At 36.5% G+C, this 55,252-nt stretch overlaps 1 protein-coding gene and 1 gene segment (V, D, J or C); one reads left to right on the top strand and one right to left on the bottom strand.

The window, feature by feature from the left end:
- Window positions 1–25,181: 25,181 nt before the first annotated feature.
- LOC121615324 (M1-specific T cell receptor alpha chain-like) lies at window positions 25,182–41,563 on the top strand. The gene is made up of 5 exons (XM_041949638.1): window positions 25,182–25,254; window positions 39,654–39,848; window positions 40,150–40,191; window positions 40,277–40,384; window positions 40,535–41,563. Coding segments are annotated over exons 1-5 (405 nt in total). The 5' UTR covers window positions 25,182–25,196; the 3' UTR covers window positions 40,537–41,563.
- Window positions 41,564–54,909: 13,346 nt separating this feature from the next.
- Window positions 54,910–55,252, bottom strand: part of LOC121614617 — a 1,832-nt gene continuing 1,489 nt past the window's right edge. The window contains exon 2 of the V gene segment in view: window positions 54,910–55,252. This exon is cut by the window's right edge and continues 1,077 nt beyond it.

Genomic DNA, 55,252 nt, shown 5'->3' on the forward strand with positions numbered 1-55,252 from the left:
CATGTGATCACAATCAGAAAGGATCAGCAGGTGATCACATTCTGTTTAATTAATGAAGTTGGGTTGTAAATTGTTTGAAGATATAAAAGCGAGAAGAATCTTCTCAGCGTGGTCATGAGATCCTAAAAAACAAGACGGACACGAAACATGAAACAGTAAGTCATTAAAAACTGAAGTTTTACTGCAAATACGACGAAAACAAACTGCTGATTCACTCCGAGAAATGATGGATCAATATATCAGATCAATAACATTATAGGAATGATTCCTGCTCTCTGATTCTCAGCTCAGTGACTCTGAGTTCATCAACAAGTTGAGAAAATAATCATGTGAAGCCGTTTGAAGTTGTTCCTGCTGAACTGATCTGCAGTCAGATTTTTTCTAAGAACAGATCAGCTGCAGGACGGAAGGTTTTGTTTGGAGAAGGAACCTCAGTGATTGTTGACAGCAGTGAGTAACTGATGACTTTATTCAACAGCATTAACATCATTCAGCTCATTCATGTTCAGAATGATACGAAACACGTTTTAAGCAGAAGGTGACTGGATGTTCTAACAGCACAGGCACATTCAAAAATGGCTGTTTTCTGAATGAGGTTTGGTTGGGGTTTGTGTTATGGTGCTTCATGTTGTGTGAATACTGGTTTGGATAAAATCGTCTTTGGAAGTGGAACCAGATTAAGGATTGAACCCAGTAAGTGCTGACGTAGATGATAAATATTGTTCATAATGAGAATCTTTAAAAGCAAATTTCATGAAATATCAGAAAACTTGAATTTGATGCCTTTGATGCATTTTCCCCTGTCGTGTTTGAGCCGTCACCTCTGACCCCTGACCTCCATTTCACCTGTTGTGAAATCTGTGTTGTTGCTGTTCGGCTGTGTGACGTTTGGTGGACGTGAGAAACTCGTGTTCTGGTTCTGGTTCTGGTTCTGTGGTTCAGTCCAGTTAGACTCATCTTCGACTTCATCTGTTTTTATATAAAATTCATCCGTGAGAGACGTCTCTGGTGAGCCAGCAGCTGCTGTCAGTGATGGAAATCATTCGTTGAGTTCAGTTTTTGGATCATTTCGTCAGTGAGGTTTGACGACTGAGGCTTCAGACTGTGTGAATCTCGGCTCTGCAGCGAACAAGATGATCTTTGGAAGCGGCACCAAACTGCTCGTTAGCGACAGTAAGTGGAATCGTTTACGTACTGTGGTGAAAATGTGAGTGTCGGAAAACAAGCAGAGGACATTTAAAGTTAAAGAGCTCGGTTTAAAAACAGGATTTAGTGAAGAAGAATAAATGCATCATCTTAATCAATCAGCTTCATCGTGAAAACACTTCATTCCGTATCTTTACTGTAAAGTCAACATGAACTGCAGCTTATGTTGTGAGTACAATGGAACCATTCAGACGTCCCCAAAGCAAAAATAATGTTTTTCTGAATGAAGTTTGGTTCAGTTCGTCACTGCAGAGTTTATGTTCTGGTGCTTCCTGTTGTGTGAATGCTGGAAATCGAAGGATTGTGTTTGGAAGTGGAACCAGATTAAACATTGAAGCCAGTGAGTACTGATAGAGATCATAAATATTTATATGAAACATCTTTAAACGTAGTGTTTGATGTGAAAATGTACAAAACCAGATAAGAAAATAAATAAAGTAAAAAAAAACAAAAACTTGATTAGACTAGATCTGTAAAATGAACAATTGTTTAAACATTATCTTGATCATATTATCAAGTCATCAGAATCATCAAGTCATCAGTAAAACAGTTTGTTCAATATCTTTACTGGACAGTAAAAGCCCCCATTTACATTTTACTCAGAACATACATTAATAATCAGTGAACAATGAAAACAGCGACTTTTGAACTGGACAGAAAGATCTCATTCAGGCAAACGTCCCCAAAGTAAAAATAATGTTTTTCTGAATGAAGTTTGGTTCACTTGGTTACTGCAGGGTTTGTGTTCTGGTGCTTCATGTTGTGTGAAGACTGTGAATCAAAATAAGATCATCTTTGGCAGTGGAACCAGATTAACGATTGAAACCAGTAAGTACTGATATAGATCATAATCAATATTCACATGAAGCATCTTTTAAAGTAAACAGTTTACAAAGTTTTACAGGAACACATCAGCTGTCATTCAGTGTCTCTGCTGCACAGTATATGTCAAAATGTACTTTTAATTATAATCAGTATTATATCATACATTTATTTGAAATGAATGAAGCAGATTCTTAGTCTCAACTGTAAAAATGGTGATTATATGAGATAAACTGGCTAAATGTGATTTAACTTTTAAAAAGCAGCGATTTTAAAATTGAATTTAAATATTTAAGTGTCAAACTAAGTTTCCAGTTTTCTAAATGAAGTTTGGTTCAGTTCGTCACTGCTCAGTTTGTGTTCTGGTGCTTCATGTTGTGTGAATGCTGGAGGTGGATTTAAAATCATCTTTGGAAGTGGAACCAGATTAACCATTGAACCCAGTAAGTAGTGATATTGATCTTATATAGAAGACCACTGATGTCATACATGGAGCATCTTTAAAAACAAATCATAATAATCTGTAAATCATAAATACGTCAGCTTTCAGGTAGACATGTTCATAACAAACACCAGCGTATTGATCAAGAGCTTCATGATAAAACTGTTTAATGTTTCTGCTCTTTTCAACTGGACAATAATCTCTCAGACAAAAACACAGCGAAAACCAAAGAAACTGTTGAAATATTCTCTTGATCATAATCAATAATCAGAATGATCATGTCATAAACACTAATCATTCACTTTAATCCATGTACATTAAATAATGCAATATCATCATTCACATTTTATCAATATAGAAATATTTATCATAAAAAACACAGACTTTCCAGAATTCTCAATATTAAATATCTTGTTTCTTCAGTGAAGTTTGGTTCAGTTTGTGTTCTGGTGCTTCCTGCTGTGTGACTTCTGCAAGTGGATATAAGATCATTTTTGGAAGAGGAACCAGATTAACCATTGAACCCAGTGAGTACAGAAATAAATGGAAATGATAGAAAACCATAAATGTTTTTTAGAGGAATACAAACGAAACCAGAAGAGCAGACGAAAAGATGAAACGTTGTTTGGCTCAGTGGTGAGAGAGCAGCTGCTGACTGTGATGGAAATTATTGATTTCACTCATCAGGCTCATGAACGCAGCACAAAATAAGAAATAATTCAGTATATAGCACTGTTGAAAACTTGTATCTCCAAAATCTCAGGAAGTAAAAAAGTTTTTAGTAAACATTAAAATTGAAATTTTTTCTGATTTAAACAAGTTTTATTGATCAGAAACTGCTGATTGGAGGTGCAAATAGCATTGAAAGGTGCAAATAAGAAACAAACAAAAAAATAATTTAAAAATAAAAAAAAACTATCCTATGTACAATGAATTTTAGAAAAAATAGAAAAAGTGTTTTGCTTAGCAATAATATGATATAATTAAAATTAATTAAAAATAGTGTCCAGAAAATGTTGACAATTCTGTAATCGACAGCATGAACAGTAAAACAGTTTGTTTAATATCTCAACTGGACAGTAAATGCCCCCATTTAAATTTTATTCATAACGTACATGAATAATCAGTTACTCTTCATGAAAATAGCAACTTTTTAACTGGACAGAAGTCTCTCATGTAGAATTCTTGTTTTTCTGAATGGAGTTTGGTTCAGTATACCTGCTGAGTTTGTGTTCTGGTACTTTATGTTGTGTGAATACTGGAAGTATATATAAGATCATCTTTGGCAGTGGAACCAGATTAACCATTGAAGCCAGTAAGTACTGATAGAGATCATAAACATTATTCATATGAAACATGTTTAAATGCAAAAGTTACAATGTTTTATGTAAGTATTTACAAAACCAGCATAACAGAAAAAAATGTGTTGTTATCTGGACTGTTTGATGAGTGAACAGCTGCAGACAGCAAAGAAATGATTCATTTGATTCATCAGAATCATAAAATCAGCTCAAAATAGAAAATAATTTAGTAAAACTTTTTTGTCAGGAGGAAAACAGTTTTTAAAAAACATGAAAAATTAAATGGATAAAACAAAAAATTTCAACAAGTTTATGAGCAGAAATTGTCCAAAGATTGTCTTGATCAAAACAATAAATCATTCATTAATCAAAAGCATGAAAAATGAAACAGATATATATTAATTTCAATTATTTTAATGAACATTATGACTTTTTAACTGGACAGAAGACTGTAATGTAAAAATATAGTTTTTCTAAATGGAGTTTGGTTCAGTTTGTCACTGCTCAGTTTGTGTTCTGATGCTTCATGTTGTGTGAATACTGGAGCTGCAACTAAACTGATCTTTGGAAGTGGAACCAGATTAACTATTGAACCCAGTAAGTACTGATATCAGAATGAATATCATTAATGTCAAACAAACATTATTGTTAGAACAATTTGTTAAGGAAAGTTAACTGTACGTACGTATGGCATCTAAATTTTATTCATCATATATGAACAGTCATATAATATATGTTTAATGCACAAATAGCAAGTTATTGTTGTGACAGTAGAGCAATCATTCAGACAAAAGTTTGACACGTAAAAATAATCATTTTCTAAATGAAGTTTGGTTCAGTTCGTCACTGCTGAGTTTATGTTCTGGTGCTTCATGTTGTGTGAATACTGGAAATCAAAATAGGCTCATCTTTGGAAGTGGAACCAGACTAACCATTGAACCCAGTAAGTACTGATATAGAGGACCACTGCTGTCATACATGGAGCGTCTTTAAAAAAAAATCATAATCATCAGAAAAGAGTAGCTAAAAGATTTTTTTTTTTTTATTAATGCCCAGATGGGGAAATGTGGGTGTAACAGGCAGCAGCAACAGCAAAGGCAGCAGAAATAAGAAAATACAAAATAAAAAGATGACTATGTATATGCACATTTATACAAATATATTGCAATGAAAAATACTGAAAAATTGCTGAAGGATTTGAGAAACTGGCACATGGAAATTTAAGAATTGATTTAATTAATTCAGTATATGACACTGCTGTCAGGTGGAAAACCTGTATCTCCAAAATGTCAGGAACTAAGAAAACAAAAGTCAAAAATGAGAAATGATCTAATTTAAACAAGTTTTAATGAGCAATAGCTGCTGATTGTCTTGATCATAATAATCAAGTCATCAATGAATAATCGAGAGCATGAACAGTAAAACAGTTTGTTCAATATCTCTACTGGACAGTAAATGTCACCATCTACATTTTATTTATAACGTACATTAATCATCAGTTGCTCTTCATGAAAATAGCGACTTTCTAACTGGACAGAAGTCTCTCATGTAGAAGCTCTGTTTTTCTGAATGAAGTTTGGTTCAGTTTGTTACTGCAGAGTTTATGTTCTGGTGCTTCATGTTGTGTGAATCAAAATAAGATCATCTTTGGCAGTGGAACCAGATTAACGATTGAAACCAGTAAGTACTGATATAGATCATCATCACTATTCATATGGAGCATCTTTAAAGTTGATTTTACGTTTTACAGAAATACATAAAACTACAGTTGAGACACATAAGTCCCTTTGTCTCTGCTGTACAGCAAATGGAAGCATTTATATTTAATGATATATATGGTACATTTATTTGAAATGAATGAAGCAGCTTCTTAGTCTCAAATGTAAAAATGATGATTATATGAGATAAACTGGCTAAATCTAATTTGACCTTGAAAAAAGCAGCGATTTTAGAATTTAATTCAAATATTTAAGTGTAAAATTAAGTTTCCAGTTTTCTAAATGGACTTTGGTTCAGTTTGTTACTGCAGAGTTTGTGTTCTGGTGCTTCATGTTGTGTGACTGGATCAAATCGAAATAAGATCATCTTTGGCAGTGGAACCAGACTAACGATTGAAGCCAGTAAGTACTGATATAGATCATAATCAATATTGATATGGAGCATCTTTAAAAGTAAAACAGTTTACAGGATTACATCAAATTTCGTTCAGTGTCTCTTCAGTGTTTCGTTCAGTCAATGTCAAATTTGATTCATCAGACTCAGAAAATCAGCACCAAACAGAAAATAATTTAGTAAAACTTTGTTCTCAGGAGGAAAACAGTTTTTAAAAAACCTGAAAAATTAAATGGATAAAACAAAAATTTCAACAAGTTTATAAGCAGAAATTGTCCAAAGATTGTCTTGATCAAAATAATAAATTCATCAATTCATTAATCAAAAGCATGAACAATGAAACAGTTATATATTAATTTAAATTACTTTTAATGAACATTATGACTTTTTAACTGGACAGAAGACTGTAATGTAAAAATATAGTTTTTCTAAATGAAGTTTGGTTCAGTTTGTCACTGCTGAGTTTGTGTTCTGGTGCTTCATGTTGTGTGAATGCTGGAAATGAAAGGATCATCTTTGGAAGTGGATCCAGATTAACCATTGATCCCAGTAAGTGTTAAAATAGAATTTGAACATGATCAAAATGAAGCGTCTCTGAAAGGAAACTTTACCTTCATTTCACAGCAGTAAAAACAACAAATAAGAAGCCAAAGTAAAATAACTTGCTCAACTTTTCAGACTTGTAAAATCAGCACAAAGTACAAAATAGTGCACAGGAACTCTGTCAGGTAGAAAACCTGTATCTCCAAATAGTCTACTTTCCATGAATGAAGAAAACTTTATTAGAATTATTATAATTAATCTGCATGATGCTGCGTTTGTGGTGTTATTAAAAGTTTTTAAGAGCTTTAACAAGATGAATCATGACAAACACATCATCCAATCAAGTATTTAAGAAAAGCATCACTAAAACAAACTACTCATTTAAAGGAAATTCAAGCTTTAATTTTTAGTTTTGTGAATGGAGTTTGGTTCAGTTTGGCACTCAGTTTGTGTTCTGGTGCTTCATGTTGTGTGACTGGATCAAATCAAAATAAGATGTTCTTTGGAAGTGGAACCAGATTAACCATTGAAGCCAGTAAGTACTGATATAGATCATAAACATGATTCATATGCAGCATCTTTAAAGTTCATTTTAAGTTTTACAGAAATACATAAAACTACAGTCGAGACACAGAAGTCCCTTTAATGTCTCTGCTGTACAGTAAATGGAAACATTTACATTTAATGATATATATGGTACATTTATTTGAAATGAATGAAGCAGATTCTTAGTCTCAAATGTAAAAATGATGATTATATGAGATGAACTGGCTAAATGTGATTTAACTTTTAAAAGCAGCAATTTTAAAATTAAATTTAAATATTTAAGTGTAAAATTAAGTTTCCAGTTTTCTAAATGAAGTTTGGTTCAGTTCGTCACTGCTCAGTTTGTGTTCTGGTGCTTCATGTTGTGTGAATACTGGAGGTGGATTTAAAATCATCTTTGGAAGTGGAACCAGATTAACCATTGAACCCAGTAAGTAGTGATATTGATCTTATATAGAAGACCACTGATGTTATATATGGAGCACCTTTAAAAACAATTTGTAATAATCAGTCATGAATTACTCAAAAGCAAACAGTTTGTTCAATATCTCTACTGGACAGTAAATGTCACCATCTGCATTTTATTTATAACCTACATTAATCATCAGTTACTCTTCATGAAAATAGCAACTTTCTAACTGGACAGAATATCTTAAGTAAAAATAATATTTTTCTGAATGAAGTTTGGTTCAGTTTATCACTGCTGAGTTTGTGTTCTGGTGCTTCATGTTGTGTGAATAATGGAATGAAGCTCGTCTTTGGAAGTGGAACCAGATTAACCATTGAACCCAGTAAGTAGTGATATTGATCTTATATAGAAGACCACTGATGTCATACATGGAGCATCTTTAAAAACAAATCATAATAATCTGTAAATCATAAATACGTCAGCTTTCAGGTAGACATGTTCATAACAAACACCAGCGTATTGATCAAGAGCTTCATGATAAAACTGTTTAATGTTTCTGCTCTTTTCAACTGGACAATAATCTCTCAGACAAAAACACAGCGAAAACCAAAGAAACTGTTGAAATATTCTCTTGATCATAATCAATAATCAGAATGAGCATGTCATAAACACTAATCATTCACTTTAATCCATGTACATTAAATAATGCAACATCATCATTCACATTTTATCAATATAGAAATATTTATCATAAAAAACACAGACTTTCCAGAATTCTCAATATTAAATATCTTGTTTCTTCAGTGAAGTTTGGTTCAGTTTGTGTTCTGGTGCTTCCTGCTGTGTGACTTCTGCAAGTGGATATAAGATCATTTTTGGAAGAGGAACCAGATTAACCATTGAACCCAGTGAGTACAGAAATAAATGGAAATGATAGAAAACCATAAATGTTTTTTAGAGGAATACAAACGAAACCAGAAGAGCAGACGAAAAGATGAAACGTTGTTTGGCTCAGTGGTGAGAGAGCAGCTGCTGACTGTGATGGAAATTATTGATTTCACTCATCAGGCTCATGAACGCAGCACAAAATAAGAAATAATTCAGTTTATAACACTGCTGTCAGGTGGAAAACTTGTATCTCCAAAATCTCAGGAAGTAAAAAAGTTTTTTGTAAACATAAAAAATGAGAAATTTTCTTATTTACACAAGTTTTAATGATCAGAAACTGCTGATTGTCTTGATCATAATAATCAAGTCATCAATGTATTAATGAGGTAAGATTTTATTAATCTCACAATGGAGAAATTCAGTGACAGAAGCTCTTCAGAACACACAGGGCGGGGGTGCAAATAGTATTGGAAGGTGAAAATAAGAACAACGTAATTGTGCAAATAAGAAACAATAAAAATAATACAAAAATTTTAAAAATAAAGTATTTTATGCACAATGAATTTGAGAAAAAATAGAAAAAGTGTTTTGCTTAGCAATAATATAATATAATTAAATATAATTAAAAATAGTGTCCAGAAAATGTTGAGAATTCTGTAATCGACAGCATGAACAGTAAAACAGTTTGTTCAATATCTCTACTGGACAGTAAATGTCACCGTTTACATTTTATTTATAACGTACATGAATAATCAGTTACTCTTCATGAAAATAGCGACTTTTTAACTGGACAGAAGTCTCTCATGTAGAATTCCTGTTTTTCTGAATGGAGTTTGGTTCAGTATACCTGCTGAGTTTGTGTTCTGGTACTTTATGTTGTGTGAATACTGGAGGTATAAATAAGATCATCTTTGGCAGTGGAACCAGATTAACCATTGAAGCCAGTAAGTACTGATATAGATCATAAACATTATTCATATGAAGCGTGTTTAAATGCAAACTTTACAATGTTTTACATGAATATTTACAAAACCAGCATAACAGAAAAAAATGTGTTATTATCTGGACGGTTTGATGAGTGAACAGCTGCAGACAGCAAAGAAATGATTCATTTGATTCATCAGAATCATAAAATCAGCTCAAAATAGAAAATAATTTAGTAAAACTTTTTTGTCAGGAGGAAAACAGTTTTTAAAAAACATGAAAAATTAAATGGATAAAACAAAAATTTCAACAAGTTTATGAGCAGAAATTGTCCAAAGATTGTCTTGATCAAAATAATAAATTAAATCATTAATCAAAAGCATGAATAATGAAACAGATATATATATTAATTTCAATTATTTTTAATGAACATTATGACTTTTTAACTGGACAGAAGACTGTAATGTAAAAATATAGTTTTTCTAAATGGAGTTTGGTTCAGTTTGTCACTGCTCAGTTTGTGTTCTGGTGGTTCATGTTGTGTGAATAGTGGAACTAAACTGATCTTTGGAAGTGGAACCAGATTAACTATTGAACCCAGTAAGTACTGATATCAGAATGAATATCATTAATGTCAAACAAACATTATTGTTAGAACAATTTGTTAAGGAAAGTTAACTGTACGTACGTATGGCATCTAAATTTTATTCATCATATATGAACAGTCATATAATATATGTTTAATGCACAAATAGCAAGTTATTGTTGTGACAGTAGAGCAATCATTCAGACAAAAGTTTGACACGTAAAAATAATCATTTTCTAAATGAAGTTTGGTTCAGTTCGTCACTGCTGAGTTTATGTTCTGGTGCTTCATGTTGTGTGAATACTGGAAATCAATATCGGCTCATCTTTGGAAGTGGAACCAGACTAACCATTGAACCCAGTAAGTACTGATATAGAAGACCACTGCTGTCATACATGGAGCGTCTTTTAAAAAAAATCCTAATCATCAGAAAAGAGTAGCTAAAAGATTTTTTTTTTTTTTTTATTAATGCCCAGATGGGGAAAAGTGTTTGTTCCAGGCAGCAGCAACAGCAAAGGCAGCAGAAATAAGAAAATACAAAATAAAAAGATGACTATGTATATGCACATTTATACAAATATATTGCAATGAAAAATACTGAAAAATTGCTGAAGGATTTGAGAAACTGGCATGTGGAAATTTAAGAATTGATTTAATTAATTCAGTATATGACACTGCTGTCAGGTGGAAAACCTGTATCTCCAAAATGTCAGGAACTAAGAAAACAAAAGTCAAAAATGAGAAATGATCTGATCTAAACAAGTTTTAATGAGCAATAGCTGCTGATTGTCTTGATCATAATAATCAAGTCATCAATGAATAATCGAGACCATGAACAGTAAAACAGTTTGTTCAATATCTCTACTAGACAGTAAATGTCACCATCTACATTTTATTTATAACGTACATTAATCATCAGTTGCTCTTCATGAAAATAGCGACTTTTTAACTGGACAGAAGTTTTTCTGTGTTTTTCTGAATGAAGTTTGGTTCAGTTTGTTACTGCAGAGTTTATGTTCTGGTGCTGCATGTTGTGTGAATCAATATAAAATGACCTTTGGCAGTGGAACCAGATTAACCATTGAATCCAGTAAGTACTGATATAGATCATAAACATTATTCCTATGCAGCATCTTTGAAGTTAATTTTACATTTTACAGAAATACAAAAAAACTACAGTCGAGACACAGAAGTCCCTTTAATGCCTCTGCTGTACAGTAAATGGAAACATTTATATTTAATGATATATATCGTACATTTATTTGAAATGAATGAAGCAGCTTCTTAGTCTCAAATGTAAAAATGATGATTATATGAGATAAATTGGCTAAATGTGATTTAACTTTTAAAAAGCAGCAATTTAAGAATTGAATTTGATATGATATGATACGACATTTAAGTGTAAAATTAAGTTTCCAGTTTTCTAAATGGAGTTTGGTTCAGTTCGTCACTGCTCAGTTTGTGTTCTGGTGCTTCATGTTGTGTGAATACTGGAGGTGCATCTAAACTCGTCTTTGGAAGTGGAACCAGATTAACCATTGAACCCAGTAAGTTGTAATAAACATCATAATAATTATTTCTATGAGGCGTCTTAAAAAGCAAACTTTGCCTGTTTGACCTGTTTCAAAGATAAAAACTTGTAGTTATCTGGACTGAGTGACTCGCAGCTGCTGACAGTGAAGGAAATGATTCATTCAACTCCTCACAATCATAAAATCAAAGTAGAAAATAAGTCAATATGGCTTATTGAAAACTTGTATCTCCACAATGTCATTAACTATGAAAAAAGAAGAATCATTCAGCTAAAACTGTGATTTAAACCAGTTTCAAATTCAATTAATGAGCGTTAATTCGAAAATCAATATGATAATCCAAAGACAAATAATTCAAACTGTTAAATCTGGATATTTCCGTTAATGAGCTGTTTTTCTGAATGAAGTTTGGTTCAGTTTATCACTGCTGAGTTTGTGTTCTGGTGCTTCCTGTTGTGTGAATAATGGAAATAAGATTGTCTTTGGAAGTGGAACCAGATTAACCATTGAACCCAGTAAGTAGTGATATTGATCTGAAGTTGATTTTATTCTATATAGAAGACCACTGATTTTATACATGGAGCATCTTTAAAACAAATCTTAATAGTCACTAAGTAAATGTCACTATCTGCATTTTATTTCTAACGTACATTAATAATCAGTTACTCTTCTTGAAAATAGCAACTTTCTAACTGGACAGAAATATCTTACGTAAAAATAATGTTTTTCTGAATGAAGTTTGGTTCAGTTTGTTACTGCAGAGTTAATGTTCTGGTGCTTCATGTTGTGTGACTGGATCAAATCAATATAAGATCATCTTTGGAAGTGGAACCAGATTAAGGATTGAAGCCAGTAAGTACTGATATAGATCATAAACATTATTCATATGCAGCATCTTTAAAGTTTATTTTAAGTTTTACAGAAATACATAAAACTACAGTCGAGACACAGAAGTCCCTTTAATGTCTCTGCTGTACAGTAAATGGAAACATTTATATTTAATGATATATATGGTACATTTATTTGAAATGAATGAAGCAGATTCTTAGTCTCAAATGTAAAAATGATGATTATATGAGATAAACTGGCTAAATGTGATTTAGCTTTTAAAAAGCAGCGATTTTAGAATTGAATTTAAATATTTAAGTGTAAATGGAGTTTGGTTCAGTTCGTCACTGCTCAGTTTGTGTTCTGGTGCTTCATGTTGTGTGAATACTGGAGGTGCATCTAAACTCGTCTTTGGAAGTGGAACCAGATTAACCATTGAACCCAGTAAGTTGTAATAAACATCATAATAATTATTTCTATGAGGCGTCTTAAAAAGCAAACTTTGCCTGTTTGACCTGTTTCAAAGATAAAAACTTGTAGTTATCTGGACTGAGTGACTCGCAGCTGCTGACAGTGAAGGAAATGATTCATTCAACTCCTCACAATCATAAAATCAAAGTAGAAAATAAGTCAATATGGCTTATTGAAAACTTGTATCTCCACAATGTCATTAACTATGAAAAAAAGAAGAATCATTCAGCTAAAACTGTGATTTAAACCAGTTTCAAATTCAATTAATGAGCGTTAATTCGAAAATCAATATGATAATCCAAAGACAAATAATTCAAACTAAAAAGATAATGTTTTTCTGAATGAAGTTTGGTTCAGTTTGTTACTGCAGAGTTTGTGTTCTGGTGCTTCATGTTGTGTGACTAGATCAAATCAAAATAAGATCATCTTTGGCAGTGGAACCAGACTAACGATTGAAGCCAGTAAGTACTGATATAGATCATAATCAGTGTTCATGTGGAGCATCTTTAAATGTAAAACAGTTTACAGGAATACATCAAATTTCATTCAGCATCTTTGAAGTTAATTTTACGTTTTTCAGAAATACATACAACTACAGTCGACACAGAAGTCCCTTTAATTTCTCTGCTGTACAGTAAATGGAAACATTTATATTTAATGATATATATGGTACATTTATTTGAAATGAATGAAGCAGCTTCTTAGTCTCAAATGTAAAATGATGATTATATGAGATAAACTGGCTAAATGTGATTTAACTTTCAAAAAGCAGCGATTTTAGAATTTAATGTAAATATTTAAGTGTAAAACTAAGTTTCCAGTTTTCTAAATGGAGTTTGGTTCAGTTTGTCACTGCTGAGTTTATGTTCTGGTGCTTCCTGTTGTGTGAATAATGGAAATAAGATTGTCTTTGGAAGTGGAACCAGATTAACCATTGAACCCAGTAAGTAGTGATATTGATCTGAAGTTGATTTTATTCTATATAGAAGACCACTGATTTTATACATGGAGCATCTTTAAAACAAATCGTAATAATCACTAAGTAAATGTTACTATCTGCATTTTATTTCTAATGTACATTAATAATCAGTTACTCTTCTTGAAAATAGCAACTTTCTAACTGGACAGAAATATCTTATGTAAAAATAATGTTTTTCTGAATGAAGTTTGGTTCAGTTTGTTACTGCTGAGTTTGTGTTCTGGTGCTTCATGTTGTGTGACTGGATCAAATCGAAATAAGATCATCTTTGGCAGTGGAACCAGACTAACGATTGAAGCCAGTAAGTACTGATATAGATCATAATCAATATTGATATGGAGCATCTTTAAAAGTAAAACAGTTTACAGGATTACATCAAATTTCATTCAGTGTCTCTTCAGTGTTTCGTTCAGTAAATGTCAAATTTGATTCATCAGAATCATAAAATCAGCACCAAACAGAAAATAATTTAGTAAAACTTTGTTGTCAGGAGGAAAACAGTTTTTAAAAAACCTGAAAAATTAAATGGATAAAACAAAAATTTCAACAAGTTTATGAGCAGAAATTGTCCAAAGATTGTCTTGATCAAAATAATAAATTCATCAATTCATTAATCAAAGGCATGAACAATGAAACATAATATATTTATTTAAAATATTTTTAATTAACATTATGACTTTTTAACTGGACAGAAGACTGTAATGTAAAAATATAGTTTTTCTAAATGAAGTTTGGTTCAGTTTATCACTGCTGAGTTTGTGTTCTGGTGCTTCATGTTGTGTGAATAGTGGAGCTGCAACTAAACTGATCTTTGGAAGTGGAACCAGATTAACTATTGAACCCAGTAAGTACTGATGTAGATCATAATCAATATTTCTATGAGGCCTCTTTAAAACCACTCTTTACAGTATTTGACACAAATATTTACAGATTAACAGATAAAAAAGAGCAAGTGCAGTTGTTTTTAGTTCAAACTGTGTCTTACTTCTGTCACTGGAATGTAATAATTCAATTAGAAGTCTCAAATGTAGAAACAAGGTTATTCTAAATGAAGTTTGGTTCAGTTCACCACTGCTGAGTTTGTGTTCTGGTGCTTCGTGTTGTGTGAATACTGGAGGTATAAAGATCGTCTTTGGAAGTGGAACCAGGTTAAACATTGAACCCAGTAAGTACTGATATAGAAAATGAACATCTTACTGTAACAGACTGTCTCCATCATATTAATCATGATCAATACTGTCCATCTACTGAGCCTGTTTTGAAGCATCAGTGCATTTATTTAGTGCATCATTGCCAAAACGATTTGTTCAGAATGTTAACTGAACCGTACGTATGGCTGTTGCATTTTATTTATATATGAACAATCATATTATATTTAATGCACAAATAGCAAGTTATCTTTGTGACAGAACAGCAATCATTCAGACAAAAGTTTGACATGTAAAAATAGTCATTTTCTAAATGAAGTTTGGTTCAGTTCGTCACTGCTCAGTTTGTGTTATGGCCCTTCATGTTGTGTGAATGCTGGATATAAACTGATCTTTGGGAGTGGAACCAGATTAAACATTGAACCCAGTAAGTACTGATATAGGTCATCATCCATATTTCTACAGATCATAATCAGTATTATTACGAGATGTATATAAAAAAAAAGAATAGAATAGCTGCCGACAGTGATGGAAATAATTAATTTGACTCGTCAGAATCATAAAATAAACAGAGAGGAAATAATTCAGTATAACACCGTTGAAAAACTTGTATCTCCAAAATGTCAGCTATAAGAAACTGAGTAAATAGTTTCAGGATAAAATCATCAACTCAGCCTCATCCAAACTTTGAAATGAAGTTTGGTTCAGTTTGTCACTCTGAGTTTGTGTTATGGTTCTTCATGTAGTGTGAACTTTGGTGGTGGAACTAAGGTCATCTTTGGACGTGGAACCAGATTAAACATTGAACCCAGTAAGTTGTGATGAATATTATTTATATGGAACTGAACATTCAACCAACTTTGAACGCTGACGAGTGAACAGTGTGATCATAATAATCAAATACATCAACTGAGAAAGTTTATCAGAATTATTAGTTTCGGCATATTGATCAAAAGTATCAACACTGAAACACTTGGCTCAGTATCTCCATGGTAAACAGACAGACGTCTCTAATGTTAAAAACACTGTTTTTCAAATGGAGTTTGGTTCAGTTCATCAGTCTGCTGAGTTTGTGCTATGCTGCTTCATGTTGTGTGACTGGAGGTGCAAATCAATATAAAATCATCTTTGGAAGTGGAACCAGGTTAAAGATTGAACCCAGTAAGTACTGATACAGATTAGAACTCAGAGTTTGCAGGTTTGAAGTTAATAACAGACTTGAAACGGGTTCAGAAAACCTCAATGGTTTAAAGATTGTCATATTACTCATACAATCATACGTCAGATGAGCTTGTACGAACCAAAACATGAATTTATTAGAGTATCATTGCTAAAAAAGTTTATTCAGAATCTCTACTGTACTGTAAATATAAAAAAATATTTTATTTGTAATATATACATTTTATTAGAATATATAATATAAATTTAATGTACAAATAGCAGCTTATTGTTGTGACAAAACTAAAAAGACAAACTCTCAAATCTAAAAAACAATTATTTTCTAAATGGAGTTTGGTTCAGTTCATGTTCAGTATCTCTATTTTACAGTAAACATAGCCATTTACATTATTTGTAATTTTTATTAATCATCAATGAAATTATTGAAAATAGTGTCGTGTTCAGTTTGTTGCTCGACTCAGTTTCTGTTCTGGTGCTTCTTGTTGTGTGAATACTGGAAATCAAAAGATGACCTTTGGAAGTGGAACCAGATTAAACATTGAACCCAGTAAGTTCTCAATCATATTCAATATTTAAATAATCTCTAAAAGCAAACATGATAGTGTTTTACTTAATTACATTGATCATTATAATTAATTAATTGATCAGCACGAACACTAAAACACCTCAATATCACTACTGGTCAGTTAATATTAAAATTGAAAATATAGTAAATAGAAGTTTGGTTCAGTGTCGCACTCTGTTTGTGTTATGGTGCTTCATGTTGTGTGAATACTGGATATAAGATGATCTTTGGAAGTGGAACCAGACTAAACATTGAGCCCAGTAAGTACTGAAATAAAGAATCAATGTTATAAATATTATGAATATTATAAATAATGAATATTATTTCTGTGGAGCATCGATAAAAGCAACTTTCTTTGTTTTAGTCACACATAACTAGACTAGACGATAAAAATGATAGAAATTTGTATTCAGCTGCTGACTGTGATGGAACGGAAAAAATACAAAGTAGAAATAAGTGAAAACAGTGTAACAGGTGTTATATAGTAAAAAACATGGCAATGTCAGTATTTCAGAGACAAAAACTTTTTATTTCATCTGGATGATCATTAAAGATTTAAAGACATTTTATGAGACTAATAATAAATACATCAACCAAGGAAGCGTTAAAAAATCAGTTTGTTCCATTTTATCTTCTGTACAGTAAATATTAGAGGCTACGTATTATTTATGATACACATTTTTAAGGTGCAAGTATTTTAATAAAAAGAGCAGCTCGTTTTGATGAGGGACAGAAAAATATGTTTTTAAATGAAGTTTGGTGCAAAGCGACAGTCTGCTGAGTTTGTGTTACGGTGCTTCATGTTGTGTGAAAGCTGGAGGTCAGTTTAGGATCATCTTTGGAAGAGGAACCAGATTAACCATTGAAACCAGTAAGTGCTGATACTGATGATCAACATGGTGCTCATGAAACCAGTGCAAAGTAGAAAACAGTCTAGTGCAGCCTTGTTGGTAAAAAGAGACAAAAGTAAAGTAATTTTTCAGATGACGTTTGGTGCAGTTTGTTCCTGAGTTTGCGTTCTGGTGCTTCATGTTGTGTGAATACTGGAGGTCAGTTTAGGATCATCTTTGGAAGAGGAACCAGATTAACCATTGAAACCAGTAAGTAATAATATAGATTAGAAGCATTAATATGGAGCATATTTGCAGTAAAAAGTAAAGGTTTTATTGGAATATATAGAAAACTTAAATAGAAGAACTCCTATAGGCATAAAAACATGAGAAAAAATAGTTAAAACAGGAAATGTAAACAAAAAAGTATAAAAAGATTTCAAGGCAAATGTGGTTGGTCATCATGTGAAGAATTAACCAAAGCTGACATTTGGTGTGTGTCTTTTTATCCCTCAGTTTGTCTGCAGGGTCTCAGTTTAGTGCTGGTGTCTGTGAGGGTTTTTATCAGCGATAGATAGATAGATATAGATAGATAGATATACTTTATTTATCCCAAGCTGGGAAACTGCAGTGCAGCAGCAGCATTACACACAGTGAAATAAGTGAAAATAAGACTATAAAGAACAAACTATACATAATAAAAATATAAAAATAGCGAGCAGTAAAAAGATTATATACATAACAATAGTAATAAAATAGCCAAATAGTAAACAGTAGTAAAAGTATTGCACAAATAAGAATATCAAAAGCGAATGGCAGTGAAAATAAAGTGTACCGTGACTGTAGGAACAAACTATATATAATAAAATATCGAAATAGCAAGCAGTAAAAAATTATATACATAATAATAAAATATCAAAAGCAAACAGTAGTGGTAAGAAGTATTGTATTATTATTATTATTTTCAGCTGTTATTGTACAGTGTAATGGCATGTAGTGAGGAATAAGATGCTGCTTCATCGAGGAATCATAAGCTTCAGTCACTGAAATTTGATTAAAGCGTGAAAATCTGAGAGAAAACGAGCAGAAACTTTCCTGAACACACTCACATGTTCAGGGTGGATTTCTGCACATAAACGAGCTCAGCAGTCGCTCGGCGTCTGTTTTGCGACTCGGTTTGAGTTCGGCCGTCGTGCGCTGCAGGGTTTTCGTACTCAGGCTTCAAACTGTGTGACTGCTAACAAGATCGTCTTTGGCAGCGGCACCAAACTTCATGTTGATGCCAGTAAGTTGAATTCTTTTCATTCTGTGGTAAAAAATCTGATGGTTTAAAGTTAAAGTCCACAATCTTGGTTACAAAATCCTGTACAAACATTCTCCACCGAGACAGAAGATACAGATTCAAGATACTGAAGCAACGCACGACTCGAATGAAGCAAAACATGAAGCTAACGTTGGGAAGTCTCAGCTTAAAAACAAGCATAAAAATCTTCATTTAACTGACAATTCAGTCAAAGAAAGTTCCTCAAACTGTTGAATATTAAAATTTAAATCACAAAATTCTCTGAAAACCTGAAAAATGGCCAAACTGAAGTCCAGCTTCTCTTTGGTTTAGTTCCACAAACGCTGATGTTTGGAATATTTTTACTAATATTTCACATAATATTTGTCTACAGTGAAAAGTTATGTATTATATATGTTGAACTCTGGTGTGAAAATGTGAGGACCTCTGAGGGTTTTTGTCCTGTCAGTTCGTACTGTGGGAATAACGTTGGCAGGACGACGTTTGGAGCTGGAATCACGCTGACTGTTCAGACACGTGAGTGATCTCAAATCAATCATTCACAACTCAGATGAGCTCTGCTCCAGACGCTGCTTTGTAAACTGATCATATCACTCATTGATTATGTCACTCATTGACTCACTGTCCAAAACTTTGTTTCCTTCCCTGGTTAAAAACAGGTAGATATACATGTAGCACAACTGACTGCAGGTGATGTGGTTAAATCCATCTCTGCTTCTTCACACATCAGTTATTGAGTTATTGTAGCAACACAAGAGAACTGAAGAGCAAAATAATAGAAAGAAAGAAGAGAAGTTCCATAAATAATTATTATTAATTCTCCAGTCTCTACACGTTTGCTGAAAATGAAATTAACTAAATACAAATCGACAAATTCAAAGAAACCATCAAATGTTTAACAGTATTTTAATGTTAAGAGTTTTGTTAATGTGACTTCAATCCAGGTAACACTGAGGCAATGACTTCATTATAAACAGGGTCTGAACTCATTTTGAATTTCTAAAAAATCCATTTTGACTGTTAATTGCAGTGATGCACAGACTTTGTACCTGTGCATCTAATACAGTCCGTCCAGATGTTGCTCTGCGGCATCAGCTCGCTGCACAGTTCATGTCATGGTGTGTCGTGTTGTGTGAATTCTGGAACTTACAAGCTGGTCTTTGGCTCGGGGATCAGACTGAACGTCGTCACCAGTGAGTCCACTTACACGGGTTTTAAAATCTTTTTTAGAATTCAGCATCCAGAATCCGACCCTTTATTTCTAGATCCTGAACGGGTTCAGTCATCTCAGATCTTTAATAGAGGAGACCTGATTCTGAGTTCACACACCTCAGCTGTTAGCGTATCGCTTAGCGTCACTTTCTTTAAACGCCATCGTGGCATCACTGCTGGTGGGTGAAAAACTCGTATATCAAAGTTTGGCGACTCGTCTTATTGTTCAGTAAGTTGAATCTTGATATGCTGTTTTAGACCCTCACACTCATATTACAGTAAAATGTTCTGATGTGCAGCTAAAATGTTTCTGTTGCCCTGAAATATTGACATGACATCATGTTTGTTCTCCATCTGTGGGTCCATGATCACAAGATTTCTGAGATTAAAGGAGAAATTCCTCAATGTGTTATCAGGACATATTTTCTGGTAAATAACGCAAAACTAGAGGAGAAAACAAGCTAATGATTTAGTCTTTAACTTATGTTTGATGTGCCATTTTGATTCCACAACACAAAATTATTCAAAGCATTCACATTTAATAATTATTGTGCTTCAGTCCAAATATCATTAAGTTTAACTCAAAGTAGCTGCTACTCTTGTTTTACTTATCTTTAATCTTTGATTTGTGTTTGTGGTGTATGGTCATGAGGAGATGGCTCATGTAATTATTGTTTAGATCACAGCTACTGTGTGACTATTACTGCAAACTACAGACTCATTTTTGGAGAAGGAACCAAACTAACTGCACAGAGCAGTGAGTATTAAGATAATCAGCTTTCATCAGCAGTTTACATCATGTAACTTATCGTGTCTGACTGCCTGGAAATGTACATTTCTGGCCTAATATTTCAGCAGAAAGTTGTTATTGAGAGGAATTTAATATTTTTACAAGCACTAAAAATCACATCGACCCTTCATACTGTAAACAAACTTTCAGAATGATTTTCATAATTAGTGAGAAGACAGTCAAGTGTTCTCCAAAATGTCAACTCCTTCGCAAAGTAAGTGAATAAGTAACGCTTTATTTATTTCAGACTTTTTAAAACACAAAGTTACATGTTTCTTCACACGCACAGAAACAACAAAGAAATAAGGAAAGGAAAGAAAAGAGCATAATTTGAGCTTTTTTATTTAATGGGTTAAAATGGTCCCACAGAGCAAAACATCACCAGCCAACTTTTCCAACCAAAACTACCCATTTTTACCTGACAGCAGTCAATGGTTTGATTTTCAGGATATTTACCTTCTTAAACCAAGTTTGACGCACAAGTTGCTCCATCTCATTAATTAATTTTAAATTACTTAAATTGTAGTGACATTTTTCTTCTGACATTTGTAAAGACGCCACATTTTGAGCTGATTTTGGGGGAAAATTACACACAGGATATCTGGAATATTTCCATTACGAGGAATAAAGAAGATTAATGTTGAATGATGAAGGTTAATGTTTTGGCTTTATTAGAAACTGAAACCTGAGAATACACAAAAAGAAAATTTAATCCATCTATATGCAGACGATGTGATTCTATTCATGAGTGTGAGCTCTGTAGTTATTGATGAGGACAGAAACACGGTGAGACTGCAACAGGAAACAGAAAATTATTTTTTGGAGAAGGAATTCAGTTGACTGTTGAATCCAGTGAGTATTATTTCAACTTTTTAAGTATCTCTGCTGCATTTAGATATTAAACAGCAATAAAAAATACAGAGTATATATATGATATCTAATTTCCATGTCTACATGTACTGAATGCCTACATGTTAAGCCCCAGTACAGTCTCTATAATGATAAATAATCCACTGTTTGACTGATTTTCATGTAGTTTTTGCTTTAGAAATACCTAACAAAACATGTAGTGTATTCAAATAAAAAATGCGTTGATCCATAAAGTCCAAAACATCTTTCATTATAAATGTGAAAGTTCTCAAACATATTTCTGCACTGAACAATCGCTCTGTAGTAATTTATTTTTAATTCACCTATGATTTGTCAACTGTCACTGGTGCATCTGCATGAGGAAATGGTTGATGTAGTTATTGTTCAGATCAGACTGACTGTGTGACTTCGTCTGGAAACTGGAAAATCATTTTTGGAAAAGGAATCAGACTGACTGTTGAGAGCAGTGAGTATCCCGAACACGAATCCTGAGAACTAAAAAAAGAAACACAGACTGTTAGTTCACATATGCCGCCCTGCTGTTTGTCAGCACACAGTCTGAACCATAATGGTCGGTAATATCACTACGACTGAAAAGCTTTATTATTATATTAGTAAAGTTTAATGTGTGTAGTAAGTTTGTCACTGAATAATTCAACAATGACTCAAAAGACCAACCTGGTTATAAGCTAAAATAACAAATCATTAGACTTTTATTCTAATTTTTTTTTAGACTTAGAGAAGTGCTTTATATTAGTATTTGGAAGGAAGGAATCAAACTGACTTTGGTCAGTGTCACTAATGTAATCTACGATGGCACAGTGTGGTGATGTTTAAAGACTGTCACACAGTTAAACAAAGATGGTATCAGTTAATTACTGTTCAAAGTGAAATGACTCAATGTGGACTCAGTGTCCAAAGTTCAGCAGTTCAGTACGTCCATCATGGTTCTGGGACCTTGGCTGGACTGTGACACAGCAGCTGGGTTGGTCTTGCTGGGTTTATGTTGCTGTTACAGTTAAACTTTCTGGATTCGTCCTCTACAAACTAAACATGTGGCATTTCTCATTTTTACTTTTTGGTCCTTTTGTTGGCTAACCATGCAACCTGCAAAAGCCAAAATTTAAAGCTTCTTTATTTTGCGACAATTGAGAGATTTGTGTGGACATCACTGAGACATTTCGTAGTCATAATTTGATTTCGTAATTTTTTACCTGAGCTTTCCTCATGCTATGAAACTTAAGAAATCGTTTAGTGTGCTTTTTTACCCCTAATTTGATTTCAATAATTATTGATTTCATGTCACTTAGTTGTTGTTATTTAAGCAGACTGAAGCAGCTGCAGTTCATGTGGTTATTGTTGAGCTCAGATCCACTGTGTGACTTCTGGATCTGGAAACTTTAAACTGATGTTTGGAGACGGAATCAGACTAATCGTAGAAACCAGTGAGTATCAAAACTTCACATATTTATCTCGATTTTATTCAGTTTCAGTTGTTTATATGCTTTAATGCTGACACAACTCAAAGTAAGAAGCTTATGGCTGTAAATATCAAGGTGGCTACAATATAAAATATAAAAACGCTGACTAACTTCTAACACATTTCAGCACTGAGCATCATCAGCATGTTTGACTATGAGGTCTAAAAATTTGCTCTTTCAGTGAAACTCTGTTTACTGCTCGTTAATAGCTAAATTAGCTGTTCTGAACCGGTTTCGTTAGTGTGAGTTGAAGCGGGAGCAGTCCATGCAGTTAGTGTTCAGAGCAGATCCACTGTGTGACTGCTGGAGGAAACCAAAAACTCTTTTTTGGAGAAGGAACCAAACTAATCGTAGAAACCAGTGAGTATCAACAATTCCCATCCTCATTAGATAAAATGAATTATCATGTGTTTGTTGGCTGTTTATGCATATTTGGTATTGACAGTTAAAATAAAGCCAGTTATGGTTGGAAATATATATGACTGATACATTCTGATGACAGTGTTGCTAATTGAAAGAGTTGCCTGAATAATCACTAGAACGCAGCGAAGGCAACAGGTTGTGTGTTGACAGAATGCAAACACACATGTTGAGTTTATCATTTCTGAGTCGATCAGATGATCATTATAGAGTTTGTTTGGTCTCTTTAGTCATTTTGAGAGAACACATGGTTATCAGCATTTTTCATTTTCAACGGTGATTTTTCATTTGGTCTTGTGAACCCCTGTGAAACAACTAATTATGTCTGAGATACAGATAGTATTGTTTGCAGATGATGTGCTTGAATCCATCACTGTATTGTTCCACCTCAGTTAATGTTCTGAGTAGACTCATTGTGTGACTGGTGCTGGTGCTTGACAGTGCATCATGATTAAAAAGCATTTATTTTCTGTAGATTTTGTTTTGAGCAAAGCTTACAAAAAATGTGTAGCTTCATAATGAAGCTGTCTAATCCGTGTAGTAATTGCTCAGAGCAGATCCACTGTGTGACTGCCGGAGGAGGAAACCTTAAACTCTTTTTTGGACAAGGAACCAAACTAATTGTAGAAATCAGTGAGTATCTAAACTTCACACATTTCAAAGGATTTTAAGGAATTAATCTGTGTTTGTTGGCTGCTCATTCTGAGATATTATTTGTTACTCATGCAACTGAAAGTAAAGGTCAAGTCAATTTTATATTCACAAAGCCCAAAATCATAAACGTCCCTTATAGGGCTATATGTCCAATTTAAACATTTTGACAAAAATTGTATCGTTAATTTAAGCTGTCAGCATCGACCCTTATGTACATTTTATTAGTTGTGTTATTAGATGTATGAAGCCCTTCAAAGTTATCCAGAATCCTGAAAGCTCTTCAGACCTCACAGAAATCATACAAACAGTATCACAGTCAGTCCATGTCTGGGTTTATGTGGTTGGGTTTTTCAGAGTGTGTCATACTCTGGAGCATCTAAACTCATCTTTGGATCTGGCATCAAACTGACAGTTGGCTCCAGTAAGTGAAAATAAATGTATGATCTCATTTTGATGATTTAAGTATCAACCTTATATCTGTTGTTTCACTGATGTCCAGCTGGTTTGACTTGGTTCCTTAGAAATGAGATACATGGTTTCTGTCTGACAGGAACATTGTAGTAGATGCTTAGACGCACACAAGCTAACACACAAATAAACAACCAAACCATTAAGTCCCCTTTGCAACATTTTTTTAGCCGTAAATAATTTTCAACCATTTAATTGAACCATTTCCAGTCAGTTTTAATTTGCCTTGTTTGTAAAGTCCATGTAGTTATTGTTCAGATCACACTCGCTGTGTGACTACTGGAGGGAACAGGAGGCTGGTTTTTGGAAAAGGAACCAAACTAATAGTTGAAATGAGTGAGTATGAAGAATCTGAGTTTTCAGCAGTGGCTGACATATCTGTTAGGTTGTTCATGCCATTGAATTTTTGCCATTTCATAAAAATACTCTTTTCATAATTGATGTGATTATGGATAAAACAAAGTCACATGAACATCAGCAGTTTTTTAAAGTGCAACAGAAACCTAAAAGATTTCAGAATATTTAGTTAAAATATAGGTTTAAGCTAACAGCAGCCTGTATCCACACAGTTGTCAGTAGTCTGTCAGTAAGGGTACAGCTGTTTGCAGATGATGTGATGCACTTCATTACTGTTCAGTTCTTTATGATGCACTTTTTTGTTGAGAGGCCAAACACTGTGTGATTGGGATGGGGAACTGGAAGAAACTCATTTTTGGGAAGGGCATCAAACTGATGGTGGAGGACAGTAAGTTTGATTATTGTTATGAATTATCTCCAGTTTCTGGAATAGAAATAAACTAATGATACTTGACAGGACAAATATCTGCTTCACCCTGTCCATCAGTTCTTGCAGAGAGGTCAACCTGTTGCATTATTAACCCATTATTTTACTGTTCTGATTGTGCAGCAAATTAAAAGTACAACTTTAAATACCTGACAGGTCCATTACAACAGAAAACATATTGTGTTGCGTATGAACAAATATTCACACATATCATTACTGCGTATAATGATCCATTTATTTGTGACGACACCTCTCTGTATTTACTCTAAAACCTCAGTAAAGAAAAGAACAGCAGTAGCGGGCATGTCAGCAGGACACACTGATGAAAATGTTAAACCTTGTTTCACAGTATCGCTCCACGACCCCTAAATAACTTCCTAAATTACATACAGCAAAAAGTAGTAAAATAGAGTACTTCTGCTGTTAAACCGGTTTGTTAGTCCGTGTTTGTTAGATGCCTCAGGAACTCTTCATCCTGGACTCAGAGTTTCTGTCATTAGATTTCTTTCTGTGTGAATAATTATGGGAACAAGATCATCTTTGGCTCCGGCACTGAACTGAAAGTCGAGTCAAGTAAGTTACTTTATTCACTTGTCAGGAATGTTGTTTTAGCTAATGTAACTTTGAATTCACCGTTTTCCAGCTGGTTCTACCCCAGCAACATAAATACTTCGAGAAATGTTCCCTTTAGTGTCGACAGAAACACAGCTTTTAAAGTCCTGGTAACCTTTGAAATGATTCCATTTTCTTTTAATGCTCATCTATAACAGCATTATTTGTCAAATGTAGCTGTACTCATCCTTAAATTATCCTTTAAGCCGGATAAGTATTAGAGACTGTTCACCTTTTCAATATAAATCAAGCAACTTCATGCAGAAATAGTTGATAGCTGTGTAATTGTAATAGTTGATTATTGATCTCTGGGTTTACGCACTTGGGTCTCTCATTGTGTGACTGGTTATGGAAACTCAAAAATGGTCTTTGGTTCTGGCACAAAGCTGACAGTTATATCAAGTAAGTTATTTTATTTATTTGTAATAAATGATGGTTGACCTAAAGCAACTTTCTAAGCTTAACATTTTCATTTGGATTTACTCCACCAGCAGCTTAAATATAAATATAAACTAGAAAATTAAACCATTAGCTAAACCTGGTTAAGACAAAAATGCAGTAATCATTTCATCTCTGAAAAGCTGCATTACTGTTTACATGTTTCTTTAATCTTTCAGTTAGTGATGCTCATTCCCAATTCCTTTTACACTAAATAAGATGTATATACTGCACTTATACTTTGATACATATAAGTAAAGGTGCCAAATGAGGAAAAAGTCAGTATCATCAATTTAACTAATACAAAGCTCATCTTTGGTTCTGGCACCAAACTTATAGTTGGATCAGGTAAAATGTTCTCCATGTTTAAAGAAGGATGGCTGGGTTCTGATTCTTTTCAGTTGCTCAAATGTCCACAAGCAGTTTCTGTACACCATGTTTCATTGGTGAAATATGACACAAGAAATCAGGATTTGTTTTTGCCTTGTTTAAACATGAGTAGAGTAGTTTCATGAGAACAGAGTCCACATCTCTGACCTCAGGGTTTACGTAGTTGGCTTTTTTATTGTGTGTCTGGCTTTTCAAATAGCAAACTCATCTTTGGCTCTGGCACAAAACTGCTGATTGAATCACGTAAGTTATTAAACTGTTTGATTTAATTTACCTTTTTTTTTCATGTGGTTCCTCAGTGGCTAAAATGTCCGCCAGCAGCTCATAAACAAATATAAAACACCAGAGTAACCTTTAGTTCAGACAAAAACGTTGCTTTTATAACTTTCATTTAGTCCTGAAATCATTTCACTTCTGAAATATTATATAATATGATATCCTGTACTGTCTTGTGCTACATGTTTGAAATGTTCGTCTTTTCTTTGGAAAGGGGACCAAACTAAGAGCAGAGAGCTGGAAAATGATTAAAGTTAACAAGTAAGATTAAAAAATGGGCTGGGAAAAAAATTCAGCTAACCAGATGATTTATTCAGATGAAAACGCTCCTGAGAATTATTTATCCAGAGTATATGATGTGATTTCATATGTCACAGTTTTAAACTTTGGATTCAGCCCAGAAAGAAAAAAGAGGAGACCGACGGTTTGAGGAAAGGATCAAATCGATTGATCAGCTGATTGTTGAGGTAGTTTGTAGTTTTTGTAAAGATGAGATCCACTGTGTGACTGCTTCAGGATCAAACTGGAGACTTTTCTTTGGAGAAGGAACCAAACTGATTGTCGAAAGCAGTGAGTAGAAATACGCAAATATTCAACAAGCAAATTAGTCTTTGTTCTGACGAACAAACACGCGATGAAACGCAACTCAGAAAAGTCTAATTCATAGTTCGAGACATTGTTGCCGTTCATGAATTATGTCCTTGACGAGCGCACTGATCAGTGAACAGCCATCAGTCGTCTTTAAGTTTGAAAATTTCAACTTTTTCACATATTAATATCCTGCATTAAATGCTGCTGTTAATGGCGTGAAGTAAGTGATATCACTCAAATACATGGTCAAGAAGAAATGTTTTTTTTGACAAAGAAGTGTTTTTCATTCAGCCTTCCAGCGACCAGCAAAAAAAGTTCCACAGCAGTTTTCGTTAAAGACAGAAACAATGTGTGACCTCAAACTGGAAATTGACTCTGGGCGAAGGAATCAGGCTGACTATCGAGCCCAGTGAGTACTGCTAGTTTGTTAGTATACTGTGGTGTATAAAGGGTGTTGTGAGTTTATTCTGTTACGTTTTTTTAGTTTAGAGAAAAAATCTGTAAAAAAAATAAAGCTACCAAAACATTGTTCATCTTGTCCTGATATACAACATTTAGATGTACAGTTACATTAAAAACAATATAAGAATAACAATTAAAATGAAGGCTATTTAAAGCTAGGCTAAGTTTACAGCGATTAGGCTTACTGGGTAAAATATCTATTAAATCAAAATGAAAATATAAATAAATGAAAGATTTATCAGAGTCTTGGAACACTGAGGTCATTAGAAAAGATAATGTACACTCTATGATATAGTTTTATCTCATTCAATGCAGCAGTTTGTGCCCCTTGTTCATGTGACTGAGAAAAGTAAAACGTTAACTATAGATGAGGATTTATTAATTCTAGTAATATGCACATGAAGCTTATGGCTCTCATTTAAAAATCATGCAGCTGCCTCATTTCAGTGGATGTCAGTGTTTTCTATTAGAGTTTTGGAGGGAGTGACGGACTCTGGACTTTCAGTCAGTGTCAATGCTTGACTGAAGGCTTAATCGAATAATCTTTGGTTTCTTTGTGTATAGAGACCTGATTTTTGTAAAAATTTTTGTTTTAAGTATCGCCTTATTTGCTTTACTAAACAGATTTCACATGAATATCTAATATCTTTGTTTTATTTGTTTCATCTTACTCTACCCTTTTAGAATTTCACAATACTCATACTGTGTCATAAGCTACAACCTTTGAATAAGTCATTTTAATTTCAGCCTAGTGAGTGAGTAGTATTAGTGGCTGAACCCACCTCAGGCTGGAGTGAATCTCTGCTGGTTTCTTCATCGTGCTTTGTGAAAGGCTGCAGGTGTTTTCGTACAGTGTGTTTCTAGTGTGTGAATACTGGCGTGAAGCTAACCTTCGGCACTGGAACCACTCTGTGTGTAGAAACAAGTAAGGAAAAACTAATCTTTAACACATCAAATTTAAATAAACGTATTCATTTAACAGCAGAAAGAAGAAATGGACTGAAAAGGAATGATTAATAAAACTTACTAAATGAAATCCTCGACAGCGTCTCGACAGCGTAATGTTTCCGACTGTCAGTCGAAGCTGCAGCACTGATCTGAATTCATAACAGCTCATTTCTATTTGAAAAAAGGTTCTTAAAATCCCCAAAGATTCTTGTTTTAGGACATGAGCACACACAGCAACAATCTTATAACATGATTAGAGAACCAAGATCTACTGTGCGTTTTGCTGTAGGCTCAACTGATTCAAGCGTTGCTTCAAATATCACTATTTGTAGACAATGTGATTTAATTTTTCACACTTTATTGTAAACAGCTGAGGTTGAAGAAATATTCTGGGACTGATTTTTTGACAGGAAGCAGGAAATTAAAGAAATTAAGTGCTGAGTTAATGTTGTGTTAATGTTGAATCTGGATTAGAAGAAAAGTTTAGGAAAAAGAATGTCAACATTTTCCATCCTCCATTTTTATTGACAGTAAATTTTATATTATTTTTTCTGTTTTAGTTTCATTATTTCAAGCATTTTTTCAAACACATTTCTCATTATATTAATATATGTTGTTGCTGTAGCTGTCAGTCAGCGTCACACTGAGCTGAGATCAGTGTCAGTGTTTCTGTAGCTGCTGTTGTCACGGTGTGACTGGATCTGGACTTTCTAAAATCTACTTCGGTTCTGGCACTAAACTGACAGTAGAACCCAGTAAGTCTGTTTTATTCATGTTTTCTCCTAAAGACTGATGGTTGATCTCGTGTCTGCAGTTACTTTAATGTAGTTTGAATGTTTTTGTCAAAGTCTCAACTATCGTCCAGACGATTTACACTATTAACAAAAACGTTAATTCATCATTTAAATATACCCAAACAAGAATATTTGTCCACTGTAAAGACATATAGTTTCTTTCAAAGGAATTATCAATGTGTTCATTCTCCAACTTTCAACTGGACTCAAGGCAAATAATTACTATTACTTAAATGATAATAATAAACATTTAAACTTAAAATAATGTGCTTTGAGATTTCTTCATTCTGTCAGGAAGTAAGCAGTCAATTTTCAGTGGCTTGTTGAGGCAGTCCTAAACATGTCAAATTATTTTTCTATCCACCACCATCAATATAGACAAAGTATCCTGTATGATTATATACTGTAGCCATTATACTGGTGGTAACTGGTTAATTCCTCTGAAAAGCAGTGAATGAAAGTTTGGAGCCGTTAAATCCAGTCCGCGGCTGAAGTCGGTTTTTGTTCGTGCTCTTGTTGTTGTGTGAATCTCGGAGGAGCAAAACTTTCCTTTGGCAGTGGAACGACTCTGTTTGTACGAATCAGTAAGAAAATAACCTTCTTTAAGATTATCTGAGGACAACAGTCGTATTATTTTATTCATAGTTGGTTGTCACTTCTCGTTTCTCTTGTAAATGTTTCATCTCAGGAACAAAATGAGGCATTGTTTCAAGATGTTTAAAGAACATTTATTCAGCAGTGACGAAAGAAAACGTTTGAACATCGTAAGACAGAAAATGACGATACATGTTAAGAATTCCTCACATTAGGAATTACACCTGTTTGTTACAGGGAAAAAATCCAGTAGAACTAAACTATATTATACTCACACTATAATATACTACACTAGTACACTAGCACTACTACTACTACTACTACTACTACTACTACACTGTAACTGACAAAAGCAAAGGTAGAGTTTTTGTTTGGAGCTGATCACTGTGTGACTGACTCTGGAGTCAGAAAAATCTCCTTTGGAAGAGGAACCAAATTAATCATTGAAACCAGTGAGTCAAATCTCATTTATCTCATTTGTCTTATAACAAAAATGTTTATTTTAAGCTGTAAACTCTTCACTTTGACTTCATACCACTGACGTTAATACTGTGGACTGTTTCCTTAGAACTGCTTGTTGTCATTAATCTCTCAGACTTTCAGTCCCAACACTCTTTAGATTTGCAGTATAAATCCATTCATTCAGTATATTTAATATTAGTATCTGTGTCTCGTAGGCAGTTGAATGATGTAAATCAGTCTGAAAATACTGTGAGCACAACATCTTCTGTCTGAAGATGGTGGTGGAGGCTCAGGTTGAAATATCTCACCCAAAAATGGCAAAGCGATCACCTTTAGCTAAATCCATGAGACAGAACAGATTTAACACTTATTAAAACATATTAATATGACACTTAACACATAAAGTGATCGTTAAAACACATATATCATGAGAACCAAAGGTAACATGGTGGAAACAAGTTCTCCTTAAGTGGATACAATACAGTACAAACAGCGATATAAAACTATTCAGAGCTTTCATTGGATACTTAAACCAAAAATATGCATAGAAAATAGGCATTTTTCTGAAGGATCTGTATGGCAGCCAGTTTGTGGAGGAGGTTTTGAGTTTTCGCTCAGCCTTCCTGGACTGTGTGACTTCAGGCAGTTTCCAGAAACTCCAGTTTGGGTCTGGAATTAAACTCATCATCCATGACAGTGAGTAAAACCTGTTTATTACCACAGAGTCATGGAGAGATGCAAACCGAGTTGATATAACAATATACACATTTCACGCTGTGTTCCTTTAAATCTCACAAGAACAAGATATTTAATTGTGGAAGGAACCTTTTATGAAGCTCAAACCAGATTTCCCTGTAAGAAAATATGATCCAAATACCGAGATTTAAACTGGCGACTCCAAAGTGTTCATCGGCAGGACGATTACCTCAAACCATACCCAACACGTTTCCTCAGACAGAACGATTCGACACTGAAATATTATCACTAGTAAAATAAAAATCTGCAGTTTTAAAACTGAGCAGGTAGTTCATGTTTTAAAGTTTTTTTCTTTGAATCAGAATAATTAGCTTTAGCTGCTCAGTCAGTTTATGTTGTGAAGTATCTCAGAGTGTGAAGGACGGGAGGGGAAGTCTGATTTTTGGACGAGGAACTGAGCTGAAAATAGAAAACAGTAAGATTTTCTACTCATGAACCAGAAAATGAGCTAATCAAGTTATTAAAGGCTAAAACATGATTTCCACAGCTGCATTACAAGCACTGTAAATACATAGATTAGCTTCAACTGATGAGGATTTTCATCAGTGAATAATTGAATTAATGTCAAACAGATATTTTTGCTGTTATCACCATGTTTCGCTGTCAACTGCACTTAAGTTAAGTTAATATCATTCTCTCAAGCTCATCGAACCAGCTGCCAAATTAATTCAAATAAGAATATAAATGATTGCTTGTGCTTAAACACAGCTGTACGATACCGTTTCCATCCAAATGTCTGATGAGCACTGTTTCCATGTTTTTGATCACACGGTAGTTGATCCGTTCATTAATTCAACTTTTTTTCACAAATTTTGGGAATAAGATAGTCGATACTAGATACTCGAGAACTAGAAATGTATAAAGAAAAAACAAATCAGTTTGTGAAGGAGTTATTGATCTGCCTTCCTGAACTGTGTGACTGCGGCTGGTTTTGGAAAAGTCCAGTTTGGATCAGGAATTAAACTCATCATTCATGACAGTGAGTAAAAAAATATTTATGGGGATAAACTAGCCTGCAGTGAATATGAACATATTTCTCCTTCTGACCACGAATTTATATGAAATCTTATGAGAACAAGATGTCGTATTGCGGGAATAACTTCTCCTTCAGCCTTCTTCTTCCTCCTTCTTTGAATTTTTTGTGTTAAATACACTACGACCATAAAAATTCACTTTGTGAAGTCCAAACTTTTCACCAGTGCCGACGTTCATTATTTAAAGATCTTTCAGTTGTGAAGTCTTTGAAAGCCTGCGAGTTATCGCTCAGCCACCCTGAACTGTGTGACTACAAGTGGTTACCAAAAGCTGCAGTTTGGATCAGGAATTAAACTCATCATCCATGACAGTGAGTAAAAACCGTGAAAACTAATTCATAAAGCTAAACAACTGTGTTGTGAACAAAAAAAAATGCTGTCTGAGTTGTCAGTCGTAAATCTGCTCATCAGTAAAGTAACCGAGTCGATTTTAAACATTGATCAGGATTTCATGCAAAAAGAACAAACAGAAACAGTTCAATGTGAACAAAACAGATAAAATCCTGTAAAACTAAATAAAGTATAATATGATCAGATGGTACAGTTCAGTGTAATGCACACAAAATCCAATAACTGGAATTAATTTGAAGACACTAAAGGAAGTTAATGTATCACTGTGAGAAAAATCCCTTCATGATATTTAATTACAGAGACATGTTTTTTATACTTATTTTATTTCCCAAATGGTCCATGTGCTACTTTTATATCTTTCACTAATTCGAGGAGAGATGTATAAAAGAACATCGTCGGCATACAGTGTGAACTTTTATTCAGACATCACCACCCTGCAGTTAGTCCTGCTACAGTTTTTCACCATCTGATTTATGTGATTGCTTCAGTGAGTTTTTCCATGTGATCCGTAACGATCAGTGGGGGAAATAGACCCCTTAATGTATTTGAAAGTGTTTTATAGGGAGCCACTGTCTTCCACTTAATCAGCTAGATTTTAATACATTAGTCACTGAAATGTCTCTAGCCCCCATTCAGCTCATTAGACTTGGGGCAGTGAACTCAACCATGATTCCAGTCGGTCTGTCAGGACTGAAACCTTGATGATGATCATGAAACCAGCTGAGAAAATTCAACATTTAGAGCTTCAGTTTGGTCTGAACAGTCAGGTAGTTTAATTAATCCATTTTTTCGTAATGTCTCCTTGCTGTTCATTTGACTTCGGAGGTGTATTTGCACTGAAGTGTGACACTGTGTGAATTATGCAGCCAACAAACTGACTTTTGGGTCTGGAACAAAGATGACAGTTCACACCAGTAAGTCTCTTTATCCAATGGGCAGTCCATTTAATGTTAATCAGCTTAGAAGATTTCTTACATGAATATTTATATTTGTTCATAGAATAAGTAGGTTTATCAATGTTAACTGTATACGTGATCATATTTGTTGAATCTATGACAATGAATACGGTAGCTCTTTCCATTTAATTTATAAGTAAAGTCAACACAGAACATTTGACATGATTGTAAAGGCTGTAATTACATACAACAAGTGTCTCCAGGCACTAACAGTAGACTGTTGCATCACAGTTTATCATCTGTATGAGATTCTTGGATGTTTTATCTATAGTGTTAAAACAGTGAGAGTTTAGAAGTTTAGAGGTTTTTAAACTGATAACGTGGACTGTGTGAATGACGCTGCACGCAGACTCGTCTTTGGCAAAGGAACTAAACTCTTCGTACAGTCCGGTAAGAATAACAAACGCATTATTATCGTTCGTCTCTTAACTTTTCTGTCAGCAGTGCTTTTAAAAGTGTTAACTAGAGCATCATTAAATAGAACAAATTGTTTGTGACAAAAGACAACAAGAGAAACCCTCAAAAACTGGCAGCAGTGAAGTGAAACCAACTTTAATAAAGTTATTTTTATATAAATCAATAAAAGTATGTTTACACAGATTTTTCTGTAGAAGAGTTCAGAGTAGAAGCTGATTTATTTTACTTCCCTCCTTCAACGAAAGCTTAAACCTGATGTGTAATCATGGAAACCAGAATTAAACTTCAACTTTTCAGACACATGTCACTTGCTAACTGTTAAATCCTCTTAAATGTTTTGTCAGTAATGTGTTAAACTGTGTTTTATTACCTTAATATCCTCTGCAGGAAAACAATGCTAATATCCAAAGATTTCTGAAGTGAACAAACAGCACATGAACACAGTTTTAATAGGACGAAAAGCTTGATTAGATTCAACCACTGAAAATCTGAAAGATTACGAATGATCAGTTTCAACTTCACGTATCTGACTGAACCGAAAGCAAACTGATCAACAGCTCTTCAGACGAGCATTCATCATTGAATATTTCGATAAAATGTTGAAGACATGCGGCAGGTTTAGATTAGGATTAAAATGTGAGATGTCCTGAATCCAACATTCCCGCTGAGTCGCTCAGCGAGTTCACGTCATGAAGCGTCTCAGTGTGTGAATGACGGGACTCGTCGGCTGATTTTTGGACGAGGAACTGAGCTGAAAATACAAAACCGTAAGATTTTATCTTCATTAAACAGAAAATGACCGAATCCATCAGTGGTAATTCACCAATTAACCACAGTAATGATAATTATCACAGATTGTCTTGGTTATTGATATGGTCTGATATTTACTGAAGCTATAAAAGTCACATGATAGAGTTTCATGTCTGTGACATTAAGTCAAAGTTCTGACTCAGATTCAACCGTCTCCATTCAGTGAATTCTTGTAAATTAATAAAGTTCATGAGAGCTGTGAGCAGTCTCCAGGTCAGACTTTAATTAAGACATGACGTGAACGTATTATACAACCAACACACACAGTGAGAGTAAGAACACAACAGTGTTCAGAGTGTGTTGATCAGTTTGCAGTTCTTGTTAAAGCTCTCTTTGATGTGGGACTCAGACTGGAATCCAAAAGATCTTGTTTGGATCAGGGATCCACGTGTCAGTGGAAACAAGTGAGTCCTGTTTCAATTCCATAAGATGATCAGCCACGTTTATTGATTCATTGATTTAATGATTCATTGATTCAATGATTCATTGGTTCAGTGGTTCATTGATTCAATGATTAAGTGGTCACTTCTAATGGCTCACAAAGGACTGCAGCCTTTTTCAGGTTGGTTAAGTGTTATGAAGCGACACTGCGGGCAGATTCAAATGTTTTTATGTGTTGTTTGAATTTGAACTACAAATCCAGATTTAAATATTGTTTTATGACACAACTTCGTCCTGCTGAGAATCAACATCTTCAGAAAAAAGAAACACAGTACATATGTCTCGAGGAAACGTCCATAAATAAATTGTTAAGTCTTCTAATCAAAACACAAATATTGAATATTTCTGTATTGTCATTGCACAGGACAGTGAAACTAAAGTTTGCTGAGTTAATTAGTCTTCTAAACATAAAGAATGACAAAATTGTTGAGTACAGTGACTAGTGTAAAAGGTCCAGTCATGAATAGTTAATAACATAAATAACCTACCTGACATCTCTGCTTTAAAACATCATCTTTCACTGCATATTACAAAATACTGTGAATTAGAAATAGCAGCTGTGAGTTCAGTCCACAGTCAGATCAGGTCTGACTCTGTTCTTTGCATCGGTGGGTGTCGGCGTGCGTCCTGTTCGCAGGTTATTGTTGAGCTTTCATTCACAGTGTGAATACTAACAACGTGAAGATGATTTTTGGTTCAGGCATTCAACTGAAAATTCAGACACGTGAGTAGAAATGTGGATAAAAGCTTTTTAAAGTCCAGAGTTGTCCTGTTGTTGTGTCACGTTGACGGCTTATCTGTGGACAGACCGGGACCAGACGTCCAACCTGCTTTCTGCGTGACATGAAATGTTTCTGAGCCACAAAATACATCAAATGTTCAAGTTAAAATAGCCGATGATATTTGAATCATTCTCACAGGCTCCAAACAAACCATTAAACTAACCAACTGGTTCCAGTGTGAAAGCATCAGAGCGAACCAGTAGATGAACTGAGGCTGTTCAGGTCTGTTCAGGTGGAATATGGCCTCCAGACTTTAGTCTACCTGAAGGTTCATCTGTCCGTCAGCGGGACTAAACGCGCGATCGCAGATGTAAACCAATGACAGCGCGCCGTACTGAGCTGTGAGGACCGCCAGCGGGCGTCCGGATGAGCCTGTGCCACGGTTTTTGTTCTGAAGTCGATGAATGTGTGAATGTCGGCTACAGGTTAACTTTCGGCAGTGGCACCAAACTGCATGTCCAGGCTCGTAAGTTCTTTATCATCTTTCAAATATATGTTCAACAGTTGTCATGGTGACGTAATAAGAATTCTTAGATTTGTGATTTTGGCTATAAAACTTTTATTTATCAGATACAAAACATAAACATGATAAAGTTTACAACAAACACAAATATTAGTTTACAGTTTAGTGATCAATGAGCAAAACCAACGTCGACCCGCAGAAAGTTCAACGAGTGAAAAATACTCCGAAACAATTCCTGATCCGTTCAGTGACAGAAAGCGAACCAGTTTCTGATGATTAGGTGTTGAGTTAATGTTCCAAATGAATTCAGAAACGTCCAAATGTTGTCTTTGACTGTCAAATAGAGCTCAAAAACAAACCAGCTGTTACATTCATTCGTCTGTCTGTAAAACTGCACAGATCAGAGTGACTGACAGTTTCCGATGATGTGAAATGCTGTTAAATTACTGTTTCAAACTCTAAATTAAAAATAGTTGCTGTTATTCTCGCTGGTTTGGTTTCAGATGCTCACAGATTCCACCAGTTTCTGCTCAGCAGCATCATGAAATCAGACTTTTGTCACAAATCTTCCAGAACTGGTAAAAGCAACAAGAATCCAGAACAGGCTGATCCAGTGTGAACGCTTCGTGCTGGACATGGTGTGAATGTTAACGCAGATCACATTTGTTGAACTCGTCGGTCTCGTCTCTGGTTTTTGAAAGCAGTGAACTCGATGTGTGAATCGTAACAATAAGCTCGTATTTGGATCTGGAGTCAGAGTTGTTGTATCGTCACGTAAGTGATCTTTAACACATTTCTGATTGATATAAAGACCTGTCATCCATTCAGAACAACAATTATAAATAATAATAATCATTATGTTCCTTCAGTAATTAAAAATTTTAAACTTGTATGTTTACGTGTTCAGATAACCACGTTTCGTTTTCTTCACACATCTCATTTAGATTTATTTTGTAATTATTTTACAGTCAACTCAAACATGAAGCTGCCGACTTTGCAAATTCAACAAGAACCAAACATTCTCATTATCGAGTTTAACTTCGTTCACATTATTGTCGATACCGTCCGTTCAGTTAATAATGGATTTATTGTGGTTTTATTTATAGTGGATTTTTCTTCACGTTTTACTTTGAAATCAGTCATTATGTCTCAGTTTTTCAGACCTGGATTTAGACTTTTTAGCATTTGTGCAGATAAATTAACACATTTAACCGAATAAAACATTTGGAAAATGAAACCCAGCTTGGTGCGAACGTTGCCTCAGTCTGCTGGAGTTTGTGCTGAGGCGTGAATCTGTGTGTGAAGAACAACGTCAGGACTGTGTTTGGAGCTGGAATCAAACTGCTCATCATCGCAAGTGAGTGAACTGAAGGCAACGTTTCATTCAAATTTTAATGTAACGCAACAACGTTCACTTTCACGTTAAAGTCGTCATCGAGTCATCTGCGTTCGATCGGTTTCAGTAAAGACTGTAGTGAACATAACATACCAACAGTTATTGATCTGCATCTGATCAGCCATTCTAATTTAAACAAATTCATTTCTCATGTCTCACATTAGAAGAAGGAAAAATCTCAAATTTTTAAGTCCTCGTCCTGTAGAAGATAAATTTTCCCTTAAAGAACCCAAATGAGTGGAAATGATGTGTGACACAACGTGTTCAGGTAGAAAAAAGAGTCAAGAAATATTAAATGGAAAACTCTCAGTGACACTGAAGCATCTGTGACTCCGTCAGTGGATGTAAAGCAGAGGAAACAGTAAACCAGTGAAGTCTGAGGTGATCTGTTGATCACACACAGCACAGATCTCTGAAACGAATGATCTATGACTGTCGATTCTCCAGAGAATCGCTGTCATGTCGTCGTAAATCATTCGACCGTCAGGTTAACGAGGGGCTCTTTAATCTGGAGTGCTGGTTTTTGTAACTGGTTTACTTCCTGTGTGAATGGCCTCCTTCAGCATCACATGTGGATCTGGAGTGTGTTGGATCGTCTCCGCTCAGACATCATTATGCTTGTCTTATTTTTATTTTTTTTAATTACCCTAAAAATGAAGCGGACAGCAGGAAGTCTTCATCATTGGACGGTGACTGTCTCTATATCCGCCGTCCGTCACTTTTTTCACCCCCAGAATCAGCCTGACTCTGACAGGTGACGTCGTATTTCAGACTGAACGGCTGAACGGTGAGAACGATAACATGACGGCACAGTTCGTAGCATCTCAGTGCAGAGATTTACAACTTTAATTCTGAGGCAGAGCTGAAATCACCCAACACAGCGACAGCATGTGGCGGCGAAGTGCTGGACCTGAACTGACCACACATCCAGTCCGAGTCTAAACCCGCTTCAAATGTTGGTGTTGACATGAAATGACTTCCAGCTTATTTAACATGAACTGTAGTTAGCAGCTCCGAAACAGAACTGATGCAGCTTCACGCCGAGACCGCCGAGTGGTTTCTGTGAGCCTGCTTCAATCAGGATCATCAGCAGGTTCTCAATAATAAAATCTAAAGAACCAAAAATAATAAAATCTAAAGAACCAAAAATAATAAAATCTAAAGAAACAAACCTCATGATTGTGTGTTTGCATGAAGTGGCTAAAAATGTTTTTACACATGTTCAGTTCACTTCCTAAAAACCTGCAGAGAACGTCCAAAGTTTGGACTTGACTTGAAAATAAAGGTGCAGCACGTGGAACAGCGCTGGCAGGAAACTGATCCGGTATCGCTGATGTTGGAACATTCCTGGACGTCGTGTTCACGAGGTGTCCGCTGTGTGTTTCAGGGGAGGAGTTCGAGCCTTCCTACTACAAACTGGAGGATGGTGACACTGCGGCGTGTCTGGCCACTGGGTTCAGCAGACACAACGCCACAAAGAACAATTCTCTGTTCAATGAGACCGTTGCTGCCCGGATCTCAGAGGACTCGCTGTTCAACCAGGTGGCTCTGATGTCCACTGGGAATGAGCCGTGTGAGGAAGGTAAGAGTGGGCGTCTTCGTGACGGCTGATCAAATCACAAAGAATCGTAAGACTGAATGAACAGAAAGAAGTAGAAAGTGAATGAGAAGATGAAAAGCTGTAAGTTTGATTATGAACAATGACCAAAATGAAAAGGTTTAAGTGGAAACATGGATCCGTTGAGGAGCAGCTGGTCAGCAGGTCTTTGGTTCGGCTCCTCTGTGAACTCACAGTTTGACTGAACGTCTTGTCTGTTTCATTTAATGTTGGACGTGTACGGCTGTCCGAACTAATGATGACTTGTTGTGTCTGACATCTTTAGACGGTGCTGCATCCGGTCAGTGTGAAGAAACTCTGAGACCAGGTACGAATTAGAACCCGAACAGCGACCGTGGTTCCAAACGTCTCGTTGTGATCTGGTTTAATCTCTGTCGTCGTCTTTTCTGCAGATCCGACGGTGAACTTCGTGTCTCTGACCGTTCTGGGCCTCAGACTGCTCTTCCTCAAGACCGTCGTCTTCAACGTCCTGATGACCTTCCGGCTGTGGATCAGTCAGTGTGAGTACACCAGCTGATTTAAGATCAGACAGGATACGACCTGAGATAAGAGACGGGTCTGAAACCACAGAGAGCGAAGAAGAGTTTCAGTAAACCTTCGTCCTGTTCAGGTCAGATTCATTAAACATTTCTTCATGTTTTATTTTGTAGAAACTCTGCAAACCTTCAACAGAAGAAAAGCCAGAGACGACGGATTCACACGACGGTTTTCTGATCGAGTCCATGGAACTGAGTCGTCTCTTCGTCTGTCAGACGTCTGCATGCTGTATATAAACTGTGTAAATATCACTTCACCATCCTGGAATGTTTGTTGTTGGTTTTGATGGATGAATTTCGATGCTTCCTGCTGTGTCTGACAGTAAAGACGGAGAAGCCGACTGAATGATTGTTGGGTTTTTCTTAAGATTTCCTGCTTCAGCTCTGATGTGAATAGAAATGAGTTAAAAATAATAAAAATCAGGAAATATAAGTATGAAAACATCCGTTTGCCTGTTTATCTCACAGAGAAGAAAACATGACGTTAATGTCAAACCGGCTGTCAGACCTCTGATGATCAAAGTGTGTGAAAACAGCAGAACAGAAGTGAATTAAGACCCAAAACATCTGCAGGATGTTTTTAATCTGCTCAAAAGGAGCAAACTGAACATTTGTGTCAATGACTGACGGTTTATTTAAATAAATTAAAGACATTTCACAGAGCAAATTTCCTTCTGAAACTTTAACATTTAACAAAGAATATTAGTTGACTGTTGGTACAGTGAGGGGCCAATGGGGCCTCTGAGCCCAGGGGCCCTTAATCTGCTAATCTGCCCATGACTCATAACAAAATGTGTGTTTTTAACTTTCCTGTGTGATAGCAGAAACGCACACAGGTGGAGCTCGTCACTGATTAGCCGTGGAAACTGTGTGTAGGATCGTCATGTTTCCTCATCGTGAGTCAAACTGAGCCGTTAAAACCGTCTTTCTGTAAACGAACCTGTTTTCATCTGAAGGAGTGAAGTGAGAGGAAGTGTTTCCACGATCAGCTTCTCTCAGAGCGTCTGCTCGTCTGCTCGGGGGATGCTTTATGTGGATGTTTGCTGTATTTTCATGGGTTTGATTTGCTGTTTCGTGCTGAATGCTGAGCAGAGCTGTGACTCGCTGTAGATGTTGAATGTTAATAAAACATGCGAGCCGTGATTCTCTTTGTGGTTTCCTGTTTGTTCTGCTGCACAAAAAACACAGATGAGAGAGGGTGTGTGTGTGCTACACTTCTGTCTTTGTGAGGACCAGAGAACTATTGTGGAAAGCGTGTCCAGACCACCGTGTGGACATGATGTGGACGGGTCGTACCGCTGCTCATGTCTGCACGTCCTTCAGCTCACGCTTCACGTCCGGTGAATCGAAGCGTCCTTCATGGACGGCTGCAGTCTTTCACAGACCTGAGCACAGAGAAAAGAAAAGGATTCTGGGTTTTTGCAGATTTATCAGTATTGTCCACAAACTTTTGGCCATATATTCTTTGAACCACCACAAGTGTCTTTAAGGAACATTTCCAGCAGGTGTATTAGAGGAAAAACAAACCGTCCTTTTCCTGTTGATCCATGCAATAATCATTTAAATAAACACTTTGTTCAGATAAGTTGTGATCAAACGTCTGACCAGACCCGCCTCTGGCTCGCCTCTCACGTCTTCATTGGATGTGAAATAAATGAATAAAGCCAAGAACAACGTGACTTTTTCTTTTTTCAGTTTGTTACCAGACTCTCTGCTGCCACTGAATTCTCCTTTCTGTCAGTTTGTCACTAAATCAAAAGCATGTGATGCTGTGAAGGTTAAACATCAGGGAGGACAGAGCTAACAGCCTGGCGTGGCCACCCGGAGGACGCTGGTTTGGATTCACTTCACGGGGTCTCATACGGAGTTCAGACGACTGCGATAAACGACGAGAAGAGAAAAAGTCCTCGAACTTAAAAGAGACCTTGAGTCACACTGATAATGAAACTGTGCTGCATCAACATGAAAAACAGGCAGGATGAATTCAGTCATCCAGACAGCGTCCTCGTGAAGACGCCGCCGATCACTGTGACAGATAATGAGACACGGAGGACGGACAGATGAAAAGTAATTCAGAGCTTCAGATGTGACTCCAGGCGTTCTGAGCAGGTTTTCAGTCCGTGTTCACGCTGGTTTGACTCTGCAGGAAACATTAGAAAAAGCTTTTATTTCTTTTTATTTCTGATCCCTGAACTAAACATGTTGTGTATTTGTTGTGTTTCCACGGCAACAACACGACCACGCAGTGTTTCACTTCCTGTTAGTGATGGAGGCAGTACTCAGATCTTTAGCTTCGGCTAAAGCAGCACAGTGGAAAAACTATGACTGCAGTACAAAAGTATCAGCATCAAAATACACTTGGTGTACCAAAAGTAAAAGTACTCATTTCAGTACATTTCACAATAATTAACGTTTTTGGATTAAAATCATTTTAATAATTCTGTTCATGTGTTCATTCATCTCGTTCATCACTGTGATGCTGCGGCAGGGAACAGTTCGCTGATGAAGCCAGTTCAACGACTTTATATATAATAACATGTGCAGCTTCATCTTTCATAATATATTTAATTTGTTGGTAATATTTTCTGTGGCTAATAATCTGAAACCATCGACGATCTGGTGACTGCATTCATTTCCAACAAGTACAACAAGTAGCCCTGCCAGACTGAGAGGCCTCACTGACACACACACACACACACACACACACAGACACACACACACACACACACAGACAAACACATACACACAAACACACACGCACGCACACGCACACAAACACACACACACACACACATACATACATGCACGCACACGCACAAACACACACACACACAAACACACACTCACTCACACACACACACACACACACACACACGCACAGACTCCAGAGTCCTGACAACAACCTTCTCTTCTTTTATTGTCATTAATGAATAAACTCACATTAAATGAAGTGAAAACTCGTCCGGTGAAGTTGGAGAGTCATTCTCTATTGCTGTGGCCCCCCCTCAGACCAATAATAACCATTAGTTTAATCTTGCTAGGTTCCATCTCAGAAATCAGGTCTGAGATCTGCTGCTGGTCTCAAATTGAACCACTTCAACTTCCTGTTTGAACAAAAGCATCAGCTGCTGAAACACACTGACTGTTATTATTATTATTATTATAACAAACGCACTGTTATTCTGGGTCTGGTTTTCCTGGTTTGGGCCTCTTGGCTCCAGTGGAGTCAAATCTTAAAGCTGCAGCAGACGGACGTGCACAAAGCAACTCCGTAAAGAAATGAAGGACCTGACTGGTCCCGACCTCGACCCCCTCCGACATGAGCCAGACCAGTCCACCCAGCATCTGTGCTGGACCTCAGTGATGCTCTGCTGTCTGACTGAAAGAAAATCATCCCACAGTCACATGTGATGATGTTTCTTCAGGTGGACTCATATCACTGGACCTGGAGCTGTGCCTCCCTGCAGACAGACCAGACATGCTGGGGGGGCCCTGGTGGTCTGTCGGCAGGGCTAGGTCACATATGGTCTCTGTTTAGATCGAAGGAAAGTGTTGAACGGCAGGTGTTAGGTGGCTGTGAGGGGTTCAGTCTCACCTGGGCTGGTCCTCGTGTGGGAAATTAAATCCTTCAATTATTCTATTAAGATTCTCTGTACAACAGCTGTTAGATCGTTAGGCGAGGGTCAATTAAAGGCAGATCTATAACAACGACAGGGTCATTTGGTTAACGCTGAACAGAAGCTTGATTGGCGAAGGCTTAGAGTGATTGGTCAACCGTCATTTTTCTGAAGCTAGCAACTATAGTTTCTGTGTTTTGTCACACATAAGGTGAAAGTGTGGCGGTGAACACGATGTCTTCTCTCCATGCAGGTAAAAACATCTGATTTATCACACCGTGTTTGTAATTCTGCAGAGGATTAGCAACTGTCAAATATACAAGAAGAATCTCTTCAACAGTCACATGCACAGTAATGAAGGACGGCGTTATTATGAGTTAAGTTTGCATGATGAAGAAGGTAAATATGTGAATGAATAAATATCAGCCGGAGGAGAGAAACATGCATATTAATATTAATTATCAATACATAAAAACATCTCTGGTCTATCACACAGTAATTTTTTTTTTTTTTTTTTTTTTAGCGTAGAACGTTTTTTGTCAAACTGTGGAGGTGTTTGTATCTGTAATCTGATTGGCTGCCACTGCTGGAAAATCTTCTGCCTCACTGTTTCCACAGGATGTGGTCGCTCGATGAAGACGAGCCTGCACGGCGACGCCTGCGTCACAGATGAATTTGGTTTCTGCCTCAAAGCCTGCTGGGACAGGATGTGTGTGTGTGTTTGTGTGTGTGTGTGTGTGTGTGTGTGTGTGTGTGTGTGTGGGTGGGGAAATCGAGGTCAGGTGGTGCCGAGGTGAAGACGCAGCATCAGGTGTGGCTTCAGAACAAGCGTGAGAAAAGCGATCAGACACCTAAATATAAAGAGCAGCAAGAGCAGCAGGTCACAGAGCTGCGATGTGATAAATGTGTCACTCAGTGTTCATCGTGTGTGTTCAGGTGTTACCTGGTGAACCAGGTGGATGTTCAAACAGCTGAAGCCCCCACGAGGACTTATGTGCTTTTACAAACAGAAATGTTCCACTTCAGTGACGTTCATGTTTTACAGTCATATTAAAGTTCTATCAGTCAGTTTTCATGTACATAATGTGATATTTTGTATTCTTCTTACAGTGATTCAACACTTTCTGTAAGAATGAAATAAGACAAGATGGAACAAAAAAACAAAAACCTCTAGAACAACGCTCCAACACCTCGTCTGTCATAAAGACATGTTCATTTTGTTTGTGTTTTACTGCTTTGCTTCTGTTGTTGTAAAATTAAAAAGAACGTGACAATAATCAACTCACAATGACGGAGTCAAACAAACCGAAGCCAAACAACAAGAGACAACTGACGTCCAGCAGCTCTGCTGGTTTGCTCTGTAACACTGACAGTGACAGAGCTGAAGTCATTCATCAGCTGTCTCTGGTGCTCCTGTAATAATAACAGTAATAATAATAGTACACTGTACATTGTCATTCACATTGTCGTGTATTTTGGTCTCATCCTGCTGCCAGTGGAATCATGCAGTTTGTTTAAACTGCAGTTTTATGAATTTTTGCTCAAAAATGCACTAAACTGTACAAAAAGGGCCAAAGTCGTCTCCATCTGCTGAGTAGACTGAGGTCCTTGTAATACACTGTTTAAAACTTTCTATGACTCTGTGGTTGCATCTGCAGTCTTTTACGCAGTGGTCTGCTGGGGCTGTGGAAGCTCCGAGAGGGACAGGAAGAGACTGAACAGACTGGTCAGGAGAGCTGGTTCTGTCCTGGACTGTCCTCTGGACACCACTGAGGATGTAGGTGAGAGGAGGATGTTAGCCAAGCTGACATCGATCATGGACAACCCCTCCCACCCCCTGCATGACACAGTGGGGGCCCTCAGCAGCTCCTTTAGTAACAGACTGCCGCATCCACCCTGTAAGAGGAACGCTACCACAGGTCCTTTATTCCAGTTAATGCAGCTTTATTCTGTATCCTTTTTTATTCTCTATTTTTTCTTTTTCTGTGTCTCCTTTTTGTTCTTGCTGTCTGTAACAACAGAATCTCCCCTGCATGGGATCAGTGAAGTTTTATCTTATCTTATCTTACCTTATCTTATGCAGACTGGCCACTTTTACTCTCTTGTGCTGTTATACACTGTATGTTAAAATGTGAGATTGTGGACATCTAAAGCTTGCTCAGGTGGTTTTAATGACTTCATTTTTCATCTTGAATCAGCTGATCACACGTTTCATACATGAAATATCTGGAATGTAAGAAGTTCAGGTGTAACAAGTTAAACGTGACAGGGCGATAGAAAGTATACATTTGGAGTATTCAAATGAAGTGCAAATACCTGAAAAATGTACTGCATGTTTCATCTCTTCCTAAATAAAGTTGTGTTTAATCAAATAAACATGGACTAAATGAAACCTGTGGAAGCACAAAGGTGTGATCTGCTGTGTGTAACGACATACAGGCTGATCCACAGCGAACAGAGTGTGTTGGACGTGATGACCAGCGTGAAACATTTGTGGGGCTGAAGAACAGACTTCACCTGCAGGACGGTGTGTAGCTGCAGGTTGGGTCCCACCGAGGTCTGAATCATCTGGTCCTTTATTGGTCTGTTTGTGGTTTTGCTTCCCCTCCACTCTGTCAGTGCTTTCTGTTGTGTCAGTATTGTGGATCTGATCATGTAGAACGGTCCATGAAGGAGCCCCCAGGCTGGACTCATTTAATCAGCTGATCTCAGGCTTCAGCTGATAGTTAGGCGACCTCTTGATTGGTTGGAACAAAAACCTGCAGCCACACGGCCCTTTATGGAATAGTTTGGACACGCCTGATGTAGAAACATGCAGTGAATGGGCCAGATCAACATATTCGGGCCACACTTTTGCTGTGGGGCCTCTGTTGCCTCCATGTTCCCATCAGGTATGAAACACAGCAAATAAAAGACAGCTTCATTGTGCTTCAGAGACCCAGAAAGTGTTGGAACAGTCGTGGTCGTGGCCTTTCTGTGTGTTAGTTTGATGAAACTGTTCAATAAAATGCATCATGAGAGCACAATATAAACTACAACAATAAAGATTTTAACACAGGGGGCCACAGTAAGACGTAGTTAAGTAGGAACCAGCTGATATTGAGCTTTATGGCTTTATGGACAAATGACTGACTTTCGGGGCCCCTGGCAGTTTGACCCCTTCTCCTCTTGTTATCAATACCTATCAATCTTTTTTTATTTAGTGTGACATCACTCTTTATTTGTACATTATTACATCATCACACCATTATTTTTCCCACCATTTTGTTGTCATTCACTGTCTGAAATTCCTCTGGAAAAGTCTATGAATATAAAAATTCATTATCTTCATGATGAAGGTAGGACGTGACCCCGTGACACTAACCTCATGACTGTGTGTCGACTGTAACGGTGATGGAAAATCATTTGTTTGCTTGTTTGTTGGTTTTGTTTGCTGTTTCCTGCAGCTTCACCGCCGGCAGGAAGTCAGCAGCAGAATGTGCACGAGGTTAAACACAAAAGCAAACAGGAACGAGGCTGCGGCGGCGAGAAGCTCTGAGGTCACAATGTGACAAACATCCGTCAGCAGACAGGAAGAAAAACACCACCTCAGAATATTTCCAACACATGGTGGAAAAAAAGCTGCAGCTTTTAAAACTTTCATCAACTTTGTGCTGAAAATTTAAACTAAAATTTGAACACATAAAACAATAAAAAAACACATCTGTGATATATATATATATATGAATATATATATGAATATATATATATATATATATATATATATATATATACAGAGCAGAAAGGGCTTCAGGACTTTTGGCCTTAGACTGTATTTTTAATGAAAACAGAAGATCAACTAAAACACAACAAAACTCCTTCTGTTCATCAGAATGGAGATTTTTTTGTTATGTATTTTTATTAAATAACAGGTATTTCATATTAGATTTTAACTGTGATGTTATATTCATATTTGGACTTTGTGTAGCACTTACATATGTTCAGTATTACATTGTTTATCATCACAAGGCATTTGTAATTATCCAGTGTTGTGTTTCTATTTGTTCATAACGACCTCATGGTATATTTCTAAAGTATATTTGGTAAGAGAAGTTTGATTGTGAAACATTGAATCATCAATGAAGAAAGTTTTTATTGTTTTCTGCATCTGTGTCGCTGTCGCTGTTGACTTGTTCACTGATGTGCATGTGTGGGAGGTCAGAGGTCAGGGTCTGGAGCCTGCAGGGACCCTTCAGCAGCCTTGAGGTTTGAAGGCAGCTGTGGAGGTTAACAGTCTCTGTGTAAGGTGACAAACAGACACTGGGACGTTTTGATAAATTCTCCAGTGAACAAGGTGAGTTTGAAGATGAGTCATGGCGGTGGAGGCAGCGAGGAGGAGAACTGGACTTCATGCTGAACTTTATTCGTCAGTCTGACCATGACAAATACAGACATACAGACAAAACACGTCTAAAGTGTTTGTGTGCATCAGAAATGTGAGTGCACTGAAATTATATCTGATGAAAAGTATTTTATTTGTTCAGATTCGAAGAAAATAAATACAGACCTACATCACCTGGAGCTTTACAGAGGCTGTGGAGTCCAGTCAGCAGCTGTGCTGCAGGTTTCCAGGTGGTAACAGCAGTCAGATGTCCTGCAGGTGGTGTCCTGAACGCCTTCCTGAATGCTTGTTTGATGTGACACCAGCACCATCCTGTGGCTGCTTCCTGAACTGTTACACACAACTCAGCAAGTCCTGAATGATGCAGGTAATTTGTCACTTCGTGAAGGAAAAACACAGGTTTGTCAGCACTTATTTAAAAGTATTATCATTTATTATCAGTTGTGAAGTAAAAATCTTACCTGGTTTGACTTTTGAAGTTGCATAAGACAAGGCCTGAACATACCTGCTTCCGCCATGACAAACAGCCCGGTGGCACGAGGTCATTTTTAAATGATGCTCACACACTTACGCTGAAGTGAGTTCTTATACTGTAAAATAAAATTAGTGCAAAACAAAGAGAAGTCCTGGAACTACAAATAATGTGTTTGCTTTTCCAAGAAATGAAAGTTTAATGTTGTGATGCCTTGTTAAGAAAGGACCTGAAATAAACATTCTGTTAACTGGGGGTTAACCTGACTGGCTCAGCCTTGATGCAGTTTGCAGTGTCTGTTTTGCTGTTCACGGGTTTTTGTGAACATTGTTCAGCAGGTGAAGAAACACCTCAGACTATAGAACCACATCCTCTGCAGTGGACACTGTGGCGACAAGACAGGCCTAAAATGAACACATTAGAATTCAAAAACGTGTTTAGACTTAATGTTTTGGGTCCGCAGGCACAGAAAATACAGATAACATCATATGAATGAAGTTCATTAATAATAATAATAATAATAAGAATTTGCATTGAGATTCAGAAGTGAAGAAACAACAAACTGCCTCTCCTATGTTTATTTGATTCGCTATATAGAATTCTGCATCTGCATTAGTATGTATAAGATATGTATGCAAAAATGCCAGAAAATAAAATATATTGAATAGAAAAAGATACTAAAAATAAAATTGTGTGGGAGTATCAATTAACTGAAGTTCAGTTCAATTAACTCAAGACAAATAAGATTCACAGAAGACTGTCTTGTTGAACCAGTGTATTGTTTTTAGACTGACATGCGTTCACAAACATATATACACATATACTTAATTTATGTTATTTTTTCATTGACCCTTGGAATATTTAATAAACTATCTAAATCCAGAAAGATGTTTACAATATAGATTTGATCATATGGATATAAATAAAGATTCTAAAAAAAGTTACTTTAATGATGGATATACATTCCATAACAACAACAATAATAGAAATAACAATTATAATAATAGGCGAATTATAATACCATTAATACTACTGCAAGTGCAGAGAGGACGGAGCTGAAGCGAGGAAAACGTCTGAAAATGAGAAATTTGGTTTTGTAAAGTTGATGATTTTTTTGAAAGCTCAGTCATTGGCACTTTGAAGGTGAAGTTCTACGAGTGGAGACTTCCAGAAAAACGCAAATTTGGACATTTTGGGCCTTTAACGTTCTATTTCAACATTTCAGCGCATTTTCATCTGGAAAGAGTTCAAGATTTCTTTGCCACCAAAATGAATCTCATCTAGCAAACTTAGCTAACATTACCATAACTGTAACCAACATATGCTAACCCAGACCGCGCTAACCATAGAATCGAGCGCTGAATCATACGTCGACGTCGCCGCCATATTGGATGTGGCAAAAGCAAAAGGTCGGTTCGTCGGTGTGTGCTGTGGTAGCCTGGTGACTGGTGCGTTACCCACATGATTCGATCAAAGCTGCCACTTGCTCACACTAAAAAACAAAGGAGGGCTGATGATTCCTTCTGTGGGCAGAGTAGAGGTGATCAGATCAGCTGAGTCGCCAGTCAATGTCAGGGCAAGCTGTCAAAAGATTGCACATTAAAGATACACAGTATCTACCCACCCAGTATATACCCACTATTTTGTGCCGTTGTCACTACTTGTGTCTTTCTTCCACAAACTGAGGCTGTACCACATTGCCTATCTATCTATCTATCTATCTATCTATCTATATATAGATCTGGTTATTAAATACAGATATTTAATATAAATATTTCAATATTTATCATCAGGCTGGAGCCTATCTCAGCCGTCTCTCGGGCGAAGGCAGGGGACACCCTGGGCAGGTCGCCAGCCTACCACAGGCTACATATACAGACAAACAACCACACGCTCATTCACACCTATGGACAATTTAGAGTTATCAATTAACCTAAGCATGTTTTTGGACTGTGGGAGGAAGCCGGAGAACCCGGTGAGAACATGGGAGAACATGCAAACTCCACACAGAAAGACCCCAGGCGGGATCGAACCGGGGATCTTCTAGCTGTGAGGCGACGCTGCGAACCACCGAGCCACCGTTGTGGCCATAAATCAGTTTCCTTGGTAACACCTGATGCCTCGAACAATCTTAACAATCCCATGTAGTCTCACAGCTGCAGACACCGCATCCCCAGGCCCTCCTCCTCATCTTGTTGTTTCTGATTGCATATTTGTCTCCCAAATGTATTAGTGCGTGTGAATGGGTAGGTAAAATGTATTAACTTAAATCACTTTGTAGAAAGGCACTTTATAAAGTTCGGTCCATTTCCTTTAGTTTACAGGCAGATCTGCCTCATCCAATATGGCGGACACGCTGACATATCGCGACAATGGGCCAGCCCACTTGATGAGGCGTCTACGTTTAAATGTCTATGGTGCTAACAAGATGCTAGCTAACGCTGGACTGCTTCATAACTGAGGGCAACTGTAAGGTAAGAAAAAGAAACTCATGCTGTTGTACTTCGTGTAAAAATGTTAATGTTACTGGCTTGCTGGTCTTGTGGTTGTGTTGTGGTTTTTGACTGAAATCTTCTGTAAGGTGCTCTTCAAACTATCACTCATTTGTCTGTACTGTAGCTTGTGGCTGTCACTGCAGTGGTTTCACTGCCATATGAAAATTGGCACTCATGCTAAAATCATTGCTGATAAATACCCATAACTACTGATGCTGAAAAGAGATTAGAAATGGCGCTGTGTGGGTTAACATTAATCTAATAACGTTATCAACTGCAGTCCTCTCCACCTGAGCAAAGTTCGAACTGCTTAAGAACTGGCCACCTGTCGCTCCAAGCCAATAGGGGGCAGCATATCACCACACTAACTGTTAACCGCTGGTCACTTTACTCTTTCCTGTAGCTACAGCTGCTGTTAGCTAGTTAGCGCAGCAGCTGGTATGGCTGGAAAAAAAATTGGCTCAATTAAGTTTCGAGCTTCTTTTTTTTACGATTGCTGAATTGATTCTATATAGATAGAGATGAAGCTTTGTCACCTATTTTTCTTATTTGCACCTCCATTTGCTGTTTGCACCCCCCAGGTGTGCTGAAGAGCTTCTGTATGAGGGAATTTCTCCATTGTGAGATGAAAAAAGTCCAATCTAAACAAACTAATAGCTGCTGACTTCACATTGCTAACTCAGTCTGCTCCGCTGTATTTTAAACACTCCACACTGACCAGCTGCTGGAATATTTATTTACATTGAACTCAAACCACAAGTGTTTGTGTTCTTGGTGCTCAGACAGTCATGGTTAATACAGTTCATATGAAAAAAAGGATTCAGGTTAGGAATTGATTTTAATGATAAATTTTATTAACACTTTCCAAGTGCAAAGTGAAGCAGACTTTCCAATTAAAATGACAGCGATAGAATACCTTGAGAAATACATAAAATAACAATATTAAAACGAACAACATATACCTTTTTAAAACACACTTCCACAGAGAGGAATGTGTAAGTGTAAAATGTGATCATTGTCTGCCCTACCAGCGAGATCATCACTGAAAATGTCCTGGAAAAACTGGCTGCCTCATCTGCATGTGCCACCTTTAACATTTGTTTCTCATTTATCAAATGTAAATATTCTAGATGTATTTTTCCTCATTTCATTCACATTTCCGTATGTTCAGCCTGATATCATATCTGTGTGAGTTCTGCAAAATCAATGAGCAGGAGTGTCTTGTGGCAGTATAATATTTTTATATTGTCTGTGCAACATGTGTTTTGATTTATCGGATATTTAATTAACTGGGAAACAGTCATTCATGTCAGGTTATTTTACTATCTCACAATTTATTTTTCAGAGAATGTATTACAAAACAAGATATATTGATAGAAATTACTTTGACAGAAGAGTTTCTCTGTCCAAGTGACTGGAACACACAAGAATGAGGAGACTTGATGTTACAGATAAGGCAGAACCAGTAAACCAGTAAAACTACACTCTGAACCAGTGCGAAGACAAGCAGGTTAGAAGGTGATTGGAAATTAAAAACGATTAAGCATTTTAGAAGTCGACCTGAAAAGCCCAAAGTTGTAGAACATGCAAAAGCACATTGTAAAATTGCATGTTAAAGCTGATGACTGGAGGGGTCCACTAGATGGTGCTGTTCAATAAAAGGAGAAGCTGAAGCAAGTGACTCTTCAGTGAGGAGCTGTAAGGTTTTTGTACAGAGACTGTGGGTTTGCTGTCACTGTGGGCCTCACAGCACAGTAGTACAGAGCAGAGTCAGTCACTGCAGCAGAGGAGATCTGCAGATCCATTTGGGTTTGATCCTCACTCACTTTCACAGTCAGTCTGGAGTTTGTTGCACGTTGTGTTCCCACATGAAAGATGAGGAACTCTGGTGGTTTTCCTGGATATTGTCGATACCAGAAGAAATAATCACTGTAAGTAGCAGCTCTGGAGTATTTGTAGGACAGAGTAACAGTGCTGTCTTCTAAACTGGACTCTTCATTGTTGACTGGACTGAGGTCTTCACAGCTGACTCCTAAACAAAGAGATAACTCTGTTATACCATGTTGTCAAAGTGTGACTGAATGAATCACATCCAACAAACATGTGACTGAAGCTTTTTCATGCTGCATGATCTAACATACCTGTTAGAATGGAAAGAAACAGTAGAGAAAACACACAGTGATGCAGTGACAGCATGTTGAATAAAGGTAATGTTTGTGGTCTGTGTGTTGAACTCTGCTGAATATGGAAGTTTCTCTCTCTTCTATAGTTGAGAAACAGCTCAGCTCCTCCCTCAATCTCTCCGTCTCCTCTTCGATCTGTATTTTCACTTCTCTCTGTTACTCTTCCTCCTGGTTATGATCTCAGTTCCAGACTCAGTCAGTTGTAGGAAGGTCTGGAACAGCAACACTTCACATATATTAAACCAACTGACACAATTTCAATGATGAAAGAAACGAGTAATTTGAACATGAGAGGACCCAGGATTAAACCCTGTGGTTCACCACAAAACATCACAGGCTGAGAAAACTACAGAGAAATTTCTTTTATACAGAAAAGAACAAAATCAATCAAAGCCTGAGTCTGAGATGCAACCAGTTCATGGCAGGGTGTCCGTTGATACCTTATACCGACGTAGTTCCAGTGACACTGTCTGTTCACTGTTCTATTCAGCCTGTATCTATATTGAGTAACCATAAAGTATGCTGCCCCCTAAACTAACTGATCCTTTGTATCACATCAACGATCATCTCACATCTCATTCGCTGTTCAACTGGCTGCTTCAGGCTGTGGCGGACACGTGACCCATTAGCTGTTCCTGACCGTCTTGATATTGATTTGGGGACCATGACGAGGCCGGATAGCCGGCTAGTCTTGTTCTTAAACATACTGTCAAATTATATTTACTTTTGGCAACCGTACGTAATGTTATTGACTTTGGATCTTGTCAGCATAACGTTAGCTTTTAAGCTAGCAGCTGAGCCAAAGGTTCTGTGAGCTGAGTGGACTACAAATATTTCCTGCTGCCGAGTCATTAGATCAACTTTATTAATCCCCTGCTAGGGAATTTGGTGTTACAGGCAGCATCAATAAAACGAGCAACAGCAATGGCAATGGAAAAGAAAAAATACATAAGAAGAAGTTGACTATATGTACATTTTACACAAAAGACTATATAAATTATATTGCCAAATGGAAAGACCTCGATAAATACTGAAAAATTGCACAAGGATTGAAACAACACTTGCACGTGGTTGTGGACAAATTCAGTTACAAATACATATATATATATATATATATATATATATATATATATATGTGTGTGTGTGTCACAGGGGAAATAAAACGATGTATGCCGAGTGTAATATTTAAGGAAGAAGGAATATAATACTGCACAGGTTGTAGCATGTATGAGGTAAAAGGATGTTTACAGTGGTGCAAAGAAAAACAGTATATGTGTGAACACAGTGCAACATTATACAATGCCTGAGTTAAATAACCTAATGGCTGTTGGAATGAATTACCTGCAGTAGCGTTTCTTCTTACAGGGTGGATGCAGCAGTCTGTTGCTGAAGGAGCTGCGAAGGGCCACCACTGTGTCATACAGGGTGTGGGAGGGGTTGTCAATGATGGATGTCAGCTTGGATAACATCCTCCTCCCACCTACTGGTGTCCAGAGGGCAGTCCAGGACAGATCCAGCTCTCCTGACTCTCTTTGTTAAGTCTCTTTCTGTCCCTATCAGAGCTTCCACAGCCCCAGCAGACCACTGCGTAAAAGACTGCAGATGCAACCACAGAGTCATAAAATGTTTCAACAGTATCCTACAAACTCCAAAGGACCTTTCTTAACAGATGCAGATGACTTTG

The sequence above is a fragment of the Chelmon rostratus genome, chromosome 12, assembly GCF_017976325.1.
Source record: "Chelmon rostratus isolate fCheRos1 chromosome 12, fCheRos1.pri, whole genome shotgun sequence".
In the NCBI taxonomy this organism is placed as follows: domain Eukaryota; kingdom Metazoa; phylum Chordata; class Actinopteri; order Chaetodontiformes; family Chaetodontidae; genus Chelmon; species Chelmon rostratus.

What these genes read in the sequence shown, in the direction of transcription:
- LOC121615324 (XM_041949638.1), top strand. Translation starts at nt 25,197, where the DNA reads ATGGGGAACTGGAAGAAACTCATTTTTGGGAAGGGCATCAAACTGATG. An exon ending in GAATGAGCCGTGTGAGGAAG is followed by an intron (nt 39,849 to 40,149) that starts GTAAGAGTGGGC and finishes TGACATCTTTAG; the next exon opens with ACGGTGCTGCATCCGGTCAG. An exon ending in TGAAGAAACTCTGAGACCAG is followed by an intron (nt 40,192 to 40,276) that starts GTACGAATTAGA and finishes TCTTTTCTGCAG; the next exon opens with ATCCGACGGTGAACTTCGTG.